At 31.2% G+C, this 72089-nt stretch overlaps 6 protein-coding genes and 1 pseudogene across 12 annotated transcripts; 1 reads left to right on the plus strand and 6 right to left on the minus strand.

The window, feature by feature from the left end:
* Positions 1-3708: 3708 nt before the first annotated feature.
* On the minus strand, positions 3709-7708 carry LOC108339779 (glucan endo-1,3-beta-glucosidase 14). 3 transcript variants are annotated; one of them, XM_017576985.2, is made up of 4 exons: positions 7409-7707; positions 6011-7038; positions 5738-5880; positions 3709-4015 (listed from the first exon to the last, which is right to left on the minus strand). In XM_017576985.2, the coding sequence occupies exons 1-3, from the start codon at positions 7482-7484 to the stop codon at positions 5809-5811; spliced, it is 1176 nt and encodes a 391-aa protein (XP_017432474.1). In that variant the 5' UTR covers positions 7485-7707; the 3' UTR covers positions 3709-4015; positions 5738-5808. The 3 variants fall into 3 exon arrangements, with proteins under 3 accessions (XP_017432474.1, XP_052733495.1, XP_017432475.1); XM_052877535.1 differs by having other exon boundaries at positions 3712-4003; positions 7457-7708; XM_017576986.2 differs by having other exon boundaries at positions 3713-4003.
* Positions 7709-14143: 6435 nt separating this feature from the next.
* LOC108339594 (uncharacterized) lies at positions 14144-16370 on the minus strand. Its single transcript, XM_017576746.2, has 2 exons — positions 16276-16370; positions 14144-14806 (listed from the first exon to the last, which is right to left on the minus strand). Exon 2 carries the CDS (start codon positions 14797-14799, stop codon positions 14335-14337), a length of 465 nt encoding a protein of 154 aa, XP_017432235.1. The 5' UTR covers positions 14800-14806; positions 16276-16370; the 3' UTR covers positions 14144-14334.
* Positions 16371-19426: 3056 nt separating this feature from the next.
* LOC108339411 (uncharacterized) lies at positions 19427-34851 on the minus strand. 4 transcript variants are annotated; one of them, XM_052877874.1, is made up of 14 exons: positions 34644-34851; positions 34061-34187; positions 28006-28065; positions 23915-24064; positions 23682-23836; positions 22390-22546; positions 22115-22278; positions 21731-21937; positions 21571-21663; positions 21389-21490; positions 20079-20294; positions 19940-19981; positions 19739-19849; positions 19427-19663 (listed from the first exon to the last, which is right to left on the minus strand). In XM_052877874.1, exons 4-14 carry the CDS (start codon positions 24051-24053, stop codon positions 19610-19612), a joined length of 1440 nt encoding a protein of 479 aa, XP_052733834.1. In that variant the 5' UTR covers positions 24054-24064; positions 28006-28065; positions 34061-34187; positions 34644-34851; the 3' UTR covers positions 19427-19609. The 4 variants fall into 4 exon arrangements, with proteins under 4 accessions (XP_052733834.1, XP_052733831.1, XP_052733832.1 ...); XM_052877871.1 differs by having other exon boundaries at positions 22037-22278; XM_052877872.1 differs by lacking the exon at positions 28006-28065 and having other exon boundaries at positions 22037-22278.
* Positions 24155-27453, minus strand: LOC128196729 (uncharacterized). The gene is made up of 3 exons (XM_052878242.1): positions 25055-27453; positions 24868-24973; positions 24155-24778 (listed from the first exon to the last, which is right to left on the minus strand). The coding sequence occupies exons 1-3, from the start codon at positions 27451-27453 to the stop codon at positions 24155-24157; spliced, it is 3129 nt and encodes a 1042-aa protein (XP_052734202.1).
* An 809-nt stretch (positions 34852-35660) lies between the features above and the next one.
* On the minus strand, positions 35661-38147 carry LOC108339674 (myb-related protein 2). 2 transcript variants are annotated; one of them, XM_017576860.2, is made up of 7 exons: positions 37949-38147; positions 37649-37865; positions 37460-37536; positions 37078-37135; positions 36902-36995; positions 36728-36797; positions 35661-36576 (listed from the first exon to the last, which is right to left on the minus strand). In XM_017576860.2, the coding sequence occupies exons 2-7, from the start codon at positions 37806-37808 to the stop codon at positions 35905-35907; spliced, it is 1131 nt and encodes a 376-aa protein (XP_017432349.1). In that variant the 5' UTR covers positions 37809-37865; positions 37949-38147; the 3' UTR covers positions 35661-35904. The 2 variants fall into 2 exon arrangements, with proteins under 2 accessions (XP_017432349.1, XP_017432350.1); XM_017576861.2 differs by lacking the exon at positions 37949-38147 and having other exon boundaries at positions 37460-37570; positions 37649-37782.
* A 23131-nt stretch (positions 38148-61278) lies between these two features.
* Positions 61279-62331, minus strand: LOC108339412 (uncharacterized). Its single transcript, XM_017576546.1, has 3 exons — positions 62280-62331; positions 61893-62119; positions 61279-61620 (listed from the first exon to the last, which is right to left on the minus strand). Exons 1-3 carry the CDS (start codon positions 62329-62331, stop codon positions 61279-61281), a joined length of 621 nt encoding a protein of 206 aa, XP_017432035.1.
* Positions 62332-69335: 7004 nt separating this feature from the next.
* The window catches only part of LOC108340045 (uncharacterized), a 2935-nt pseudogene continuing 181 nt past the window's right edge, over positions 69336-72089 (plus strand).

Below are 72089 nucleotides of genomic sequence, written 5' to 3' on the forward strand. Positions count from 1 at the left end.
AAAAGAACATAAATTTTTTATAAGTTATTTGAATCAAACATGTCGGTAAGTTAAAACATAAATAATGTTAAAAATTATAGATATTAAATGTAAAAAAAATACATATATATAAACATTTTTCTAGAAATTTAGAACAAAATTTTACCGTTTATTAAGTAATTTGAAGAAAAAAATATATTGAACAGTGAAAATAAGATTGAACCAAACTTATTTAAGGGAAAATGTAAATAAAATTTTGCAATATATCACAAGTTTAAATCTGAGCCATGTGAATGCTCCATTAATGTGGAGAGAGAAAGAGAAAGATTATTGAATATAGTGTGGAAGTGTAGGATATTTTTGGAATAAAAAAAATAATGGGGAGGTGTAGAGTATTTTTGGAATAAAAGAAAATAGTGGAGAGGTGCAGGAGCACTTGGGGTGGTGGAGGGAGCAACACCCTTTGTAAAATGACTAGCCCAAAAACGGTACTTATTAGAAAAATTAGGTGGGTTGGTGAGCTAACTTGGCTCACCATGAGTTCAATTCGGGTGAATCAGGTTCTTAGTGAGCCAGACTCAAAATTGACCCGTATCGAAAGTTTAAATTTTTTTCAACCCAACCCAACCCGAATTCATGATGGACCGGGTTGGCTCGTGAGTTCCAACTCATTTTGATAGCACTAGTTTTCATGAAGGAAAAATGATTCAATGGATTCTGTTGGTGTGGCATTGTGAACGAATATGATCTGTGGTGGTTGTCATTGTGAATGGGTGACGGTAGTGGCATAACCAACAGTGGTGTCACGGTGACTAACAGCGTGGAGGAGGTCATGGTGGTTGCCTAGGGTTTTTGGGAATGTTAGGAAGAAAATGAGATGACGAGTTAACCACGTCAGAAAAAATGGATTCAAACACTGCTCATATTAACGATTTAGACTGTACTATAAAAAAGGATCAAATTGAACATAAATTACAAAAATTGAGATCACATTGAGTACTAAAAAAATGAGTTGCACATAGAATACTAAAAAATGAGGAGGGTTACTCCCTACACCACTCCACATTGCTCTTTGCACCACCACATTTTTTAAAAACTCCAAAACTATCCTTTATATTTTAAAAAACCCTACACCCCCACTTTTTTTCTTATGTCACATCCGTTCAAGATTTATGTTTTTTTTTTAGTTTATCAATTTCCTATATTTTAAATTAATATATAGATATTATTTAATTTATTTTTAAATTTGTTACGTAATTCTATATTAATTTATTTTATTTTATTTAATAAAATAATAATTATTAATTTAATTAAATTGTATTATTTTTAATTAATTATATTAAATGAATATGCCACATTCGATGTGGCCACATCCATTCAAGTTTTTTTTAGTTTATTAAAATTTTATATTTTAAATTAATTTATAGAGTATTTAAATTTATTTTTGTTTTTTATAATATATTAAGTAATTATATGTAAATTAATTTTATTTTATTTAATGAAATAATTATTATCAATTTAATTTAATTAATTTTTATTTTACTTTAATTATGTTTATTTAATTGATTATTTAAATATTTTTTATTTGATTAGTTAAACGGATATACCACATCCGTTCGAAGTTTTTTTTATATTCTTTTTTAGTTTATTAATTTGTTATATTTTAATTTAATTTATAGAGTATTTAAATTTTTTTGTTTTTTTATATATACAAATAAAAGAACATTATTAAAATAAAATCTAAAATAAATTAATAAACTAAAATAACAAAAAAAAGTAAAAGATACGGATATCAACTTCCGTTAAAGGTGAAACGGATGTTGACATCCGTTTACTAGAAGGACAAATTAGGGATGGAGTGGTGCATGAAGCATTTGATGGTGGTGGGGAGAGCAACTTTCGAATTACAAATACAACAAAAATAGAGGCCAAAAAGTATTTAAACCTTATATTTATTTTCCAGTACTATTCTTTAAATATTTTTATAAAAATTAAAATAATTATTTTACTAATTTTAAATTTAATCGTCATTTTTTATTTTACTATTTTTTAAAATTTAATTATTTGCAATATAATTATAAAAATTATTTATATTTAATTTTATAATTATAATAATAACAATAATATTTATTCTTTTTTATTATCATAAAAAAATAAACACAAATAAATATAAATAGTATATATGTTTTCATTAGTAAATAATTATGAATTTTATTAATAACAGAATATATATATATATATATATATATATATATATATATATATATATATATATTACTTTAAATGTCTTAAAAGCATAAACTTTTAACATATTCAATATTTAACTAAATAAATAAAAATAAATATTGCGTGAGAAAACAAAAAAAAAAGTTAAGAGATAGTGTATCAGGACAAAATATTTATAAATATTTTTATTATTATTGTAAGGTTTTAAGGAAAATGATATGTTGATTATTAAGTTTTTGTAACTTTTTTACTCTCTAAACTATCATTCTAAGTGCCCATTATAATATAACTTTTGAATTAATTTTTTTTTTGTCCAGTAGAAAGGAGAAAGGTGTTTTGGGTTTCAAATGTAATTTAGGTTTCTCTTTTCACTCTTCCCTTCTCTCATTTGTTCTTCAAAGTTTTTTAAGAGTGTTTGTCTTCTCTCCTTCGCTCCTCCCTTCTCCCATTTTCGATTCGCCGTTGTTGTTACTGGAATCACTGGTGAAAGGAGAAAGTATTATATTAAAATAACATATTTCAAATATAAGTGCACATGTTTTTAGTATTAGTGTGGGCACATCTTTCTTTCTGAATGACTATAAATTGAATTCTGAAAGATTAAATTGAAGACTTTTTTATTACTGAAATTAATAGCATTAAATAATGTAATATTTAAAATAAAATACATTAATTAAAATAATAATAACTTTATTATTAAAAATTCTTATTTTCAAATAAATTATTAAGGATATCAAAAGTTTTAATAAAAATAAAATAAAGACAATAATGTTTAAAAGTGGTTGCAATGATAAAAAATAAAAATACAATTAAAAAATTGTTAGTATAATAAAATTAGTTAAAAATATTATTAAAATTGTAAAAGCATAAAAGATGTTTATAACTTTTTATTAAATTTTATCATATTATAGTGATATGATAGAAATATTCATAACTTCTGGTCAAAATAAAGTAGAATTAAATACATATATTTTTATTTATCCAAAGCGTCTTTTAAGAAAAAAAAAATCACACTAATATTTTGAATATGATAATTGACTCTATTGGTGATGTATGCGGAAACGAAAATAAAGTTTCAAATATTAATAATTGTTTCATTGCTTCTCACTTGACAAATGGAAAAGTGACTCCAAAGAAAAATCATATTTTTTTCTTAGATTTTGATTCAAGACAGTACACTCAATAATATCACATTATTAGGTTGAGATTAAAAACAATTTAAATATACTCTCGTCTTCTATAAATATATGCAAAGTGATTGGTAAAATTAAATTATCACTTCTAATAAAAAAATAATTAATTATAAGAATGTACAAGATACTAAGTCTCAATAACTTTAACATCAATTTTAGAAAATTAATACAAATAACTAAAATTGAATGCTACTAATTAAATGAAAAAAACTTTTACTGAGTTAATTGGTTAAAAGATTTTTTTTTCTAACAGGCTGTGTCCAGATTAGTTGAAACAAAAGAAGGAGCTGTTTTTGGTGATCATTGATAACAAAAAAATTAGTTTTTCTTTGTGTGTGTTGGGGGTTAACTTGTTGGTTTAAATGGCTACCAAAATCCAATATTTTATTCAATGGATCCAATATACATTATAGTCTCTTATTTTCTGAAAATTAACAAATAAACTAATAGTTGTTACAAAAATCACTATACTCTTTTTTACACCTCCAATTTCTGAGATTTATTTTGGTTTTTGATAAAAGTGTATGAATGATTTTAACAATGATGTATCTTCCCTTTCCTTGGACAAATGAAAAGAAAGTTGAGATGATTTAGTTTCCTTCTCCCTGCAGTAAAAACTAATAACATGTAACCAAATAATTTGACTTAGAGATTAATATTCAACGCAGTAAAGAATCTGAAGAGGAAAAAGAAAAAGCATAATGCTTTAACAATATTCAAGCACAGTTTTGAAAATCTCTCAGACTTATAATGCTTGAAAGGTACACAGATTTTTTATTTTCACTTTTTGTTTGAAACATGGTGCAACATTTTTTTTTGTTATCAATAATACTATATCAGAAAACATAGGTCTTGTTAATGCACCAGAAAGTTCTGGTACACATGGAATCAGTGTTTGAGCTGGAAATTTTCCAGTGGATGCTTTTTTTTTACCTGTCAATTATCTTATCAGGTTTGGAGCAATAAGGCTATAACAAATGCATGCAACAATTCACTTTAGGGACAGAAACATGTCATGTTCATGTCCAAAAGCTATTAGCAGCTAGTGTTGTGAAATATTCCTCATGGTTTTTGTCCAGAAAAGTAACAAGAATAATTCTTGATCAGGTTCCTTGATGGAAAATTTTAGCACTAAAATGCTTTTAGTTGTTTAGTCATATCTGATACTGAAGCACATAATTGTCCAACACTGTCTTTTGACATTGAAACAATTGACACAACACATGAGCATGAACATGACTTCACCAGTAGATATAGGCAAAATTAACCCTTTTAATGTTTATTCCCACTTCAAGTCGGTTAGGTATTTTTCATTAGTCTAAACTCTTTTTCAAGAATATATATTTTAATCTTTGGTCAGTTAACATATCACTACATCCTGCATCTGAAATATTGAAAATATAGACTTTTTCTCACTCTGAAACCACACTCTTCCACATTCACTGTTTGTTTCATACTAAGTGAACTAAATGGTTTAGATCTGATTCATCAATCATTGAAAAGAGGTGCATGGCATGGGAAAAAATGGTAGGTATGATTAAGAAAAAAACTATGGAAATTATTAGAACAAAAGGGAGATATATGAGAGATAAGACTAACAAATCAGAGCCATGGGTAAAACTTGTGGGGTTTGAAATTCTAACAACAGGTTCTGAGGGCTTTTCTTTTTAATCTGATGCATCTGATTTGGACTTTTGTTCAGCTGAAGACAAGAAGAATTTCATTCACAGAAAAATTCATATGCATGATTGCAAGTGGGAGATAAGGAAGATGGAGACTCATTATCTTATTTTAATATTCAAAGAGTGATGAAGGTTTTCTTGGGGTGGTTAAGGTCGGCACAAGAGTCCACTTGTGACATGTATGAATTTGATAGCATTTGACAAGTTCTACTTTAATTGATATTTTGACAGAACCTTTCTATAATAATGTTCCAAAACTTTTCCATTAAATTATTTTGTTCTAATTTGTACGTAACTAGAAAGTGAAGACATCAACATAAATTTTCCTTTGAAGCCTTGGACTAAATTTTCTCACAACCATATTTTTTTCCTTCTTCTGGCATTTTTAATTTGTTGACATGTTAGAATAAATGAATGAATCCATGAAATGTTCAGTAGCAATCTTCATATCTAGCATATGACGTATAAGGTTTGAGAAAAAAAAAATCAAAAGCCCTATACTTGCATTGTATGTTTATATCATTTTAACTCACTTTTAGTTTCAGTATTCATGTATCCCACAAATACTGAAACAGTACCAATTACCTTGAAAATAAAATACAAGGAAAATTATTCAAATGGAAAAGAAAAATACATGAAAAATTAAATTTTTCTCACCTTAATAGCTTTGTATGACAAGATATGACGTATGGAAATTCCTCTGTTTTCTTATGAGACTTCTCTTCTGATCACCATCTTGAAAGCTCCAAAGCTAAGATGAAGCTTACAACTATGCATACAAAAAAATTGACTGACAAAATCTGCAGATTAAAAAGATGGAGATACATTAGAACTATTCAATCAAAATATATAATCTACCAGCCAGATATTAAAAAAAAATAGATGAAAATTTTCGGTAGTGAGTTAAAGTTCCATCATGTGTATACTTACATTGGATTTAGCTGCCATAGGCATTTGTGGAAGATAACCCTTCAATCCAATGTTGTAAACTGGAGTACCATTAGGATAGTAAAGGCCATAGTTTCTCTCTGAAGCTGGACCGGGTTTCAAATCCTCATTAAAAAGTGCAAAGACATAAATATCAATAGGAACAGATGGTTTTGCAGGAGTGCCTTGTTTCTGCTCTATTCTCTTGAGCAAGTTACTATTGTACAGTTCTGCATTCTGTGGAGTAGCTCCAACCTCTTCAGGGTCACCATTAGAAGGCCAACCAGTCTCAGAAATCCTCACTTGAATGTTATCATGCCCCATTTGTTTGATGGCAGCATAGACAGCATCAATTTGAGCATATAACATGTTGTCATAGTGCAAATTGGTATTTGGATCAACCGTGCCTTGATTTGGCTGAAAAAGAACATAGTTTAAGGGAACCACATCTGGGTTGTCTTTGTATGTAAAGAAAGGGTATGCATTAATTAGGAAAGGTGAGTTGATTTGAGCATGAAAATCAAGAAGGGGTTGTATATATTGTGCAAGATCTTCCCTAAAAGCCCCAGATGAAGGAGGGTAGGAATTGGATAATATGTTGAAGGAATGAGCAGTTGTGACAGTAACTTGCTGATCTAGTCCAAGATTAACAAGGGCATCGTGCACAGTTTGCATTGCTGGAAGGAGGTTCAACATTAGCTGAGTATCATTGCTATTGAACACCTCATTTCCCACAGTGATGCAAGTGATTTTGGTCTGTGAGAAGTAAGGTTGGACATGCTGTTGAATCCAAGTTTGAGCTTTAGAAGGGTCTGTCATGTTCTCTAGGTACTCATTTCCAAGTCCTATAACGAATTCCACATTGGATTCTGAGAAGGCAACCAAAACATTTGGATCAGCATCATACAGTTTGATCCTACTCACATTCAAAGATTTTATAAGAACAGCTACTTGAGATGGAAGAGGTAAATTGTTGGCTATCTGTCCGTAGTTGATTCCAAAACCAAGGCCATGGATTTTCACTAACAAATCTGTAAACACATTTGGAAGAGAGAGAAAATAAATCAGCTTAAAATTCTTAATGCAGTTTCACTTGCACAAATGATCAAACATTGAATCGACAAAGCTCTCTAAGTCAGATTAAATATTGAACAATGTGGAGAATAGACACTACTCCAAGTTAAGAGCATGAATTGGCTAAAACAATGGTTGATTCCTCATATAAAGCTATTATGATCACAACAACTCAAGAAGAGTACATAGAATGTTCCATTTCCAATGTATGAATAGAATAAGACTATCTATATCAAAACTTTATTTTCTTTCCTTCTCTTTTCTTTTTCATCCACTTTTCTGGAATCAAATGGGATCAAGCACAAGTAGACAAAGCAGATAACAAACCCGAAATGGAGAGAAGAAACAAAATCGTTGATACAAAGAAGGAACAACTTTTTATTACTGATCTGATCATCATCATGGCCAAGGACCCCAGCTCAGAGCACCACAATTTTAGGCACAGAAACTGAGATAATGCAACACTTGGCCACCAATACAGCTTTTCATTACATGTGAGAATCAGAGCTTTTCATACAGTATATACACACACATATATACATATATAAATATATGTATACACATACTAATCATTGTTAAATGAGAATCAGGGTTCTGTTTCCAAAAGCAATGCTATTATAGCTGGCCATTTTCTTACATCATTCTCAGAATACTGTTACTAAGATAGATAATAGAACAAAAAACAACATGCATTTTAATACAGTACTTGTTCTTTTTCTGTAAACAAGTAAGAATAGTGTAAAAAGGTAACAAAAAAAATTGATGTTAACAGATATGACGTGAAGAAAGATAAGAAATGCAAAACAACAAAAAGTAAATAAAATAAAACAAAAATACAGACTCTGTAGATGAAGCCTGCTTCTCATTGTGAGTGTGGGTCCCGCTCTTTGAAAGTGTGGACCAGTCATATATTAATTAACTGGAAAAAGAAATTTTGACATATATTTTTTTATATAATATTGTCAAAAAAATTATGATAAATCCAAATAATTTAATCAATCATTATTATTTTTATTCAAATAAAGCTTAATTCAATTTTACCCTTCTTTCATATAAAGTAACTAGTATCCTAAAGAATGACATCTTTTACCAATTACAAAAAGCTTGTATATTAAATTAACTTAGAAGGCTTTTATTTTTCTTCTTTATTTATAATATATCTTCTTCTTTTTTTTATATAGCGACTTGCATCATACAAAATAAATGCTTTCTCACATGGCTACAGCTATGATCAGAAAGTAACATGCATCACTCTATATAATCTATTCTCTCACAAACTGATAGCAATACAACCTTAATAATCATTTATTTTTTCTTTTATGTATGGGATATGATGTTGTAACATTTTATGTAGAATTTATTCAATAATGAATTAGATTTTAAGATGAGTATATTATCTCACTTATATAACATATTATTTTTATAGTTAATCAATATGAATGTTTAACACACTTTTCAGGCGTGAAAAATGCACATTTCGTACATGGAATAAATATTTGTGAATGATATAATATTATTACACAATAGATTCAAATAAATATAATAATATTATTTTAGTAATTTAATTTATATATAACTCAACTTTTAAAAAAAATGTGAGATTTTCTTCACTTATATAATATAAATTAATTTTATTTATAGGAAATCTATATAAATCAAGCATAGGGTCAACTTTTTAATTATTGAGGTTAATGATAACTTTGAAGACATTTCCCTCTATCAAAGTGTCACAGTGAAAACAAAAACTGGGAAGAGAAGCAAAGCCACAAGACTTTGAACGTTAAATCTGCCACTAAAATGGCCAGATGTTAATTAATTAATTTATTAATTAAGTAATATATATGAAATAATGTTAATGGTTTTTATTAAAATGAAAATGTTTACATGGATCTTAGTGAAGCGCACGTGTTGAGCAAAAGGTGCTGCATGAAAGCCGCTGATATATACCTTCGAAGTGGGACGTGTTTGGTGTTCTCTGAAAACCGATCTTTCGATCTACGTAATTGGATCTAATTCATTCATTATACAAAACCTACAATTATAAACAATAAATTATTTTTTTTACAAATTACTAACAATATAATTAATAATTCTTGGTTCTATTATATTTTCGGTAAAATATAAAATAATTAATTTTAATTAATTAAAGTTATATAAATTTATATAAAAGGTATTTTTAAAGATAAAAAGACCTTTTCTATTTGTTTGTTTCAAAGCAAAAATACATCTATAAATATATATTTTTTTATTTCAAATATTAAAATATTGTTTGTTTATTTAATATAAGAGATTTTGTTAAGTTAACAATGTTACAAAAGGTTATTGAAAAGTTAGAGAAAAGAAACTTAATGAAGTCTCAATTTTATATCTTAATTGCTTTTTATTTGTAAAATTTTTAGATGTTTAATACTTTATTATTATTTGATAGTTGATATACTAATGTAGGAATACGCAAAATAAAGTGTACTAATAGTTAAAAACTGTTATGAATAAAAAAATACTTAGTTTATATCAGTTAAACTCAATTATTTTTTGTCTTATAAAATTATACTACACTAAATTCTACTTTGTTTAACAAATTATGCTGAATTTTTATAAAAACCTTGAAAAAAAAAGAAAAAATAACATTTATGGTTAAATTTGTTTGACTCGGCCGAATTTTCATTGGGGCCGATTTGGTATAATTTAGACAAATTTTAGTCAAGCTAACAAAATCTAATTAAGAATAATTTAGCCAAATCGACTTGGTCAAATTTGATCGAACTTTGATCGTTGTCTACTCAATCAAATTTGGTAAAATTTTGACTAGGATTGACTTGGTTTAATCTTCTGGGCAAACTTTGCTGAATTCGACAAAATTTTGGCGATAACTGACTTGATCAAATTTGGCCAAATTTCAGTAGAGTTCAACTCAACCAAATTTAAGTCAAGTTCAACTTGACCAAATTTGACCAAATTCTGGTCATGACTGAATTAATCAAATTCTGGTCATGACCAAATTAATCAAATTCAGCCAAAATTTGGCTAAGACTGACTCAGTCGAACTTCAATGAAGTTGAATGGGTTAAATTTAGGCAAAATTTCGCGAGGCCAACTCGATTAAATTCGGCCAAATTTTGGTCACAGTCAAATTCAGCCAAATTTTGATTGTGGCCCGACTTAATCTATCTCAACCTTTGGCCTGATTCGATCTGTCTCAATCTTTGACTCAGCCTGACCTGTCACTATCTTCGGTTTGGATTGACCCCTTGACCTTTTACCTAGACCAATTCATCTCGATCTTCGATTCAGGTCGATTTGTCTCGATCTTTGGTTTAGATCAGTATGTCTCGACCTTTTGCTCGTGCACCTATGTATTACTATACATTTCATCAACAAGGTAGTTTTAAGTTAAAAATTAGTTAACTGAAGTACAACTTTAAAAAGTTTAGGTTTTTAAAATTAAAATATAAAGTGGTTTGATTCAATTTTTATATTAAATAGTTTAATATTAATATAATATAATATAGTTAGTTAATTTTGCTTATTTTTATATTTATGAATATATTTTTTTGCCTAAATAAAATAAAATTAATATTAATGATTATTAAAGTTAGAGTTAATATTAACTTTTGTAGAATTCTATGTTTATTAAAATATATCCACTTTTAATTCTAAAGTACTACTTGTGCTAACGGTGGTGTAATTGAATTTGAATTTATTAGCCATTATAATGGATTATAGTTGTCAAAGACTTTTTATCAATAACACGATATTATTTAAATGTCATGATAATAACTGTGGACGAATCTTAAATTTAAAACTTGGGTATTATGTAACTTATTGAGTTTTAAGAAAAACAAATATTTAATTACAATAACTAAAATATTTTTTAAAATTATGCAAATTTAGAATGAGAAAAAAATTATTAAAGTGTGGGTCTAATAAGGTCTTACCATTAAGAAAACTTGTGTAAAAAATCTTAAAAATAATAGGGCATGATGTGACTCAGTTAAAATAATATAAGATGTAATAAGTTATAAAATCTTTGAATCAGAAATGTTTTAAAGAAAGAGTGGGTGTGAACAATTACTTTTACTTTAATTAACTAGCTAAAAAATAAGTTTTTTTTATACCTAAAAATATTTTGATAATTTTTAATTTAATCATTTAAGCTAGCTAATAAATTTTTATTATTACCCTCATGCTTATTTACTTTATAAATCTCTTCTTTTTTTAACATTTTGTGTCTTACTAATGAGAAATAAGAAATAAATTAGAGAACAAAGTTCGTTAGTAAGAATTGATTTGAAGTGAAAGAAAAGTGAAGTAGTATGATTTAACGAAAAGATAATGTACTTAAGTAGAAAGTTTATTTGTATAAGCAATTGATTTGATTGAATTAATGAAGATTAATATTTTTTTAGTGTAATGTTAAAATTATTCTTAGGTGAATTATATAAAATAAACCTTTTCAAATGGGTCATTAATCAATTAAAGACTAATCTAAATACTATTTCTTTTAATAATCAAAACTTTAATATTTCATGATAAAATTTAGTTTAAAATTTAATTTATAAAATAATTATAATTTTTTATTTATAATTAAAACTATTTTAAATACCAATAATTTTTAATTAATAAATTAAAATAAAATAATAATAATTATAGTGGGTAATTATTTTTATCTTCATAAATAGTTGTTATTTAAAACTTGTCTGAATAAAAAAAATGTCCATTATAACATCGTGGTAAAAATAAATCAATTATTAATATACATGATAAAATTACTTGTTTTACTTCTCTTTACTCTAAAAGATTTGAAACCAGTCTTCCAAATATGCTATTATATAAGCCAAGAAAACAATATAAAGTAAATGTTGGAATCAACTTTAACAATGACAAATGAATTGAATCTGTATGAAAGAAAATAGGTTTTTTTCATCACATTTTTAATTATTAAACCGACTTTACAGATTAAAAATGCATATACAGCATGCATACATATTCAAAACATGTCTGTTTATGTGATTAGGGGGAAGAAAAAGAGAAAAAGGTGATTTGGACTGCTTTCAACGTCCTCATGTTTTGTTTCCTTTTGAAAAGTTGGAAGATAACAAATTGTTTCACTTATGCTTTTATAAGAGATTCTTCCACGATCTACAATATATTTTTTTTAATATAGGTATATTAAAAGTTTTATATATGAGTAAAAGTAAAAACTTATCTCATATATACTCATAAATACTTAACCTTAATGTTTTTAATTAAAAAATAATGTTATAATTTTTTAAGCTAAACATGATTTTAAATTTTAAATTTTGACATGAAATTAGAATTTATTTTTTTTAAAATATAATTTGTTTTTTAAACTTTAAAGATAAATAGATATAATCATTTTAATATAAATGTATTACATTTTGTTGATATACTAATGATATTTTAGACTGATATTTGAGTGGTTTACTTCATATTCTAATTCAAATGACATATTGAAACGTCATTTAATAAAGTAAAAAAAATTAAAGAAAATCTAACACGTTAGATTAAGAGAATTATATGTTTGAAAATTAAAGTGTATCAAAGAATAAGACATAATAAATTCTTACATCTAGAATAAGAATTATAGTATTTAACATTATCTTTTATTACGGTTCATTATTAAAATATGAAAAAAAATATAATTTGTTATATTATTGTTGAAGATTTCACTTTCACTATAAATAAGATAAATATAGGCAATATTATAAATAAGTATAAAATTTTTATGATGATATTATGTAATCTCACTTAAAATTGATAAAAGCTGAAAATGAATTAAATTTAAAATTTACGGTGTATCATGGGCATTACAAACCTTGTATTTAAATCCCTCATTTTCATTTTGATTAGGAAGGGTTGGTGGAGGTAGAAACAACCACCATCAATCGCCGGAAAAACATCCACCAAACAGTTCCTACTTCTGATATTCATTGTACCAAACAGCTTTTGAAATTTTGAACTTGCCCTCACCTAATAGGACCATAGTAATAATACAAGGTAGAAACCAACTGAAAGCAATGGTTAAAGACTTAACAAGATAACCATGATTTCAATGTATGTCATCCAATTTATACTACTTATAATTCCTTTTATTTTTCTATATTATTTATACTTCTTCCCTTACAAACTATAGATGTTTTAGCTTACTGCATCTATTGAAAAACATTAACCATTATATTTTACACTTATTTAATGTTTTTGTTCTGTAAAATTTAATGCTTTAATCAATAAGGATGTAACTAGAAAAACATTACAAATGTTTGAACGAAACTAAATTACTAAAAAACTATCTTGTTTATAATCTATTTTTGGGGGAGATGGTCAAATCGTTGTACTCGGGCCTTTCCATGTTAGAACACAGTGAATTTCTTCACGCACCCTCTCTATTTTTCAAAATGACCATTTTATCCTTAGAAAAGGTGATTTCTGGATACTCTGGAACAAGATTTCTAGATCGAGATTAAAAGTGTACGAGTCTTTTGCGTTATAGTGAGGGGTGCAGTTAGTAATCACAGGGTGTATGATGGAATTTTATCTTTGTGAACACGTCATCATGCATGGGAACTGCTCCTTCGGGAAGACAGATATCCATTACTTATTATGTGCAATGTACCAAAGGCAGCTATGATATTGCGTCACTGCATTAGCTAACCAACATTTCACATAAAACTGACATGGAATATTTTTAGCTTGAAGTTTAATTCTTTTATATACTTAGATTTAGATTTTTATAAATGAATATATCCTGCCATATACATTAACTATTTCAAGAAAGGGAATAAATAGCTTTTAAGTTCTTGATTCGAAAAATCAAAGCCTTTTTTTTTTCAAATTATATTTGCTAAACACAGCCTATCGATCTAACAAAAACTGGAGAGCTTAATTTCTAGAACCATAATATATTAGACTTCTCGACCAATTTTCTTTGTTTTATTTGTTCTAAATTTTAGAACGCCCATACAGTCTTTAAATTTTAAAAACATTATCCGGGCACCTCTTAAGGATTAAGGATTACACATGCATACCCTTACTACATTACACTTATACATAAAACAATCTCATTAAAATGCCAAACAAAGTTATTTATAACGTTGCTTGCTTGCACAAACAAAAATTCATTATCCCAAATCACTAATGATCCCAGAAGAAATGTTGATTCTAAATCAGAACAAGAAAACTAGTTGCAAAGTCTACCTTGAATTCCCAGTTCCCAAATCTAAGGCCAGATTTATTCAGTAGAGCTCTCCTTCCTTGTGAGTTTCAATTACACAGTCTGCAGTTGGATAGGAGACACAGGTAAGTAGAAAGCCTTCCTTCATTTGGTTGTCATCAAGGAATGAGCCATCAGACTGATCCACTGAACCAGAAACAATCTTCCCAGCACAAGTAGAGCAAGCTCCCGCACGGCACGAGTAAGGAAGTTCAACTCCAGCATCCTCTGCTGCATCTAGGATGTAAGTATCATCTGAGGCTTCAAATTCGTTCTCTTTTCCATCTGGGCCGATCAGCTTAATCTTGTAAGAAGCCATGGCAGTCACTCTAAATGAAGAGGATGACTTCAAGCCAAAAGTTCTCGAAACACTCTTTATAGACCCAAGAGAAGGACACTTCACTGTGGTGCCAAAAGTGAATTGATTTTTGCTTGGAATTTGAAACATGCAGTGGGAGGAAACCTTCACACTTGACAAGGTTGCCATGATTAGCCTGAAAAAAAGTGATTATCTATATTACAAAGGGCAGTGGCAGTAAAGAATTAGAGATAGGTAGAACATACTGATGAATACAAATTTAACACTTGAGATCCAATCCAATTGGATTAAGTTAAAGATCTACTTGCTTGGGAAATCCATTCATCATATATCAATCAATACCCTTCAGAAAAAACTAGAAGAAGAAAATTACTTTGATTATAACTGTACGTAGGCCAAAATTTTTACACGGGAATGATGTTTCACCTAACATGTAAATGGCATACACAATATCCTGCTCTACGTTGCACCGGTAGGGGAAATTGTATACGACATGGGTATGTCCAAAGTTTAACACTGCTCTTTGGGCATCTAGTGTAGTGCAGGTATGATTTGGGTATGTTATCGACAATGTTGATTGAAATGAAGTAAAATGTACTGAATACATCTTATATTCAAAGTAAACTTTTGATTTTTTTTTTTATATTCTCATGATTACATAGTTGTCTCAATATGTATTAGAGAAATAAAACCAATCTTATGTCTTCACTTCACTTATCAGCTAAAGTTTTTAGGAGACACCCCTCCTCGTCTCTTTCAGATTCCACTCAATACTCACCAACAAACATTGGAAACAACGTTTCCTATAAAATATCAGACAATTTATTGAGAAAAAGTGTTTTAATCCTACAGAAAATTGTAGAAGTAATTCCACACCTTGAATTTTGATCGAATTTATGCCATAATAGTTAGCAAATAATGGAATCAATGCCATTCATGCTCTATAAAAAAGGCTCTTGATTTATGGAGCAGTATGAGAAGAAGCAGGATGGTAACTCTGCTCTTCACTCGATGCTCCAATTTCCAAAAAAAGCAAGCCATTAAATGGCCTCATTCTCTCTCAAACCCAATATTCTTAAAAACCCATCGCACAAAAAGCATAAAAACTCATAAAATGCCAAAAGACAAGTCCAGAAACTCCAGAAACAAAACTCGAATGCATTACTGAACGTCAAAGAAACAAAGTTTACCCACAATAGAAAAGTTTGTGTCTTTGCATTAAAAACCTCCTTATTAGATTACCATCCCAATCCCCAACTAATCAACAATGCAAAACACAAAGAAAAAAAGAGCAAAGCAACACATGCACAATTATTCAACCAAATATCTAGTTACACTAAACCCATACTCTATCGAAGGTCTTTCAAGAAAAAAGGATGATTTTTTTCTTGTCCTCCTCAAAAAACAAGCAAGAGCCATGTTCCTAAGAATCCGACAAATAATGGAATATGCTTTAAATACAAAATCTATACAACTGGTAAGAGAGAAAAAAAAACAAAACCCTTGCTAAAGATTGATAAAAGAGAATATCTGATTCAAACAAATTGCAGCTTTTAAAAGAAAAACAACCAGTATTGCGGAAAACTAACGAATAAGAATCAAAAAATACAGAAACGAAGATTGAGATGAAAAAAAAGGGCTTACAGAGTGGAGAAGATGGTGAATGATGAACGCGGAGAAATCAAAGTGGTTGGCGAGAGAAAAGGTGAAGGGGTCTTTGGGGTTTATGAAGAATGTTTCAAGTGAGTCAATTACTCTTTTGCCCCTTCTAGGTGCTACTCGCCCACGGTTTTACACACAGTAATTCCTCTTTTTAATTTATTTTTTATATTACGATAGGGCTAATTAAAATTATTAAAACAAAAGCTGAGAAATTTATAATATGTTTTTAATCTGCATTTATATATGATATGCATTAAATATTTTAGCATATTCAAAGTGTTATTCACTTAAATATTTTCTCAAGTGATAAATTAGTCCAGGTCTATAGTTTAAATTAATATTTTATATAAAAAATTAATATTAAAATACAAGCACAAATGCAATTAAAAAAAGTCCATAAAATAAATTAAACTAGACTATAAAATTATGATCTAAATTAAATTAGTTTTTTTAGTCAATCCATTCAATTTATAGTTTAAATAGATGTGCATAAGAATTAAAAATAGATTTATAGGATAACTCAGATATATTATGCAACAATCCAATTTATAAACTAATAATTATATTTTTAAAAATTAAATAATATTGTATATATATATATATTGTATTATAATTTATATATCAACTTATTAAATTTAAAATTAAAATTCATTAATATTCCTTAAATTTTAAAAATATTTTTATATTTACTTTTATTTGTACTTACTTTTTAAAATAGAATAAATTGACTTATAACGCAACATAAATTTAAGTTTAGTAAAAAAAATTACAACCCACTTAAAGAAAAAGAACAAGATTAAGTTGGTAGGAATTTTTCAAGTTAAGTGAAAGTGTATGTGTTTAACCTAGCCTATTTATACTATTATGGTAAGGTGGAGTTTAAGGTGTCATATAATTTCAATTTCATTTTATGGGATTCTTCGGATAATTATGGATTATGATAAAAAAAATAGTAAATAATTAGTTTATAATAATAAAATTTAATATATTTTATTTTATTTCTAGTATAATAGGAAAGTTACTATCTTAAGTATAATAACTCTAATATTGTTAATTAATATAATTAAATTAGTGTTTAGTTTTCTATAAGTGTTACACGTATTTATTAAAAAAAATATTAATATTAAACAAATTTATATCACTAAGTATTTTAAATTTGAAAGGAAAAAATAGAAGATAACAAATTTTAATTGTATATCAAAGTAACAATTATTAATTATCAAATACTTATTAAATTACCTTAAACAGTTAAAAAAGTTCCATTAACAAAACTAAAATTCGTATATTAACTATTATACGAATTATTTAAAAATAATTATTATTATGAATATAATAAACCATTATAAATATATTTTATTTTTAAATGATCAGATTTAGTTAAGGATGACAATGACTAGTAGAGAGAGATTTTACTATCTCATCTTCATCATTGAAGTAAGAAATTATATTCATCATAGAACATGGGTATATAACTTCTCTCCGGTACTCATCCCCACTCATATTTTCTTACTGTTTCATTTTAATATCAACTTAACTCTTATAAAAAAACAAAAAAAAGTAATATTATCAAATATTTAATATAAAAATATATATTTAATGTCAAATATATAAAAAGAAATTATAATTATAAAGTTTTTAATTCAGAATATTAAATAACAATTAGATAAAATGAAGTAATAATATAAAATATTACATAATTTATACCTTATATATATATATATATATATATATATATATATATATATATATATATAAAGAGAATACATCTTTTTGTGTACATAATTTATACCTATATATATAAAGAGAATAATCTTTTATGTATATAATTTCTATTCCCACTTTACCCTTTATAATATAATTATTAACTGGATTTTTAAAAGAGATCTAATTTTTAGTTGATCTTTTTAGAAGTAACTACTATTTTGAAATATTTTGCATAAAATTGTTCCAGTTTTTTTTTAATCACTTCTGTTCGTTATTATATTTGTAGTTTCTATCACTAACATTTAATTACTTTTTATTACTCATTGTTTTTCTCATGTTAACTTAATTCATTTACATATAATTTTAACTTATAATACAATAAAAAATATTTAAAAATGTGAACATACCACTATGACGACACATGTGTTTATACTACTTATACATAAATAAAATTTTATAACAATTGAAATAATTATTAATTTTTAAAAGAGTTAAATATGTTTTTAGTTTCTTAACTTTCAGTAAAAATTAAAATTAGTCTATTTTTGAAACTTTGACCTAATTTAGTCTTCAAACTTTAGAAATACGTATATTTAATCTTTTTAACTAAATTTTGTTAAATTTATTAAGTTTTTTGGAAGCATTTAAGTTATTTGTAACATTTGACACATATTTACTTTTATGTTAATTCAGAAATGTTTTTGAAAGGTTAAATAAACTTAACATACTTTGTTTACCATAACTAAATTCATATATATTTTTTTAAAGATAAAGAACTAAATTTAACGTGTCGTCCATTAAAACTAACGACAATTAACTCAATTTTAGAAACATAGATCTAATTGAGATAAAAAATACAAAGACTTATTTAAGACGATTATGCCAGGAAATTCTGAAAAAATTATACTTTTTTTTAATTATTCTCATCATTTCTTTTTTATTGATTTTATTCATATGCAAATCGTTTAATCATTTAACATTTCTTATCACTACAAAAATCTGTATTTTTACCGGGGGTTTTTTAAAATATTACCGGCGGTTTTAACCCCCGCAAATCATATTTCCCGCGGTTGGAAAAACCGGTGGGAAAACGTCCGTCGCAAAGCAAGTACCGGCGGTTCTGAAAAAACCGCCGGTATTAGCGGGGGTTCCCAGAAACCGCCGGAATTTCCAGGGGTTCTGAAAAAACCGCCGGTATTAGCGGGGGTTCCCAGGAACCGCCGGAATTTCCAGGGGTTTTGTAGAAACCGCCGGGAATAGCGGGGCTACTCAAAACCGCCGGAACTAGCTGGGGTTATCTCAGAACCGCCCCTACTTTTGATGGTTTAGTTTACCGGGGTTAAAACCGCCGGGAATTTGTATAGTTCATTTTTTTTATTGTAATAAAATTAGATTATAATAAAAATGGTTTTATTGACAAAACAAACAATAAATTAATATGAACTAAAATTTAATAATATTGTATAAAATAAACTACATTGTTCAACCTAATATCATTCATACAACTAATTGTTCATACATAAAAATTAAAAAGAAAGAAGTTCATTACATATGTTCAATATAGATGTTCAATACTAAAAGTATGACTCATAAAAGTATTCAATAACAATATCTAATTTTTTTCTTCATTACATCCATTGTTTGGCCCACTCCCTTGATCAGATACCTACAATATAACATAATAGTTAGTTGATAATATATTTAATAAAAAAATCATACAAATAAATTTAACAATTATTACCGATGATCTTTGAAATACTGCAAATTGTGAAGGCAATGGACCTTGATGATTTTGCAACAAAAGTGTCATGATTGCCTTCATTTCATTGACTTGTGATGTCAATGAAGATACCTATAACAGAAAAATTTATTTAAAAAGTTAGAAATATGATACCTAACATGTTAATCTTAAAAGGAACAAACCAAGTAAGTATTCATTAACCTGAGATTCTAATTTAACATTAGAAGAAGTCAATGAAGATACCTATAACAGAAAAATTTATTTAAAAAGTGAGAAATATGATACTAACATGTTAATTTTAAAAGGAACAAACCAAATAAATATTTAAATATTCATTAACCTGAGATTGTAATTCAACATTAGAAGGAGTAGATGAAGATGATCCAACATGAGAACGAGCATGGACTCCAAAGACTTTAGATGGACAAGGACCCAAACCTAGACCGCGAACACGTCCACAATGCTCTTGGCTTCCTAAAACATGAGCCAATGAATCTAAACTTGATATTTCTTTTGATTGAGACGATGTTGTAGATTCATATGTTTGAATTTTTTCCTACATACAACGTAATCAATGATGCCAACATTAAAAACATTGCATTTGTATAAAAAGACAAACTATTGAGTTGGCAGCAATACAATGTTTGTATAAAAAGAAAAACTATTGAGACAAACACTGTTCATTAATCCTATAATATTTCTGTTTATCTCTTACCTTTTCCTTTAATCCTATTTTTTGTCATCACCCTGCAACAACTTGTTTACTTGGAGTTACGTGGAGTTGTAAGTATCCAAACAATTTAAGTTGTAGGGAAATATATATAGGCTGGACATAATCATATATAATTTTTTAAATCAAATTTTATATTATTATGTAAGATATTTTACTTTTGCCTCTTCATTATATTAAAAAGGTTAAAAGAAAAAAACTTTAGAGAACTACTGCTTCAACATATGGATTGGTCCGAGAGTAAATGGACAATTGAATATGAAAGGCCTGTGCATTTATAATTTTTCTATAGACTTAATTGGGCCGATTGTTAATATGTGATATTGTTAGCATAAGTATGTATGATAAGGTTTACCGAGATGATTTGTGGGTATGATAATGAAAAGAGGTGATGATATTTATGGTTGGAAAGGAAGCCCTTCTTCCACACAATCTCCCTTCTAAATTCTCCCTCTACTTTTCCCACCTACTCTCCAAAACTTTTCTACCATCCATGTCTCTTCCACTTTGCTTATCCACTCTCCTTATAATCTTTTTCTGCACCTACCTATTCGCTCCATCTTAAATAAATCTGTAATATATGGATATTAATATTTTAAATATTGTTTACATTATTATTTTTATCATCACTGTTTTTTTAATATTGTTATATTTAAGCTTTCTTTTACCAGTAACCCATTACTGATTTTACAATATAGGAGAGTGATGTAAAAGGAACGAAATCCAGCCATCAAAGTACACCACACAGCAAGCATAAAAAGCAAACAAATTAGAAGTACTAAAATCGTAAGCACTAAAATAAACAACGACTGAAATAACACCAATTTTTGCAAGAGGTGTGTTCATCACAAAGTCACCTTATGAAACAATATTGTCGAAATACAACAATTATAGGAAATACTAAAAAGCTTGGAACTTACACCAATTTCCCTTGCCTCATCACTGACAAAAGCTCCATTGGTCGTCTTATGAGTAGCTATCCAAACTTCTCCTCTGCTAACTTTGTGTCCACACTCTTTTTCCTATGAAAAATAACAAATGCTTATTAGGTATGTTATAAATATTATGAGAAATAGAAAATTGAAGATAAATAACACTTTACCATTTCTTCTCTCTTCCTTGCAATGCTCTTGGATCCCCCTGTGTGAGCAAGAGTTTGTTTTGTCCTATTGTGTTTATTTTTTAGGGCAATCTCCTAACATTGTGATAAGAAAAGTTATTAAATCATAACAAAATTTTATGAAAAGAGATATAGGTTTTACCTTTGTTCTTTCATCAAGTCGATAATCAACAAAAGAAGCCCAATGATCTCTATCTATGCCTTCTGGAGCCATGGCAATCAATTCATCTCTAGTACGGGTGCCATCATCTCTTTGTTGCCACAATTCTAGGCGACAATCTCTCCATTTATGATTAAGCGCTTTCAAGATGTAATTGATTTGAATATCGGAATTCACTACAAACTTTGCCTTCAAAACAGATTTTAATAAAAAAATTAACAACAATTACCCAATAAATAAATTTTGGATGCCTTCTTTGTAATGGTATTTTGAATTTACATTACTTACTTGAATTGTATTTTGAATTATGTCTTCTTTGTAATTTTTAGGAATCTTCTTCCAAGTAGAATAACAAATAGGGAATACCTTGAAGTTTCTAGCGATACTTCCCAAGAATCGATTCAATAATGCGCCACCATCTCCAATTGGTTGATATTCCTCATTCCAATGTACAATAATCCTTTCATTTTGAGGCAAATTCCAAACATCATTTGTTTTTAAGTGTTTGGTAGTCATCTTACATTGGTCATCTGTGAAGAAAGAAAATTTGTGTCAAATATTCTTGTGTCAAACAACTTCAGCAGTAACTATTCATATATGTAACACAATGAAAGCATTATTATGTTGAACTTGTGTCTTACCAATAACATCAACCAACCATGCTCCCTTGTGTGTTAGTGGCCTTTTTTGTTCAACTTCTAACAAAGTATCCTGATTTTCATCTTGTTCATGTTCATCTTGTACATGAGAATTTCCTCCTACTTGAAGTGGTGAATGAAGAACATCTTCATTTGAGGGCTACACAAAGGAAGATATATTAATTATAGTGGCATACTTCTTTAAATTTGCATCACTATAGTATAAATGTTAAGGACAAACACTGTAGTATAAATATAAAATTTTTTGGCACTATATGAAATCAACTTTACTTGACTTGTGTGAAGATATTTTCTTTTAGCTTCACCAAAAATTGAAGTGTGTAAGCTGATTTTAGCTTTATGCTGAAGTTAAATGCATTTTACTCTCTTATTATTTCTCTCTTATAAGTGCTCATAGAAAAGTTTATCCAAATAAGTCTAAATTGGGAAGGTTTGATTTAAAAAATTCACTTACTCCTGTATCATGCAAGGTATATGCTGAGTTATTGTGCATCAAGATTTTAAGCTGCAGTCGAGATGTTTGTTATTATGGAAGATTGTGGACAAATATGACTTCTGTTGTGGTTGCGGATAGTTGTTTAAAACCATGTCTGTAGTCTTACTGCTTAGTTTTTATGATCACAGTAGTAAGAGGGAATATTAGTAATGGGTTGTCCTAGCTAATTGAAGTACATCTTGAAAGAGAATGTTGAGCTGGGAGAAATTGATACTGTATTCACTGATTTCATGATACAATTTTGGTCTTTTTATACTGGTAAATCTGCCAAAACTCTTGTTAAGAAACTTAACTAAAAATAAATGACTTTTAACTATCACTGACGACCGTAACTAATAGTATTTCAACTGGGTCAAAGGCTACAATGTAATCTCCTCTTAGATACGTTCATTAGTATGCTGTCTATATGCTTATGGTCCTGTGTTGTGACTAATTTCCCATATGTGAACTTAATCTCCTTACTCTCACAACACATTACATATATGAAACCTCGATGGAAATTTCCAATTGCAAGCTAAAAGATAATCCGAATCAGGATCTTAACATAATATACAGTTAGGGATACACTAAACATAATATAAACAGTTTAACAATTTATACAGACGCAGTTTAGATCATTAACACCCCAAATATAAAAATGACCACAAAATGAAATATACACAATCACAGCAACATCAAAGTTCCATGTTATTATAGCAACCACTAACAAATATAATATTCTTCAGTGCTTGGATCGCTAGTGATATAAGTTAATTATTGAAGGAAACAAAACACTTACATCAACTTGAACTGATGAATGAAAAACAAATGCATCTGGGGACTGAATAGGTGCAGGAGTCCATGCTGATTGAAAAACAAATGCATTTGGGGACTGATTATGAGCAGGAGTGCATGTGCTTTGGCTTGTCGAAGGTAGCTTTAGTTTGTATGTTCCTACAAATAAATGAATGTCAAAAAATGATAACAACATGAATAAAACAAGTATTAGACATTTAACAAAAGGGAACTTACTTCTTTGAGGGGCAGAAAGAGAGGGAGAGGATTGGACTTGAGGAGCTGGTGGATGATTAGTTGTGTGACCCCATGTATGAGAGGCACTTTGCTGTGTATGATGTTTTGTCTCCTTCTTCTTATATGTCATTTTCTTCATCTTCAAATGGTCTACAAACAATTACATAAATAAAAATTAAACCACCTATATAAGATATAATAAAGAAGAAAACAAACAGAATAACTAAATTAAAATTAAAATTAAAACCTTGTTAATGGTATATTTCTTTCATCATCGGGAAATAATGTTTCTAAGTTTTGTTGTTGAAACGGTTCACATTCATGAAATTTGTCAACATCATCTTCACCCATGTTGTACAAGTCTCTAGGCTTTATATGTACAGGGATGCACCAATTTTTATCAAACTCATCATCTACATAATATACCATTTGTGCTTCTGATGCCTGAATGTATGGTTCATCATCATCATTATCACCAGTATGAATCAAGCGTCCAAAACATACACTTGTAAATCCCAACTCATCAGTCACAATCCCCCTAGAAGTAGTTGTATTAGCCCACATACATTTGAACAAAACAACTGAGAAACGACCATGGTAGTTTATTTCAATTATGTCCACTAATCGACCATAATAAGGCACACCTCCAAATTGCATTTGATTATCATTAGTACTTGCATAACTCCTTGTCCCAAATGTACCAAACACTCCACTATTTTGTGTTTTAAGCCATAAATCACGCTCCAAGATCCTAAACTTGAATCCGTTAACATTGTAGGCACTATATCGTTTTGCAATATCAATTGGACCCATGGCTAAGAATTTGAAATCAGTTGAGTGAAGGCTAGTTGAGTCATTCCTTATCTAAAAGGAAAAAAGAAATAACATGTCCAAGTCAATTATTAATTATAACATAGAATGAAACCAATCAGTAATGGACCCAATATACGTACACGACGTGAAAACCAATCTACAAATTCCCTATGAACTCTCTTGTCTATCAAAGATGATTGTCGACTTCGATTTCTCAATTGTCTCCGTATAGTGTCTCTAAATTCCCTACACGAAGTGTCCAAATTATACATAGTTACTTTCTAATAAAAGACTAATTAATACAATTGATCAAGTGAAAATACTTACTGAAGAAATGGATCAACTATGGCACTGTTTGTTAAGATATGACGATGTGCCTGTAACTTTTCCTTTTCAGATAAAGTGAAATAAGTGAAACCTCCAACTGCTTTTCCGATCGATGGGAATAAAGTGCTTACAGTACAAGAGCCAATACTCGGTTCATCATCAACACGACGCAATCTATTGAACACAGTCTCAATTCCATCTAAGTATCTAGAACAAAAAGTTAAGCACTCTTCAGCCAAGTACCCTTCAGCTATTGAGCCTTCAGCTTGTGCCTTATTACGCACATAAGATTTCAATTTTCCCAAGTACCTCTCAATAGGATACATCCATCGATATTGGACAGGTCCTCCACGCTTGGCATCTTCTACTAAATGCACAATCAAATGAACCATCACTGTGAAAAAAGAAGGAGGGAATAACATCTCCATGTGACATAATGTGAGGACAACTCTATCTTGTAATTGGACAAGTTGATCTATCTTCAAAACTTTATTACATAATTGTTTAAAAAAAGAGCATAGATCAATCAAAATAGAGGACACTTCTTTAGGGAGTGTCTTTCTTATTGCCAAAGGAAGAATTTGCTCCATCAACACATGTGAGTCATGACTTTTTAGTCCTCCAATCTTACGTTGTTTGACATCAACACATCTACTGATGTTACTTGAGTAACCATCAGGTACAGTTATATTCTTCAAAGTTTTTAGAAATATATCCTTATTTACATTTGACAACGTATATATACCAGGAAGATATCTACCATTCTCATCAGGCCACAGATCTGGTCTAATACCCCAAAGTTGTAAGTCCTTTCTTGCCTTTAGATTGTCTTTGCATTTATTATTTGTACTATCATTCAACAATGTAAACAATATATTGTCACAAACATTTTTTTCAATGTGCATAACATCCAGATTGTGGTGCAATAAGTTATCTACCCAATAAGGAAGGTCAAAAAATATACTCTTCTTTCGCCATTGTAGAGTATCTACCTTAGGATGATCAACTCTGCGTTGTCTTTTTGACCTTTCTTCAACTATAGGTTCTTTCCCAAATTCAACGTGAACATTCCCAAGTTGTTGTAGGATATCATGTCCTGAGATTGCCATTGGTTGGCTTCTATTTTCAATAGTTCCATCAAACCTGCTATGAGCCAATCTGAACTTATGTCTTCCATCTAACCACCGACGATGACTTATAAAACAAAATTTCCCACCTTTGACAAGCTTCTTAGGAGTAGTGTCAAAATTACATCTCGGACATGCCAATCCTGTATGTGTGTTCCATCCAGATAAGGTTCCAAGTCCTGGAAAGTCACTAATAGTCCACAATATGGCTGCACGCATATCAAATACTTCATTTCCATATGAATCAAAAGTTTTAATTCCAGTGTTCCACAACTCCTTCAACTCTTCTATTAATGGTTGTAAGTAAACATCAATATCATTGCCCGGTGCTCGCTTTCCAGGAATGATCATGGACAAAATGAATGAACTTTGTTTCATACACATCCAAGGAGGAAGGTTGTATGGTATGAGAACAACTGGCCAAATACTGTGATTGGTGCTCAAGTTCCCATATGGATTGAACCCATCAGTAGCTAAACCGAGTCTCACGTTTCGAGGGTCTAAGGCAAATTGAGGGTGCATCAAGTCAAATTTCTTCCATGCTTCAGAATCTCTTGGATGTCTTAACATGCCTTCATCCGTACTTTCTGATGCATGCCATCTCATATGCTCAGCTATTTTAGATGACAAAAACATCCTCTGTAATCGAGGCTTCAAAGGAAAATACCTTAACACCTTTGCAGGAATCTTCTTTCGCTTATTAACAACAACATCGTCACCAATTGTATTTCTCTTTTTTGGCTTCCATCTTGATGTCTTACATTTCTTACAAGAATCTTTATCTTTGTCTTCTCCAACATACAACATACAATCATTCGGGCAAGCATCAATTTTGGTGTAATGAAGACCAAGCTTGCTAATCACTTTTTTGGCTTCATAGAATGAATTTGGAATTTTAGAATGTTCAAATGCATCTGCTAGCAATTCCAGTATCATGGACATAGCTTTGTCACTTATTCTGCATAGACATTTGATGTGATACAACTTCACCAAGAAAGAAAGTTTTGAATATTTATCACATCCTTCATATAAGCTTTGTTGTCCATCTTGCATTAATTCAAAAAAAATTGTCCCATCATGACTTCTAGTATGGCTTGACTCTGCACCCATATCGTCATCATCCACCATGTCGTTGGTAGAGCAATGATGTGCAAATACATCATTAATCATTTCACACATATTATCATTAATTTCAACTCTTCCACCATCTTCTTCGACCATTACTTGAGGAGCTTCGTCATTTACTCTTCTCTCCCCGTGTAGAAGCCACATTGTATAACCTTTTGGAAAAGGTTTAATAATTAAGTGCTCATATACTTCTTCACGACTTTGCCATTTCTTAAAATTGCATTTCTGACATGGACATACTATCTTTCCCCTAACACCACTATTAGTGAATGCGAAGTCCAAGAAAGTATTCAATCCTCTCATATATTGATTTGTATTTCGAGGCATGTCTATCCATGATCTATCCATTACAACGACCTCTGTTCATGCCAAGATGATTGGAAGGTTAGAATAAGTGACGATATTCAACGAAATACACTACATGAGATGAATTTACTAAACTTTGAGAACTAATCCAAGGAAAATCATTTACAATCGACTTTCCTTTTATGGGGAAAGTCAACTCACAATCCCTTAGATCAAGGGATTTATTTCAGGAGCTAATTTCATAATTAGCTACTTTATTAGGATTGATTCTATTTTACTCTTTATCTACATAAATCATATTATAAACTCTTGACAAACTACCAACTTGTCATTCCAATTTCTTAACAACATTTGAAGAAGTAACTTCAGATTTTAAGGAAAGAATATTACCACTTGAGAAATTTTTAGCACAATAGTCTCCAAATCTTCTAACACAGCTAATAGGAATCCCTGGTATACAAGAAGTGAATAAAAAAATGTTATATGACAGGGACAGTCCTTTTGACATTATATGTAAACAACCTAAATGTAATTTACAATTTATGGATTTGGTTTTAGATAACAGTGAGGAGACCCTAAAGTTGTGTATTGAATCAAATGCATAATTGCCTGCATAATAAAATTGGTGTGTCTATGATTAAGTACCAATGAAGTACAAACTGATGCCGTTTTAATAATTTTTTTCTTTACTCCTTTCTTGTATATGATGAAGTCATGAATTTGCTTCTGCATCATATACATTATTGCAAAATAAAATAGTTACTAATTAATTGCACAAGCAAAGAAAAATTTATTTAACACATTTACTGTAAGGAGTTTAGGGTTAAAAAAATAGACAATATTTCTCTTACTAGTTAGGGAAATTCTAATATCATTCTTACCAACTTCACCGTTTATTTTGATCATATATAGAACACTCTAAACTTTTACAACTATATGTCAACACTCAATTTCGTCCGGGTTGATTAATAAAATTTATTTGCAAAAAATATAATAAAAAAAAAATAATAAAAAAAGGGGGGAAGAGGAAAGAGCGTTCGTTCATAATTTGAGCGTTCGTTCATAATTTGAGCGTTCGTTCGTTTTTGTTTTGAGCGAGCGTTCGGCACATGGGGTATTGCAACGCTCGTCCAAATAGTAAAGCGTTCGTTCGATCTTCTTCTGGACGTTCGTTCTTGGTTCGCGACGCTCGTCCAAATAGTAAAGCATTCTTTAAGCGTTCGGTCATAGTGAGGACGTTCGTCCTCGGTTTGGAGCGCTCGTCCTATCACTGTTGTACCGCTCGTCCAAATAGTAAAGCATTCTTTAAGCGTTCGGTCACAGTGAGGACGTTCGTCCTCGGTTTGGAGCGCTCGTCCTATCACTGTTGTACCGCTCGTCCAAATAGTAAACGTTCGTCCTTGGTTTGGAGCGCTCGTCCTATCACTGTTGTACCGCTCGTCCAAATAGTAAACGTTCGTCCTTGGTTTGGAGCGCTCGTCCTATCACTGTTGTACCGCTCGTCCAAATAGTTTTGAAGGTCGTTCGTTTTTCACCAATGAGAACGGGCGCTCATTTTCCCTATTTGCCGAACGTCCGAATAGTGGTTTAGCTTGCGAGCGTTCGATATCCTCAGTCTTTCCTTGTGAACGTTCGGTCTCATTTTGGGAACTGAGTTTTGAGCGTTCGGTCTGTATGGTTTTCTCTGTGAGCGTTCGGTTTGAACGTTCGGTTTCGAGTTTGGGCGTTCGGTCATTTCGTGAGTGGTCGTTTCGTTTATCCTTCAAGAGCGTTAGTCTGGAGGCGCTCGTTAGCGGATCTCATTTTGACGAGCGCCCAAGAGTAGTGCTGACGAGCGTCCAAAAGTAGTGACGGCTGGTTTCTCTGACGTTTTTACTTTTTGGGTTGTCTGCCACGGGTGGTCATCTGGAGCTGCAAAGTGGTCTTTTGCGCCATTCAAGAGAGGGAACATTCTTGGGAACATGGGGAAGCCCATTATCTTGGGCCTTTCTTCATGGGGAAGAGAACTGGGACCACTCACACAGATAACCATTTGAGCAACAGATTATCTAGCAGAGAGAGGTCACGTATAGGGGAGGGAACGAGACTGAATCTCCAGCAAGGTCACCTCTGCATATTCAAACCGAACTCCACCACCACCAAAAAAACGATCCGACACACTACGACCATCATCAAACACACCAGTGATCACCTCCAGCAAAAACATCAATCTTCATCCCTTCAAAAGGACCTCACAGCCAACGTCCATCATCTTAGCACCTGAGATCTCAAAAAGTAAAGGAAAGGGGAGGGAGATCAATACAAAGGAGGAGGAGAAACAGAGACTGGCTACTGGAAAAAGAATGTCAGCCACGAGGAGGAAGACATCGTACTCACAGGACTAGCAACGAGTGAAACGAGCTTCAAGAGGCAAGTAATGCCTTCCACTACATGTTTCACTGATTTTGGTTATATGCCCTTCAATATATCTCTGTCATGTTACTGCTATGTGTGCATCTGATTGGTGTCGTATACATTCCTCCGCGTTGTGGACATTGTTTTACATTCCTCTGTGTTGTGGATATTGGTTTACATTCACTGTTATCGACCATCATCATCATCATCCTCCCTGAACTCATTTCACCGAGAACTCCTTCAGTGCGTCGTTTCCTCTCATCTGTAGTCAACCAAACTTAGAAACTCAGTAACCAAAACACAGCCAGCATGCCCCGACCTTTTCAATCCTCTCTCCAGTAACCGCCTCATCTTCATCCATTTCCAGTAACCAACACCCACGGCCAACATCACCCCCAGCGTCCTCACTCTCATTTACCCAACATCGCCAACATCACTTCCACTTTCACCATTTTCATCTCTCAACCCGAACACAAAACAAAAATGAAAAAATAGAGAATAGAGAATAGGAGGGTCCATCAGCGGCGGCTTCCAGGGCTGACGGCGTCGTGGCTGGGAACGGACCCGTTGGTATTTGGGGCTTGCAGGCGACGCAGGAAGTGGTGGCACGAGTGGCTGGGTCGACGGTGGGAGGAGAAAGAGAGGGACCAGAAGCAATTAGCGTTGGTCTGCTTGGAGGAGGCGGCGACCAGAACTGCTCCGACAGGCGTGAACGGCATCGCTGGCTGCGGTCCTGGTGGTGCTTAGCGACGCCGGCGAAGCTTCGGACGAGGTAGGGGTCTTCTCGCGGCGGCTGGGACGTGGGCACCGTTCAGGGGAAAAGATTAGCTGTTGCAAATGGTTTGAACTTGGAAGAACCCTAATGGTTTTTTTCTGAAGTTGGGAATAAAGGCTTCGGGCCATATTCCTCTTCCTGGCACACACCAATTTCACGTGTACACCCCCCCTTTGTTTGGGTTGAAGCCCATTCCGTTTCTATAAACCAAAGGAGCCCCAATTTTGATCTGCAGCCCCACTTTCTCATTTGGGCACCCCACTATGTGTTTTGTTTTTATCATTTCTATTGTTGTTATTTGTTTTATTGTTTTTTATTTTATTTTATTTTATTTATTTATTCTAAGTATCTATTTGTTTTAAAAATAAAATATTTATATATATATAATTACAAAAATACGTTTTAAAGGTTAAGCACACGTGTGATCGTTCGCATCGTCCTTGTGCTAAAACCTTTTCTCTTTCGTAAATAAAAATTACAAAAATATTTTGAAAAGGTTTAAGCACACGTGCGACCACTCGCGTAGGCCTTGTGCTGAAAATCTTTTCCTTTCCTATTACAAAAATAAAAACACAAAAAATACGTTTTAAGAAGGTTAAGCACACGTGTGATCGTTCGCATCGTCCTTGTACTAAAACCTTTTTTTCCTTTCTATAAATAAAAAATTACAAAAAAATATGTTTTAAAGGTTAAGCACACGTGTGATCGTTCGCATCGTCCTTGTGCTAGAACCTTTTTCTTTTCTATAAATAAAAATTACAAAAAATGCGTTTTAAAGGTTAAGCACACGTGTGATCGTTCGCATCGTCCTTGTGCTGAAACATTTTTTCTCTTTCTTATATAAAATTACCAAAAATACGTTTTAAAGGTTAAGCACACGTGTGATCGTTCGCATCGTCCTTGTGCTAAAACCTTTTTCTTTTCTATAAATAAAAATTACAAAAAATATGTTTTAAAGGTTAAGCACACGTGTGATCGTTCGCATCGTCCTTGTGCTAAAGCCTTTTTCTTTTCTATAAATAAAAATTGCAAAAAATGCGTTTTAAAGGTTAAGCACACGTGTGATCGTTCGCATTGTCCTTGTGCTGAAACCTTTTTTCTCTTTCTTATATAAAATTACAAAAAATATGTTTTGAAGGTTAAGCACACGTGTGATCGCTCGCATCGTCCTTGTGCCGAAACCTTTTCCTCTTTCTTAAATAAAACTACAAAAAAATACGTTTTAAAGGTTAAACACACGTGTGATCGCTCGCATCGTCCTTGTGCTAAAAACCTTTTTTCTCTCTTAAATATAAAAATTACAAAAATACGTTTTAAAGGTTAAGCACACGTGTGATCGCTCGCATCGTCCTTGTGCTAAGAACCTTTTATCTTTCTTAAATAAAAATACCAAAAACATATAAAAATCTTCAAAAACCAAAAACATCAACAATTTCAATCAACAATCAATATTGCCTTGCCAGAACTACGTGATCCTTGATTCTCCATCAAAAATGGAGATACGTAGGAACAAGGCCAGTCCTTGTCAGGTTCACTTCTCAAAAATCCAAAATCATTTCAAAACAAATTTTCAAACAATTTCCAAACAAATTTCTCAAACAGTTTCAAAAAGAACTACGTAACCCTGATTTCTCATTTTGAATGAGAATACGTAGGAGCAAGGTCAATCCTTGTCGGGCCCAAAAAACTAAAAAATATATTTTGTTTATTTAGAATTTTATTTTAGAGGATAGTCAAACGTTTTGAAAACCACATCACATTCGCGCATTTAGTTAAAGGTACTGCCTTCGGGCAGGCGCTGTAGGGTGCTAATACCTTCCCTACGCGTAACCGACTCCCGAACCCAGAATCTGGTTTTCGTGGACCGTGTCTTATTGTTTTATGGTTTTTCCGTAGTTTTCCAGAATAAACTATGGTGGCGACTCCAAATCTCTTTTCGAAACCCGTTTCTTTTTGGATCGTCGTCCCGTCGCGATTCCGGTTGCGACACTATATTACCCATATAGTATTTTCTTAACACAGTTTTACATTATTAATTTTTTCAACTTAATTTTAATATAAAAATGAATAATCTTAGATATATTCCAATTTAAAATAATTATTAAATCTAGTATCTAAGTATATATATATATATATATATATATATATATATATATATATATATCAGTTCATATATAACTCAATAATAATGTGGATGACTTTTATACTGGGATATCATTCTGATTGAATTCTCTTTCTCTATATGCTCGCTTCATTAGTTGTAACATCATGCATGGACTTATTTCATTTTTCTCATGATTAATCTTGGTTGTACAGAAATATTTATTTTTTATGTCAGCGGTTATTAACAATGGATTTTCTGTTTCTCAGCATGAACTCACTCTAGAAAGTTCAGATTTCACTAGATCAGCTGCTGAGTCTGCACAAAAAAGAATAACAAAGATGTTTGATGCTTTGATATTTAGTTTGGGCGAGCTTGGTGTTTGGTTGGCTTTGAAGGTTCATGCCTATTTCCTGCAGAAACTTTCCTGTCTCTCATGTCTCTTTAAGGTTTCATAAATGCTAACTGTCGTTTAAGGTTTCATAAATATTGTTTTGCTCCTTTAATCTTGCTTTCACAAAATTAGTAGTTTAGTTGTGGTTAGTTTTCTACACTTTTACTGGTTTGAGTATGAATATTCCAAAAATTGTTCTATCCTTTTAGTTCTATCACATCAGTGAGCCTAACAAAGTTTAATTTTCCTACTTAAGGCCCTGTTATGGTCAGAATTGGCTAATTGTTTATCAAATTAGAAGTCACTTTCAAAACCACAAATCTATGTGCATTTTCTTTCTCCTTGAACCATTTAGTTGTTGATTACTGAATCTGTTTTGCGTCTTGACCTATTTTGATCTGTAGTAAAAGCTAAAAGTCATTATATTTGATTCAATTAAGTTTTTCATGATTATATGACAAAGAAAAAAGCATTACAGACGTAGCATAGTTTAAGGCTAATTTAACATGAATATTATCGAAATCAATTCAACATGTTTAAGGCTAATTTAAAGCACATCCAGCATTTCAAAATTAACTGCTGAAATATACTATTACACACGTAGCATTAGTTCTAGGAAGCAAGATACAACAACATTCAAAAGTGAGATTGGGAAGAGGAACAAGAACAAAAGTGAGAGAATAGTTACAAAAATATTATTGTACTTGTGAGAAAGTAAGCAGTGGGGTAGGTGAAAGTTCCACCTAGGCAGAAAAGAAAGTGGAAAGGAACATAGAGATACCTTGACAACATCGTCAAACTCATAAGAAGGAGAGATTGGTGGACTGTCCGTTCCAGTTAAAGAAGCACCACACCGCTCAAAGGTTCACTGCTGTGAGACAGTCTCCCTGACGTTAATGGAGACACTCCTATGTCACACATTACGGTCATGTTCAAACCAAAACAGGGTGTTATAAAGAAAAACAAAAAACAAAACAAAACAAAGCAAAATGAGAAAATCCCTTAGAACCAAAACAAATTAATTGGATTTTCTTAAAATTTCTGAAGTGTAACAAGATCCGTGAAGAAAATCTTCCTCTGCTTCCAACAGTGCAGACATGGTTCCAAAAGGCTTCCTCGTTGTCTGTGTTGGAACAGAGCTCAAGAGATTCATCATTCTCACCCCTTGCCTTGCCTCTCCTCTCACCTCCTCATACTTCACACCCTTCTCATACATTAATATAGAAAACACAAGACTAATCATAAACCTAAAACGTGCTTTTCTACCGTTTCAATTCCGAAAGTAATCATAAGTTCAAACGCAGAGTGAAAATGAACAGAAAGAAAAACGAATCAATGAATGAACTGAAAATAAAGTAACCTACGCAGCTGCGAGGAATTCCGAGAGCGAACACAACTTCTCGACGCCTCGACACGAACACAACGCAAGGGAAGACCAACAAGAAGATGGTGCGGGGCTTGGAGGAAAATGATTATGGTGAACTTTTTGGAGGAAAATGTACGAAGACAGAAATGAATTGAGAGAGAAAATTAGGGTCTAGAGAAAATTAGGAGCAGAAATGTGTCACGAAGTATTTTAGGAAAAGGGAGTCAGGTAGATATTTTTGGAAAATTATTTAAAAAATAAAAAAACAATTTAGGGGCGGTTGTTATTATAAACCGCCGAAAATTTCCTGGGTTTTCAAAACCGCCGGAAAATAACTCCTTCTAAAATTCAATATTTTTGTAGTGTATAAACACTTAGGCAAATATTGAGAGAGTTAAAAATATGTTTTAAATCATGAGAATATATTAAATCTCTAAAAAAAAATTAATGAACTAACAAAAATGTAATAAGTTTAATTCAACGTCATAATAGTAGAAATTAGTTTAATTAGATAACGTTCTCCTTATTTTGGAAGTGCCTTTTAGGTTAGTTCACCTTTTAAGAAAATAAAAAAGAGTATAAAGATGACAATTTTTCTAAGTTAATAGAAAATTTTGGTACGAAACTTCATCTTGAAAAATTTTCATTCACAATTTTATCTAAAATTTACTATCCTAATTTCACTTCTTAAATTCTAGTTTACAAATAATACTTATTTAACATTTTTCCTATTAAATCAAACATGAGTAAATTTGGTAATAATTATTATTTGGCTATAATTTTATACTTGCTATCTTCACGCACCATGAATATAATTATTTTTTTTCTCTTTTTTACTCTCTTTATCTTTTTTTCTTTGTATTATTTATCATATTCACCATCTTTTTTCACTCCAAAAATCACATGGGACAATAAACTAACATTTTCCAAAATATTAATGTCCTAGGAAAGAAAAAGGTGAAATATTACTACTATTCAATATCACTTGCATCAAATAAACATAGGGCTTGACGTCTAAAACTTTGAATAAGCTTATATAGAATAAAACCATACTTTATATGTCAATTACGATTACTGCTTACAAATTTATGCTAGATTTTTGTCAGATGCAAGTTTGCATTCTGCTAAAATTAATTCATATCCGGCCAATGACCCTTTAAACTGAAAGAAACATCAGCTGACAGATTAAATTGTTTACAGGATCTGTTACATTGTTCCTGCCAGAAATTGGAGTTTCCTTGCTTCCATTTTCCATTCTCTTAGTTCCAACTGAATCCATTCAAGTCCAGTTCTTTACAACTCCTATTGTTCTTGTCTTCAGTGGTTAGGTCCAGGTTTGGTGCAGCAAAGTACGAAGGCAGTCCATAATCTTGAGAAACTTTCTCAGCCACTGATTTAACTGATTCTTTCCTAATGGTGCTTCCATTCTCAGTTTCTCCTTCAAGTCCAATGCTCATAGACAAGTTGCTTGGACTTCTTCTGCTCAATGGGGTGAGGAAGGTGTTCTTCACTGGATCACACCATTTGAGGTCAGTGCTTGGTAGGTTGTTGAGATTAGGACCCTCTATGAGCTCCTTTCGTTCCATGAATGTGTGGACATTGAAGGGTCTTAGGCTCATCCCTCCGTTTTGTATCTCTTGCTCTTTCTGTGACACCTCACAGGATGTGAGGCAACTGTCCATAGAACAGTCGTTTGGCTGGTTGGTTTGTGTTTGGTGAGGGCTAAATCCTTGTAACTCCTTCAGCTCTAAAAATGCTGAGTTCAGACACTGAGAGGACACTTTTGACACTAGATCTGAAAGTTGAAGTTTTGCAGCTTCAAGTCCTACTACTCCCAGATTTTGTCTACCAAGTGTTTCCTGAGCCTTCTCCAGCACAGCTTGAAGGTATTTTCCTTGAGCCTCTATCCGGAGCTGCAGAAGTCTTTGCACCTAGATGAGTTCAGATGGGTTTTTGTTAATTAGAATTTATCAAGAAATAGTTAATCACACTTTATGTGAAAATTAATTGAAACCTTTTGATAATTATCAACTCTACAGCTTGAAAATACATGTATGGTAATGGTAAGTTGGTTTAACACACCTCAAGTTGCTCGTTTAGTCTTCTTTGAACCTCTATTTGCATCTGCAGTGCCTCACTGATGTGTAAATCTCTGCCACAAGGTCACTGAGTGTTAGTTTAAAACCTTTAGTGATAGAAGTTAGAATGTTCATACTACAAATCATGTGTGGAAACTGGAAAGTGGAAGTTTCTTACTTGTTATTCGACTGAGGGGCAAGGTTTAAGTTGTTCACATGAGTTCCATTGTTTTCTCTGAGTCTTTCATCTGTTGCTGCACCCGGGTTTATGGCTGAGAAACCAGTTTATTCTTCAGAAACAAAGTTTTGCGATTCATTATAGATTTAGAGATAATAAAGAAGATGTTGTCTTACAGATTTTGTGTGTCACGTTATTACTTTGTCCATGCAGACTCTTGCTCAATCTGTACTTCTGGTGGGGAAAAGAAACGGATCAGTAATTACACCATTGAAATCATGGTCAGAAAGTTATGCTTGGTTCTTAGTTGTGTATACATCAGCATATCTTTACTTAAAAATTTAGCAGATCTATACGATGAATAAGAAACCAGAATTTATCAGTTATATATGGAATATAATTTAGCAGAAGTATATTATGTACGAAGCATGCAGACTAATATATGCTGGGTCCAACTCCTTTTCATTTTAGTAAACATATTTTGAGCAACAAAAACAAGATTTTCTATAGTTGAGAGCAACCCTCAAAAACATTATGCAGAAAACTAATGATTTTTACCTGAAGATGGCTCTTCAGATGATACAAAGTAAGCCCTGAAATCCCCATGAGTTTCATTACTGTTTTGGGTGTTGCCTCTGCAGAAAAAAGTTTGCTCTTGGAATCATTGAACTAATAAAAAAGAAGTAAAAAAGTTATCTATCCTCTTCAAGATTTGATGATCAACAAATATATGTTTTAAATACTCACTGTCTGCTCCCCCTAACTGCTGCACAGCTTCTATAAACCTGGCATGAAGATCAGGTGTCCATTTCAATCTAGGCTTAGCATCAGTTGAGAGAACAAGACTAGAATCACCAGATCCATTTCCAGTGTGAAGGAACATGTGTCTCTCAGAAGGGATTGGCATTCTGGAAGAAGAATGAATGTTCTTTCCTTGATGTTGCAGATGAGGAGAGTATTCAACCTGCAAAAGGCACTTTATAAGCACCATGAGTTCACAACATATAGAAACAAACAATGTATATAATCACCTGATTGTGCCTTTACCTATCAGACTTCTGTTTCTGAATCACTTTGCTACCTCTGAAAGGTGAAAGTCGATAATGCTCTACTTGCAAGTAGTATAAGACTTGATACTAATATATATATGTATATATATAAGTGAACCTCCTCTTTCTATCTCTCAGTCAACTTGTGGAGCTTTTGTAGCTTGTTTCTTCACTGCACATATCTCTTCAGTGCAAAGCCTCCTTAGAGAGGTAGTTATATATGAGAGCTGAGGTGAACAACACATGGAATCTTTGGTAGAACCAATGGAAAACAGAACTCAATCCTTTATGCATGGTTACCTGACAAATAGACTCCTTCCTTTTCCTACTTTTTCTCTTCACTTGTGTTATATATGCTTGTGGACCCCTTTAGTTTCACTTTCTATTCTAAGGCAGTGCAAAACATTCCATTTGAGTTCCTTGTTTTATTTTTGTTGTTGCACCCATTTGAGTCCCTCTTAATTAGTGCACACACACACTTTATACTTATATATATAATCTTGTAAGTGAATTTTACCTGTATAACTAGAATGGATAAGTGAAATTAGAACTGATGAAAATACTATTAAAGGTCTGATTTTATGGCTTTTCTACCTCAGTTTTATAGATATGTTTCCAGCATACACACACAAACACTTAAAAATTTGACAAATATCTGTATTGAAACTATAATGTTGAAAAATTAATATGTAAATATCTAGTTCCTAACTGCATTAGATTCTGGAATTGATCCTTCAAATTTTAACCAAATGTGCATTCATATTCGCTGGTCTGGCAAAAGTGGGAATCATATTCCCAAATTTGAAAATAGGATTTTATTTTTGTTTTATTTTTCATGACTTGGTTCTGGGGAATCTTATATTCCTCTCTACTTGGAACTGCCAAAGCTCATCCATTATATACATTTTCCTGTAGTGGAAGATTCTTGCAAGCTAAAGGCCTAAATAATGCTCTTCTTGTGATCATTATAGCAGTCCTCAACGTGCAACAATATTTTTAACATGATGGATATGATTTTGTTGAATGCTATGCATGTTAAAGTACATACATATATATAAAAGACAAGGGGCTTCTCAATGAGTTGTACATGCATGAAGAAGTTATGAATAAGAAGGATTAACTCATTGACTAGAGCACCTTGAAATAGAAGAAAAGGTATATAAAAAAAACAGTTCAGATGCTTGCATGGGACTGTTTGGAGGTAAGGAATGGAATAAGAATACGTTCTGTTTTGTCTGCATCCATAAGTTTGGAACTTATTCAGCCCCCACAAGTCAGAAAAATTGAAATAGGAGGAAGGTGGACCCAAATTTTTTCATTCTTTCTTTGGCACTAAAATTCAATCGACTCCCATCCTCTAGAATCATAAAAGCGGGACCTAATTAAAAGTGAAAGCAAGAAGTGTACTTGCTTCTATACTTACACTTGGTTAAATGCAGCATATTATATATATATATATATATATATATATATATATATATATATATATATATATATATATATATATATATATAGAGAGAGAGAGAGAGAGAGAGAGAGAGAGAGAGAGAGAGAGAGAGAGAGGACCACTTAACTTACCCTTGACTTGTATCTTGGTTAATGAAGCAGATTCTTGTGCCAGCTTTGTAATTTTCTGAATGGTTATAATTCTTATCCGTGTCGAACTTTCACTTATTCATTATGATCATGCTTGTGAAGAATCATGTATCTAGACCTAAATGATGTACTATGAAAATGTTGTGGTAGAAAATGATTGATTGTTAGCTGCTAGTGAAGGGATTATAGGAAATAATCACATGCAGTTCACGTTCATGTTAAATGTATATATGTTTTCAATGTTGATATTTAGTATAGATATATCTAAACTTTCAACTTGAGATTATAGGTTAACTTAATCACACAACTTTTTATCATGTTTTTTGTTCTCGACAACGTTTTTGTTAAAACCATATATAATGACATGTTTTTTGTCCCTTTCATGTAACTAGGTTAACTTCTTCCTGGCCTTCATTCTTCATGTGTAGTTGTAAAGTTTGAGTTACAAAACCAATGTAATTCCTCTTATGGTCGTGGTAGAGATCAAAATTTTTGTTACTGCACTGCAAACATTTTGTCTCCAAATTTGACAAACATTCAATCAACAAAATACTCTATTTGTCCAAATGTCGTTTCTATCTTCAATTTTCACAACATAATTTATTCAATCTTCACAACATAATCTATTGTTCAGTAACTACATAGCTACAAAAGTGACATAATATTATTCACCTACACATAAAATGCTACATATATAATGCGCCACTTCTCGTATAGGGATGATATAAGAGTTGGTCGAATACATGTAGTGTATATCTACTACCTTTTCGATGGAGTATTCTTGAAAAAATATCATTGGTTTTTTTTTTATATCCGTGAATTTCATGAATACCAACAAAAGTTATTATATTTTATTTTTTAAAATTTTAAATTAAATTATTTTAAAAATTCTTCAAAATATAAATTTAGATAAAAAAACGAACTCAAATTATATTATTCAATAAAATATTAATGCAATTAAATTTGATTTTTCTAAGAAACAAATTTAAATGAGTTGCACCAAAATATACATTTTAAAAAATTAACCTTTTATAAAATAACTTTAATTTCATATATCTAAATAAAAAAAATAAAATTATATAATTCTTCACTAATAATTATTATTCGACAATTGGTATTCATATGTCCAATACTATTGTATCTATTTCATCAGTAAACGGATAATTAAATCGACAAATATATATTTATTTAATTTTTGCCTCGAATTTTACTTGCAAATATTTGTGGGTCGATTTTTTTTTCTCATTCATAACCCGTGGTTAGTAATTGTAACAAATTTAAGAAAGAAAAAATTGACTCTTTTTAACATGAAGAGCAATACGAATAAAAAAAATTAAAAACTAATTTTAACTTGGAACTAAAAAGCCTAATTAATAAACTTAAATTTAATTTTCATAGAAAGTGTGGCTCAATATTGGTTTTAACTTTCCAAACTTGAATATTCTTGATGATTTAAAGTGAAATAATTAAATTTATACTTTTGTTTCATAGAGGTTTAAAGTGAAATAATTAAATTTATATGTTGTTTCATTTTTAATTATGAGATTTCTTCTATTAACTATTTTTTCAATTAAAAATACTCTCAATTCATTGATTATTTAATGACAATTTTTTTTAATATAAATGTTATAGTATTCAAAAAATAATAATTTTTAAATAAAGTTTATAGTATAATATAAAATTCTCCTGAGAACACAACATACTTTGTTTTTCTTTCAGTTGTAGTCTGATGTATAATTAAGAGCAAAAACAATTTACTCTGAAACACCAGACATCACATCTTCTTTTCTGGTTCAGTTGCCTCAAACTTCCCATTAAGACCTTGCATGCCTGTCAAACATAACCTAAATAAAGTATTCTGGAAATATACAGTACTTACTTTCTTAGACTTGTAAATTGCTTCATCCATGCATATGCATGATATATATATATATATATATATATATATATATATATATATATATATATATATATATATATATATATATATATATATATATATATATATATATATATATATATATATATAATGATTTGTGTCATTTTCCACTGAAGGTATTCTATTATATCTGTGTCATTGTTATAGAATGCATGGTAGATTTGGCCATATAGGAACTCTAACTGCATGGCAATGGCATATACCAGGCTAATCCACTAGGAAAAAAATTAAAGAATGTGATAGAATCTGATGCAGTTTTATTTAAAACCGGCCATTTTCACAGGCAATGCATGTGTCAACTGCATGGAAATCTGCATTAATAATATTAATTTGAAAAGAGGAAATATATGTAAGTGTTAGTGATGAAATTAGAAAAATAAAGATATCATAGATTAAAGCTAATATGGAATATGTTTTATGCGTGATGGAAGAGCGAATAGTCCCTAAAACCAGTTGTGATGAGACAGAAATAGCAGAGATTATTTATAAACCGTATCACTGATGATGCAAAATTAGACAAACATATTTGCGAGACAAGTTACAGAAACCATAAAAATAAATAGAACAAAGATTCCTTGAACAGTATCTTCACATCACTTCCCCTTGTTCTTGTTCTTGATTCTGATTTATGAGAATATTTAATAAGGGCAGGAGAATCTATGAGCGACTTTGTGGAAAGTTAAAGCTGAGTTCCTAAGTGGTTTGAAGCATGTGATGGATTGGAATAATTTTGGCATCAGGACTCATACTGATTCTGCTCCCTTAGATGGACTTAATATTACCACTTGGCAAATTCTTCAAATCATCATCTCTGTCTCAAACTTATCATTACATTAACATCTCAAACATTTCATTTTCTCACACTTCCTCCTTTTAAAACCACACAAAATTTAATTACACATACTTCTAACAAATATATACCATCAATCATCAAATTCAAGATTATATGGATTTTCTTTCTCATTTTATCTTAAACTTCCATATTATAATCATAAGTTACAATCTATCCTAACAATTTTTTTTATTAATATGTTATTTCACTTACTATTATACCGTTATTTATCAAATAATTTATTAATGTCCAATCTTATATTTAAAATATATAAATATAATCAATTTATAAAATATAAAAAGATTCAAATATATATATTTTTTAAATCTTAATAATCATATAAAAGTTTCTTTCAAATTTTTCTATTAAAAGAAATTTGTAGTGAGTTTTGACAATGGAAAAATTTGAATAAGATGATGTCATGCTGACGGCCGAACATAGCCAAGTTAGAATCTTTGAATGGTAGTGATAGGTTGAAGGGTAAAATGTTTTTTAATTATTGTAAATAGTATAACTAAATTTAGAAGTTTTTTTAATTTCATTATAAATTATTGATTTTTTATCTTTAAATGAATGAAAATTACAGTTTTCATTATGATAGCTTGATATAATTAAGGACAATAAATAATTTTTATGTATACAAGAGAGAGATAAAAATAGTAAAAAGTTAAAATTGTTGTGTAAGTTTATCTGTTTGAATATGATTTATATAGTGACAATAATTTTGTCGAAGGACATGGAAAACTTTAAAGCATGGGCACTGATTGATTTGTGAAAAATGAGATAAAAACGAATAAGGAACAAATGAAATGAAAATATTTGAGTGAGATATGCGTATCAAAATTGTGTGTGTAAAAATATCAGCATTCATTAGTCATTATTACCCACTATATTTGTTCATCTTAAGGCTAATATACTTAACATATGCATGGTTTTAAGTTAAGATTCATAGTATATAACACTTTTTTATATGGTTGTCACAATCCAACGAAAATCAGACGCATCTTTTGATGAAGTATTTAAATTATACATTATTATTTTTATTTTATTATACTTTTATTTAAAGTATTTTTAAATATGTTAAAAACGATAACTAGCATAATATTTTTGGGATTGGGACATTGTAATATTGCTATACTTTCCTTTTACATAAAATCCATAGAATAACTTCTCGTTATTTTTTAGGTTTTCATCATAAAACATTTATTTTAACCAGAAGTGTCAAAATAAGAATTGGTCTATCTTAAAATAAGTTAATTCAACTTAATTTTTTTTTGGACGAGTCATAATCTGATTTGATTTGGAATGATAAGATAGTAGATTAGTCATAAAATAATATTTTATTTTTTTAATTTATTTTATATATTGATTGATGGTAACTAAAGTGATTTTGACTTGTTTGTTAATAATACAATCAAAGAATTTACATATTTCATAAAACATTATTAAAAAAATAATAATTAAAAATATTATTGTTAATTCACATTATTTGATAAATAAATAAATTAAATATTTAAGTTATTTAAATATTATTAATTTTTAATAAAAATCTATATATTTAATTAGAAGTAATAAATAATTATAATAAAAAAATTATAAAAATATAAAATAAAACTATTATTAGTTGATTATACCTCAACTCACCTTCAAACTTAAATATATTTAACCTGTACAGTTTAATCAAATTTTTAAAAAATATTTTTTTCCAAACCAACATAGATCTGTAATAAGTCGGTCTGACTCACATATTTAAACATGACGTCATTACTCTTAATTTTTTTAACTTTTACATGTAAAAACAAAAAGGTCAACTTTGTCGTCAAATCTATGAAATTTCCATTGTTTTCAATGTTTTTTTCCTTTGCTATATATAAATTTCCCTTAACAGCTGAGTGACTTTCGATAAATTTTATGATTTCTTATTTATTCATTAATAAAATTTGGTTTCAGTAATCATCACGTTAAAAATCTATTATATTCAATACTTTCTCGTGATTAATCTTGGGACGATTTTCTTAATTGTATATTGTATTGGATAAAAACTTGATATTTGAATGTGCCTTGGGATTTTAAATCCCATAATTGTTTAGGAGTATGATTTAACACCCATTTTATAATTGATTTAAAATATAGATGTTGACAATGGTTTAAAAAAGTTAAAACAACAGGAAGCTATATGTTTTTTGTTTCTGATTGGTGTATTGATTAATTCTTTTGCATGTATTATTTAAGTTCAAGCTTTGGTGCTTTAACTTTCTAAAAGGGTTAGGACTTAGAGTACCTCGATCTTGTACTCTATTTCAATATATTTCTTAATATATATATATATATATATATATATATATTTCTTTACTTGCAATAGGTAATTAACCTTCGATCTCGAAAATTAATATTTATTTCTTGATATTTTAATTATATGGTTCCATCAAAACTGAGTTATTTCAACGATGTAGAATTACATTTTTTCTTAATAAAATCGATTCATCGTACGAAGTTTAAATATTGAAGTAATCCGAAGCTGATTTAGAAATCCAATGTTTTCATTTATTTAATAGTTTTTTTAAGTTATATATGTATAGATAATAAAATGAGACAAATGTTAAGGATTGAGGATTTTGTACGTAGAACAAGTTGCATAGAGGCCAAATTCATATTCGAATTGCGACGTGGGACATACATTTTTATTCCTCATTGTACTTACATTTCCTTTTACTAATTTCCTTTTACAAATGTTATGTTAAGATACATAGAATTATGGATCCACTTTATAGTGTGTAGTAAGAAGCTTTTAAACGAGAAGCAACACATGTTCGAATAAACCACAATAGACTAGTGGTCAATCTTGTTATAAGCAAAACATATTTTGTTATAAAAAAAGCGTTTGTTTAATTAAGATGGTAATTGGTTATAGTTATTATGATTTGGTCGAGGAAGAAAGATGATGGTGTTGAGTGAAATGCAAAGTGAGAAATGACCACGGAATGATATTCCTCACGGGGAAAAGAAAAAGGGAAAAGAAAAGTTTGATGAAAGATTCTTTGCAATGGGAACGTGGGAATATTATCTCGTACTAATGCCCATAAATCATATTCTCAAGCAAAGAATTTGGTCGGAAAGCCACCAAAAATGGATTCTCATTCCCCACCAACACACCCTTTTAGATAATCTAATAAGATGCCTTTTACCATTCATCATCACTATTATCTCCTCCTTAATGCCATTACTATCATTTTCATGGAATTCCCAACTTTGCTTATTCTTCTTCATGTTCGTCATGGTTTTTAGTACATATATAGCCCCTTCATCTTTTTCTCCTATAATTCTTCTTTCAATGTTTTTAACAATTATGATGGTCAAAACCACTGCAATGATCAACCGTGGTAGTGGTTGATCATGGAATCTGGTTAAGTTTTCTATTTAAATTTCCATAAAATAGTCTCTCAAAAATTTAAAAATCTAGTTTCTTTGGGTTATAGAAGACGTTTTACAAGTAAAATATTTTTTTTTATTTTATTACATCATTTAATATAAGAAAATAATTAAACTTTAAAGGAAAGTTCAATAAAAAACTATATAGCAAAGTCATGATTCTCCTATATAAAAAAATTGTTTTTGTTACATTCCTAGAAAGAAAATTATAAATGATTTAATGTAACAAACAAATCTAAGTTTATAAATAATGAGAACATTACAATAAGATGTGTTTATGGTAATAAATTAAAATGTGAGACTAAAATAAATTAAAATCTATATACTAACAAAACTAAAATGACGTGTTTACCATAAAATAAATAAAAATGACGTTGTTGCAATTTGAAGGACGGGTGATAATATAAACAAAAAAAAACTTGCTCCCAAACAAGATGTGGTTGATAGCCGAGAGCATCAATACGATACAAAATTAAAACTCTAAACATAATTAATTTTATGATTAAACATGGAAAATATGATGTTCTTCAAAAGTTTTAGAAATTGTTCACGACTTTCACGGATTAAAAGACAAAGGTCGTTATAAATAAATAAAATGGAAACAAATAAATAAACAAGAGTGTGACAAATATAAAAGTTTCTATAAATGTTATAAGATACTTAAACCACCAATCATAAAATAACATAACTAAAAAATAAATACAAATAAAAAATAATTTATAAGGCTAAACTGGAAATATTAGGCTAAACTGAAAAGAGAAGATGTTCTAATCAAAATAAAAAGTTATATTTTTGGTCTTTATTTGTTTTTGTTAGTTAATAGGAATTGTGAAATTCACTTTTAAGAACGTAATGAATCATAGTTTACCACTTCTAAATGGATATGAGATAACCATGATATGTACCTTATAATACTAAATAATTTTCAAATTTTCTTAATTAGATTATTTTTTAGTGGATTAAACTATATTATTACAAAATTGTGAGCTTAGGCTTCCTCTCATCTTATCTACTATTGATCATGCATCTTACTTTTGTCCAAAACCACGGTGGCAATCCTCCCAATGCATCCTTCAAGGAAAAAACAACAAACCTAAAACAATGTTCTAAATAAACATGGTTGGACCATTTCCTATGTGTATTAATTAAATATGATTAATCGTTGATGAGATACAAAAGCTAAAATGAACTAAATCCTTTCAAAAATCAACATTATTTGTTTTTTTTGGTTAAGATCACTAAAATCCTTTGAGATTAGATCAACTTCTTATCATGAAAAGTAATTAGTAACCTACCATCGGTTATAGTAAGCATAAGCTCATTCAGTGTGGGTATTTGTCACAAATAAAAATTAATAAAACATTATCATACCATATAATCTATGCACATCTGACCAAATCATACAGTTCCGAATCCCCATACACCTGATATGCAACATCTCGGAAGACAATTTCCATCCTCCATATTTTTCTTTTACTTCATAACCTTTTGCTCTTCTAATATCAATTTCAAACGCTCCCTTTCTTGGATTACAAGTCAATACAAGTTTAATTTATTAATACATATCAAGTAAGGACGGTCACAAAACAAAACTGTTATATCAAGGTGGATCTCAGATTTCACATTGAGAGACTTAACAAAACAGATAGTATAAGAATACATCAAAACATGTAAAATTATTGTCTTGATTTTATATTTAAAGTTATTTTAATTTTTGAACATTTGACTTTTAAAAAGATATGTAAAGTTTGAATTGTTATGATGTATGGATGAATAAAAAATTAATGTACGATAAAAAATAAATACAACTAGTAACTTACAATAAAAAGTAACTTATAAGTTTGCTAATAAAGACAAATATTATGCTAAACTAATGCGGAAAGAAAAGATATCCCAATCAAATAAAAAGTTATATTTTTTGTTTTTATTAGCAAACTTATAAGTTACTTTTATTTTTACTTTACTTTTTTTGTTGTACGTTACCTTTTGTATCTCGTGTTAGAATACCATTATCACTTTAAGAAATTGTTTGTTTTTGTTAGTAATAAGAATTGTGAAATCAACTTTTAAGAACTTAATGAAGCATAGTTTAACCGTTCTCGCAGGATATGAGATAACCATGATATATACTTTTATATTACTAAATATATTTCATATTTTTTTAATTAGATTATTTTTTAGTGGATTAAATTATGTTATTACATTTGAAAAAAAATGTTATATTTATAGATTCATTTAGTTAGATTATGTTGCAATTGGTGGTTTGACGACATTTGTAGAAATTATTGTACCCCTCACTTTCATTATGTGATCTATTGAATCCTTAATTTGAAAGAGCATCAACCATAATTGTAAAACATTCCATAAAAAATTGTGAGCTTAGGCTTCTTCTCATTTTATCTACTATTGATCATGTAACCATGGTCCATCTTACTTTTTCCCAAAACCATAGTGGCAATCCTCCCAATGCATTCTTCACCAAAAAAACAACAAACCTAAAATAATGTTCTAATTAAACATGGGTGGACCATTTCCTAAATGTATTAATTAAATATGATTAATCCTTGATGAGATACAAAAGTTAAAATGAACTAAATCCTTTCAAAATAACATTGTTTGTTTTTTTGGTTTAGATCACTAAAACCCATTGAAATTAGATCAACTTCTTATCATAAAAAGTAATTAGTAACATACCATCGGTTATAGTGAATAGAAAATCATTCTGTGGGTTTTTGAAACAAATAAAAATTAATACAACATTATCATACCATATAATCTATGCACATCTGTCTGGCCAAATCATATAGTTCGGAATCCCTATACGCCTAATCTCCAAAAGCTCGGAAGAGACAATTTCCATCCTCCATCATTTTTTCTTTTACTTCATTTCCTTTTGCTTTTCTAATATCAATTTCAAACTGTCGCTCCCTTTCTTGGAATACATGTCGATACAACTTCAATTTATCAATATATATGACCACATAGAGGATCAAGATAAGGGTTGTCACAAAACAAAACTGTCATATCAAGGTGGATGTCCGACTTCACATTGAGAAACTTAACAAAAATGATAGTATAAGAATACATCAAAACATGTAAAGTTAATGTTGGGATTTTATATTAAAGTTATTTTATTTTTCTAACATTTGACTTTTAAAAAGATATGTAAAGTTTGAATTGTTATAATGTATGGATGTTTGAAACAAACTTTTGTTTCGCGAGTTACGTTAAAAAATAAATACAAAATTAATGTACAATAAAAAAAATACAACAAGTAATGTGCAACAAAAAGTAACTTATAAGTTTGATAATAAAAACAAATATGCTAAACTAACCCGGAAAGAGAAGGATGTTCCAATCAAATAAAATTTATATTGTTGGTCTTTATTAGCAAGCTTATAAGTTACTTTTTTTTTACATTACTTTGTATTTCATGTTAGAATACGGTTATCACTTTGGGTAATTGTTTGTTTTTGTTAGTAATAAGAATTGTGAAATCCACTTTTAAGAATTTAATGAAGCATTGTTTAACCATGATATTAAAATACAATGATATGTACATTTTATATTACTAAATATTTTTCAGATTTTCTTAATTAGATTATTTTTTAGTGGATTAAACTATGTTATTATGTTTGCAAAAAAATGTTATATATATATATATATATATATTTAGTTAGATTATGTTGTAATTGGTGGTTTAACAATATCATAACATTTGTATAAACTATTTTACCCCTTACTTTCATTATGTGACGAAACCTTAATTGAAAGAGCACCTACCACAATTGTAAAACATTCCATAAAAAATTGTGAGCTTAGGCTTCCCCTCATTTTATTTACTATTGATCATGTAACATGGTTCATCTTACTTTTTCCCAAAACCATAGTGACAATCCTTACAATGCATTCTTCATTAAAAAACAACAAACCTAAAACAATGTTATAAATAAATATGGTTGGATCATTTCCTAGATGTATTAATTAAATGTGATTAATCACTGATGAGATACAAAAGCTAAAATGAACAAAAGCTAAAATGAACTAAATCCATTCAAAAATCAACATTTGTTTGTTTTTTAGTTAAGATCGCTAAACCTCATTGAAATTAGGTCAACTTCTTATAATAAAGGGTAATTAGGAACATACCATCAGTTATAGTGAGCAGAAGCTCATTCAGAATGGGTATTTGTCACAAATAAAAATTAATACAACATTATCATGCCATATATTATGTGCACATCTGTTTCACCAAATCATATAGTTCGAAATCCATATACACCTGATATGCAACCGCTCGAAAAAGAAAATTTTCATCCTCAATCATTTTTTCTTTTACTTCATAACCTTTTACTCTTTGAATATCAATTTCAAACTACCCCTCCCGTTTGTAATAGATGTCAAAACAAGTTTAAGTTATTAATACATATGACCACATAGAATATGAGGATAAGGCGGTCACAAAACAAAACGGTCATATCAAGGTATTTTTTGAACATTTGAATATGTAAAGTTTGAATTGTTATGATGTATGAATGTTTCACACAATTAAAAAATGAATAAAAAATTAATGTACAATAAAAAATAAATACAACAAGTAATATATAATAAATGTAACTTATAAGTTTGCTAATAAAGACAAATATTATGCTTAATTAATGCGTAAAGAGAAGGATGTCCCAATGAAATAAAAAGTTATATTTTTAGTTTTTATTGGCAAACTTATAATTTACTTTTTTTGTACGTTACTTTTTATTGTACGTAATTTTTTGTATTTCGTGTTAGAATAACATTTTTACTTTGGGTAACTGTTTGTTTTTGTTAGCAATAAGAATTGTGAAATCCAATTTTAAGAACTTAATGAAGCATAGTTTAAAACTTCTAACAGGATATGAGATAACCATGATATGTACCTTTTATATTACTAAATATTTTTCAAATTTTTTTATTAGATTATTTTTTTAATGGATTAAACTATGTTATTGCATTTAATAAAAAAATGTTTTATTTATGGATTCATTTAGTTAGATTATGCTGTAATTGGTGGTTTAACGATGTCATAACATTTGTAGAAACTATTGTACCCCTCACTTCATTATGTGACCTACTGAATCCCTAATTTGAAAGAACACCAACCACAATGGTAAAACATTTCATAAAAAATTGTGAGCTTAGCTTTCCTCTCATTTTATCTACTATTGATCATATGATCCATCTTATTTTTTCTCAAAACCATAGTGGTAATCCTCCCAATGCATTCTTCATTTAAAAACAACAAACCTAAAATAGTGTTCTAAATAAACATGGTTGGACAATTTTCTAAATGTATTAATTAAATATGATTAATCATTGATTAGATACAAAAGCTAAAATGAACTAAATCCTTTCAAAAATCAACATTGTTTGATTTTTAGTTAAGATCACTAAAACCCATTGAAATTAAATCAACTTCTTACCATGAAGGGTAAGTAGGAACATACCATCGCTTATAGTGAGCAGAAGCTCGTATTTGTCACAAATAAAAATTAAAACAACATTATCATGTCATATAATTTGTGCACATCTACCTGACCAAATCATACATTTTGGAATCCCCATACACCCAATCTGCAACCGGAAAAGGCATTTTCCATGCTCCATCATTTTTTCTTTTACTTCATAACGTTTTGGTCTTCCAATATCAATTTCAAACCAGGGCTCCCTTTTGTAATAGATGTGAATACAAGTTTAATTTATTAATACATATGACCACACAGAATATCAGGGTAAGGGCTGTCACAAAACAAAACGGTCATATCAAGGTGGATCTCTATCGGGATTTTATATTTAAAGTTATTTTATTTTTTGAACATTTGACTTTTAAAAAGATATGTAAAGTTTGAATTGTTATGATGTATGAATGTTTGAAACCATTCAGGTTTTGTTTCGCGAGTTATATTAAAAAATGAATAAAAAATTAATGTACAATACAAAATAAATACAAGTAACGTACAATAAAAAAAAGTAACGCATAAGTTTGCTAATAAAGACAAATATTATGCGAAACTAATGCGTAAAGAGAAGGATGTCCCAATGCAATAAAAAGTTATATTTTTGGTCTTTATTAACAAACTTATAATTTACTTTTTGTTGTACGTTACTTTTTATTGTACTTTTTGTATTTTGTGTTAGAACATCGTTTTCACTTTGGATAATTGTTTGTTTTTGTTAGTAATAACAATTGTGAAATCCAATTTTAAGAACTTAATGAAGCATAGTTTAAAACTTCTAGCAGGATAAGAGATAACCATGAACTTAAGTTTTCATTTTTTCCCATTTCAGCTTCCATATCTTTCTTGATGGGTAATTTGCTAACCTATTACCAGTTTGTAAGAGATCGATTTAATCCCGTAGTTGAAGCCGATGAAGAAGAGAGAAGTCTACTACTTCATGGAGCAGAAGCGCAAGCAACATCAGCGCAAGCAGAAGCACAAAGCAGCAGAAGCACAAGCATTTGAAATACACAGTGCAACACCTTCAGAAACCCCACCGCATTGATGTTCCACCCAAAAATGATGTTTCAACCCGACCACAACGTTTAGCAGCACAACGTTCAGCAGCTCTTTGCATCTATCTATGGCAAGAATTCTTTAGAAATTTTGTTGCTGGATATACATGGATAGTTTTCAATTTTATGACTGATGTTAATGTTCAAAGTTTGATTAAACCAGCTTTCAGTAATATATGTATTGGGACAATACTTGTCACAATAAAAGGATTCATTCTTTATAGGCTTAGATTGACGAAAAGGGAAAGAATTACATTACTAATCACAGTATCAACAGCGGGATACTTCTACGGTGGTGGATTGGCTTTTGCGTATGTTTATGCAATAAAAAACCCTATAGTTAGAATCCTATCAATGAGTATTGGTAATGTTCTTATTATGTTACTAGGTGCACACTTTGATGTTAATTTTGAAGATTTAAAGAGCATCCCCGAGTTATGAAACTAAACTTATAACCTAATACAGGTACCTCGAGGGTAGTTTCAATATTTGCTATCAATATCATAACAAAAGTGGTAACAGTAGCCATTCCGAAGATTCTAGTGGTATCTTTAGTCATCAAACCACAAAGGAAAATGGCGAGTGCACCAGCCACAACATACGACGCCATTGATACTATGGTTACTCTCCCGAATCTCATTAGTCGTCCTCCCATCTTGTGAAATTTGTAAAGGAGATATTCGTTTACCGGAATCATGATAGTTCCGATCAATAAATTACCTATAGATGGCATGATTACTTTTTTAACGTCAGCATTCGTCATAAAGGTGAATACGAAGAGGGTATACGCTGCAAGAAAGTTTCTGCAAGACTCCTGTCCTAAGTAAATATGAAGAGGAAGCTGTGGTTCTGGTTCAAGTGCTCCTCTTGCTCTACTTGAATCTTCAGTTTCTGTTTGCACTCCTTCTCTTGAAACATCAACTTCCAGTGCTCTTCCATAAACTTGAGCTCTTCCTGTTTGCACTCCTCCTCTTGAAACATCAACTTCCAGTGCTCTTTCAGAAACTTGAGCTCCTCCTGTTTGCACTCCTCTTGCTTCTCTTGTAACTTCAGATTCAGGTGAGGGAATTTGAATTTGAATTTGGATATTTTCTTCAGATCTTGGTTCATCTACAGATCCTCCTTGAGCTCTATCTTGAGCTCATTCAAATACGGTATTTGTGGGATTGTCTTTGATGTTTGAGGGAATTGCTTTTTGCATTAATAAATATATTTTAAATATAGATTAGGTATATTTCAAAGGAGTGTACTACTGAAAGATGGTGTAATGAAAATTGATAAACATTTTGGCAAGTGTACCAATTTTTATTGTAGTAATAAAATAATTAATATTTTAAGGAATTGAAATTTACATTTCTTCTTAAGCTCCCGTCTTCTCCCATTTCTTCCTAAGTTTTCATCTTCTCCCATTTCAACTTCCATTCCTTTCTTGATGGGTAATTTGCTAACCTATTACCAGTTTGTAAGAGATCGAGGTGAATGTCCGACTTCATATTGAGAAACTTAACAAAAAGAATAGTATAAGAATAGGTTTAATAGCTTCCTTTGTCCCCAGTTTGGTTGAATTGTGTCAAATTCATCCTCATTTTTAAAAAAGTTTCATTTTCGTCCTCACGTGATGTAAAAGTGTCAATTGAATCCAAACATAGAAAAAATTTGTGTCAATGTAGTCATCTCCGTTAAATACACACTAACGGTGTTAAGTGGCTGATTATTTGGCACTAGAGAATTAAAACGTGGCAAATGAGTCAGTAATGACGTGTCAATGAAATTAAAATTACGCTTGGAAATAGGTTATTGAATTGGGGAAATTCATATCAGAATTCATTTAGGGTATCTCAGATCAACAAAAAATGAATTGGGGAAATCCAAACCCTAGTCTGCATACCCTCCGCAAACGGAGTCGTTGAACTGGGGTCTACCGAATTAATTTACCAGAACCCGGATCTGATGAACAAGGTGAAGGTCCTCTTCAATTTTAGCAACAACAACTTCGACATGGGTTCTTCTTGGCCTGCAACCAGCGCCGATCAAGGAGAAAACGACCCCTCCACGCTCTGGCTCAACGATCCTGAAGTTAGGGATTCCATTAACACTGTCGCAGCTACTCCTTCTGTATCCGTTTCTGTTCCCCCTCATAACAGTACTCACGGGATTTCAAAGACGATGCAGTTGGAGAGTTCTATTCAAACCCCCGGTTCCAGTACCTTAACCCCAACCCCAAGCTCTATTAACGGAGGCAAAGGCACCAATGCAGGACGCACCTTGGACCACCAGTGAGAGAAACGTTTTGTCGCGACAGAGAATGTTGCGCCAGGGAAGAAGAGCTGCAGAGGTTGCGCTTTCGAAACTTGCGAGGAAGAGGAACCCTTTCGAAAACTGCGAGGAAGAAGAATTCATTTTTGTTGATCTGAGATACCCTAAATGAATTCTGATATGAATTTCCCCAATTCAATAACCTATTTCCAAGCGTAATTTTAATTTCATTGACACGTCATTACTGACTCATTTGCCACATTTTAATTCTCTAGTGCCAAATAATCAGCCACTTAACACCGTTAGTGTGTATTTAACGGAGATGACTACATTGACACAAATTTTTTCTATGTTTGGATTCAATTGACACTTTTACATCACGTGAGGACGAAAATGAAACTTTTTTAAAAATGAGGATGAATTTGACACAATTCAACCAAACTGGGGACAAAGGAAGCAATTAAACCATAAGAATACATCAAAACATGTAAAGTTATTCTCGGGATTTTATATTAAAGTTATTTTATTTTTCTAACATTTGACTTTTAAAAAGATATGTAAAGTTTGAATTGTTATGATGTATGGATGTTTGAAACAATTAAAAAATGAATAAAAAATTAATGTACAATAAAAAAATAAATACAGCAAGTAATGTATAAGAAATGTAACTTGTAAGTTTGCTAATAAAGAAAAATATTATACTTAATTAATGCGTAAAGAGAAGGATGTCCCAATGAAATAAAAAGTTATATTTTTAGTCTTTATTAGCAAACTTATAATTTAGTTTTTTTGTACGTTACTTTTTATTGTACGTAATTTTTTGTATTTCGTGTTAGAATAACATTTTTACTTTGGATAATTGTTTGTTTTTGTTAGTAATAAGAATTGTGAAATCCAATTTTAAGAACTTAATGAAGCATACTTTAAAACTTCTAACAGGATATGAGATAACCATGATATGTACCTTATATATTACTAAATATTTTTCAGATTTTTTTATTAGATTATTTTTTTAATGAATTAAACTATGTTATTGCATTTGCAAAAAAAAATGTTATATTTATGGATTCATTTAGTTAGATTATGTTGTAATCGGTGGTTTAACGATGTCTTAATATTTGTAGAAACTATTGTACCCCTCACTTCATTATGTGAGCTACTGCATCCCTAATTTGAAAGAGCACCAACCACAACGGTAAAACATTTCATACAAAATTGTGAGCTTAGCTTCCTCTCATTTTATCTACTATTGATCATATGGTCCATCTTATTTTTTCCCAAAACCATAGTGGTAATCCTCCCCATGTATTCTTCATTTAAAAACAACAAACCTAAAATAGTGTTCAAAATAAACATGGTTGGACAATTTTCTAAATGTATTAATTAAATATGATTAATCATTGATTAGATACAAAAGCTAAAATGAACTAAATCCTTTCAAAAATCAACATTGTTTGATTTTTAGTTAAGATCACTAAAACCCCTTGAAATTAAATAAACTTCTTATCATGAAGGGTAAGTAGGAACAGACCATCGCTTATAGTGAGCAGAAGCTCGTATTTGTCACAAATAAAAATTAAAACAACATTATCATGCCATATAATTTGTGCACATCTGTCTGACCAAATCATACATTTTGGAATCCCCATACACCCAATCTGCAACCGCTCGGAAAAGGCAATTTCCATCCTCCATCATTTTTTCCTTTTCTTCATAACATTTTGCTCTTCCAATATCAATTTCAAATTGGGCTCCTTTTGTAATAGATGTGAATACAAGTTTAATTTATTAATACATATGACGACATAGAATATCAGGGTAAGGGCTGTCACAAAACAAAACCATATCAAGGTGGATCTCTATCGGGATTTTATATTTAAAGTTATTTTATTTTTTGAACATTTGACTTTTAAAAAGATATGTAAAGTTTAAATTGTTATGATGTGATAGGTTCTTTATCAAGAACCTATGAGAAACACGCCTCTAAACTCACACACACCCCACAGTGGAACTGAAACAATCTCCTTTATTCAGTATGTACGTAATGGTTACAAAAAGAAGAGAGCTTAACCTCCCCTACCAGGACTAACAAGTTCCTGATAAAAACAAATGAATTCACTCCCTCCCCTCCACTTACAACTAATCTCCCTTGTATACAAGGTATCCTCAACCAACTCCCTAACCGCTTAACTGCCTAGACAGTTAAGTTATGTAACTGTCTTTCTCCTACTATACACAAATAAAGGTCTAACAATACCACCCTCCTCCGAAACAACCTTGTCCCCAAGGTTGAAGTCAGGGTATTGTTCCTGAATAGTTGCTACATCTTCCCAAGTAGCTCCCTTTCGACCCCCTTCTTGCCCTCGATCTACACCTGTGGTATTGCCTCTTCCCCACTCTGCCTCTGCCTCCTATCCAACACCTTGTTTTTCTATTTCCTCCTTCAAGAGATATGGATATCTGTATGGCCTAACATTTATTGAGCTTTCTCCTTCTTTCAGCAGAATTTTGTGCTCCAAACTACGTCGGAAAGGCAGCCCTTTTCTCTCCAGGAACACACGTGAGTGGAACTGCAACACTGCTCTGAATTCCATTTTCTGCTGCGCGGTCAAATCATTTGTCACCTCACCGCTAGACCCTTGCTCCACTACCTCCAGCTCCCATATTAATATCCATGAGTCAGCATCCAGCATCTTCATCAAGGCCTTAGGTTCCACTAGCTGGCGGCATAAAGTTGGTTCCCCTTTTATCTCCACTTTATCACCCCCCACTAAATATCTCATGGACATCTCTCTCCAGTTCAACACGACCTCTCCCAATTTGGCCAACCAAGCAATACCCAAGATGACATCTACTTCTCCAAGCTCAAACACGTAAAAATCCTCCTCGACAGTGGTGTTCCCCAAACGTATCCTCACTCTCTCGCAACGCCCACTCGTCGTTCGGCGATGGCCATCACCTAGGCTCACGGTGTATGAAGAAGTCTCGGTCACCGGCAGCTTCAATTCCTCCACCACGTTCTGGCTAATGAAATTGTGGTTGGCCCCACTGTCGATCAAGACTACCACTCTTCTCTCCCCTATCAATCCGGTAAACTTCAAGGTCTTGGAAGGCGTCAGCCCCTCCGCCGAACATGCCGACAGCTCCAGGGTTTTTGCTTCCAGGTTAGCGTTTTCCTCCCATTCCTCCTCCTCGTCCTCCGCTAGTAACAGGACCCTTAAGTTCTTATCCGCACATCGATGACCCGGAGCGAATGGTCCACCGCATCGGAAACACCTTCCTTCTTCCCGCCTCTTCAGAAACACTGGATAAGGTAAGTTTCTGACCATTCTTTCCCTGTTATCGCCTCCCGATGTGGTAACATCCATCTTTCCCTCCTCATCCTTCATTCTAATGGTAAGGCCGTTCGACCAAGTACTGAGAGGTTGTTTGGACTGTAAGACCGTTCGGCCCTTGAATCTAATTGTAAGACCGTTCAGCCAATGACTAGGAGACCGTTTTGAGTGTAAAACTGAACGACCTTTTACTGTAGCTATAAGACCGTTCAGTTCCTCCCGTCCTCTTCCATTCTGTTCTGGCAGTCCCCTCACGTTCGGTTTCGGTCTTCTCACGTTCGGATCCAACAATCCTCTTCTACCGTTCGGCTCAATTCCCACTATCTTTATACCGTTCGGCTCTCTTCACACTATATTTATACTGTTCGGCTCTTTATCTATCGAACCATGCAGCTTCATCGCTTTTGGCTGAATAGGGCCACCAGCCGAGAGAGTGGACAACTCCGTCTGCTTCAGGTCTATTTCTATCTCGGACCGCTCGACAACCTCACCTGGGATATTGCGCTTAACCTCAAACCACTCGACAACCCTCGATCGGCTTGTGTTGTAGCGATCGGCCTCGCACTGTATCCACTGACCGCTCGTTCGTCCCCAAGACGACTGGTCTTCTATGTCCTCAGACTGCTTGGCAATTCTCGATCGGCTTGAGTTATAGCGATCGGCCTCAGACTGTGTCCACTGACCGCTCGTTCGTCCCCAAGTCGACTGGTCTTCTATTTCGTCTGACTGCTCGGCAGCTCTAGATCTGCCTGTGTTATAGCGATCGGCCTCGGACTGTTCGGCTAATCCCGCTCGGTCTGGTCTACAGTACTTGGCCTCGTACCGCTCGGTAACCCCTTCTCGCGTTCGTCCCCCAGATGACTCGTCTTCTATCCCGCTCCCTTTCCTTACCTTTTCGCCTTCCTACACATACTCTTCCCCTGTCGCCACCTGTTTCGATGCCGCCAAACGCTCAACAATGGTTCCAAACCTTATCACCAGGGCCTCCTTCAAGCCATCCCAGGAACGGTTCTTGGCTTTCTCCTTCCAGACTCTAAACCAGTAGCCCGCGCTGCCCTCCATGCTTATGTCCGCGAATTGCACTTTCTCCTCCTCCGCTACTCCTTGAAGCTCGAAAGCTCTCTCCGCCCTATTGATCTAGTTTAACGGGTCCAACCCTTCGAAAGCGGTTAATTCAACCCTTTTCCACCATTGATTTTGCACCTCCTGGTGATCGCCACAGTGATTGTGGGTTTGGGTCCCACCGTAATCGCCACCCACTCTCCCTACAATATCCTCCTCGCACCGTCGCTGGTTCCCTTTGACGTAAGCCTGACTTCCACCTGATTGTTCATCGTTGTTGTGAGCTCGCGCCCCCATCATCCCAATTATTTTTTGCAAATCTTGGCGTATTGCAGCATAATTTTGGCGTATTGCTGCCATGTTCATCTTCAGTTCGCTGGTCCTCCTCTCCACGGTATCGTTTCTTCCTTCCATGCCTCCACCCTTTCTTGATTACTTGTTGATCTATCAGTCCCCTCCCAAGCGAGATCCGGCAGGTCGGACCAATTGATAGGTTCTTTATCAACAACCTATGAGAAACACGCCTCTGAACTCACACACACCCCACAATGGAACTGAAACAATCTCCTTTATTCAGTATGCACGTAATGGTTACAGAAAGAAGAGAGCTTAACCTCCCCCTACCAGGACTAACAAGTTCCTGATCAAAACAAATGAATTCACTCCCTCCCCTCCACTTACAACTAATCTCCCTTATATACAAGGTATCCTCAACCAACTCCCTAACCCCTTAACTCCCTAGACAGTTAAGTTATGTAACTGTCTTTCTTCTACTATACACAAGTAAAGGTCTAACATGATTTATGAATGTTTGAAACCATTCAGGTTTTGTTTCGCGAGTTATGTTAAAAAATGAATAAAAAATTAATGTACAATACAAAATAAATACAAGTAACGTACAATAAAAAAAAGTAATGGTTAAGTTTGCTAATAAAGACAAATATTACGCGAAACTAATGCGTAAAAAGAAGGATGTCCCAATGCAATAAAAAGTTATATTTTTGGTATTTATTAGCAAATTTATAATTTACTTTTTGTTGTACGTTACTTTTTATTGTACTTTTTGTATTTTGTGTTAGAATATCGTTTTCACTTTGGATAATTGTTTGTTTTTGTTAGTAATAAGAATTGTGAAATCTGATTTTAAGAACTTAATGAAGCATAGTTTAAAACTTCTAGCAGGATAAGAGATAACCATGAACTTAAGTTTTCATTTTTTCCCATTTCAGCTTCCATATCTTTCTTGATGGGTAATTTGTTAACCTTTTACCAGTTTGTAAGAGATCGATTTAATCCCGTAATTGAAGCCGATGAAGAAGAGAGAAGTCTACTACTTCATGGAGCAGAAGCGCAAGCAACATAAGCGCAAGCAACATAAGCGCAAGCAGCAACGCAAGCAAGCAGAACCGCAAGCAGCAGCGCAAGCAAGTAGAACCGCAAGCAGCAGCAGCGCAAGCATTTGAAATACACAGTGCAACACCTTCAGAAACCTCACCGCATTGATGTTCCACCCAAAAATGATGTTTCAACCCGACCACAACGTTCAGCAGCACAACCTTCAGCAGCTCTTTGCATCTATCTATGGCAATAATTCTTTAGAAATTTTGTTGCTGGATATACATTGATAGTTTTCAATTTTATGACTGATGTTAATGTTCAAAGTTTGATTAAACCAGCTTTCAGTAATATATGTATTGGGACAATACTTGTCCCAATAAATGGATTCATTCTTTATAGGCTTAGATTGATGGAAAGGGAAAGAATTACATTACTAACAGAAAAAACAACGTATCAATTCGTACAGAAAAAACAGAGTTATTCTTTTCTCTCTACTCTTACCTCTGCCAGTGCAAGCTGTTCCTCTTTCTTTAACTGTTCCATCAAGACTGTGCGTGGCAGAACCATCTTGCCCTTGGTGGTTGCAAAACCATCATGCGAGTGTGCTTTATCTTCTGGTGGCAGAACCTGGAAATGTTCTTTGTCGCATTTGGGTGGTTGCAAAACATGCAGAAGCACGGAACAATTCTGGGTGGCAGAACCTGCAGCAGCAATGTTCTTTGTCGCATCTGGGTGGGTTCAAAACATGCAGCAGCAACAGCACGATACAATTCTGGGTGGCAGAACCTGCAGTAGCACCGTATATGTGAAACCGTAGCAGCAGAACCTCATCTATCTATATATATATATCACTTGCTTTTAGCAGCATAACCTCATCTATCTATATATACCAGCACTCGTTGCTTCTCTGTTCTCTAATTTCTTCTCTGTCTTTACTTCCATTTTATTTCTTAACTATGGGTAATATTCAAACATTTTATAAGGTTGTAAGAGATCAATTTAGAGGCCATGCCGAAGCCGAAGAAGAAGAAGAAGAACTACTCCATGGAACGGCAGCGCAAGCAGCGGAAGAGCAAGCAGCGGAAGCGGCAGCGGCGGCAGCGCCGGCAGCGCAAGCGGCGGCAACGGTGACAGCACAAGCGACGGCAGCGCCGGCAGGGGAAGCAGCGGCAGCGCAAGCAGCGGAAGCGGAGGCAGCGCAAGCACCGCAAGCAGCAGTACCGCAAGCATTTGAAATAGAAAGTGCAACACCTGTGGAAACCCCCCACCGTGTTGATGTTCCACCCGAAAATGATTCACAACCTACACCAGCACAACGTTCAGCAGCTCTTTGCATCTATCTATGACAAGAATTCTTTAGAAATTTTGTTGCTGGATATACATTGATAGTTTTCAATTTTATGACTGATGTTAAATTTGAAAGTTTGATTAAGCCAGCTTTCACTAATATATATATATATGTATTGGGACAATACTTGTCCCAATAAATGGATTCATTCTTTATAGGCTTAGATTTATGGAAAGGGAAAGAATTACATTACTAACAGAAAAAACAACGTATCAATTCGTACAGAAAAAACAGAGTTATTCTTTTCTCTCTACTCTTACCTCTGCCAGTGCAAGCTGTTCCTCTTTCTTTAACTGTTCCATCAGGACTGTGTGTGGCAGAACCATGTTGCCCCTTGTGGTTGCAAAACCATCATGCGAGTGTGCTTTATCTTCTAGTGGCAGAACCTGGAAATGTTCTTTGTCGCATTTGGGTGGTTGCAAAACATGCAGAAGCACGGTACAATGCTGGGTGGCAGAACCTGCAGCAGCGATGTTCTTTGTCGCATCTGGGTGGTTGCAAAACATGCAGCAACAACAGCACGATACAATTATGGGTGGCAGAACCTGCAGCAGCACCGTATATGTGGAACTGCAGCAGCAAAACCTCATCTATCTATATATATATCACTTGCTTTTAGCAGCATAACCTCATCTATCTATATATACCAGCACTCGTTGCTCCTCTGTTCTCTAATTTCTTCTCTGTCTTTACTTCCATTTTGTTTCTTAACTATGGGTAATATTCAAACCTTTTATAAGGTTGTAAGAGATCAATTTAGAGCCCATGCCGAAACCGAAGAAGAAGAAGAAGAAGAACTACTCCATGGAACGACAGCGCAATACATCAAAACATGTAAAGTTATTCTCGGGATTTTATATTAAAGTTATTTTATTTTTTCTAACATTTGACTTTTAAAAAGATATGTAAAGTTTGAATTGTTATGATGTATGGATGTTTGAAACAATTAAAAAATGAATAAAAAATTAATGTACAATAAAAAAATAAATACAGCAAGTAATGTATAAGAAATGTAACTTATAAGTTTGCTAATAAAGAAAAATATTATGCTTAATTAATGCGTAAAGGAAGGATGTCCCAATGAAATAAACAGTTATATTTTTAGTCTTTATTAGCAAACTTATAATTTAGTTTTTTTTTGTACGTTACTTTTTATTGTACGTAATTTTTTGTATTTCGTGTTACAATAACATTTTTACTTTATAAGAATTGTGAAATCCAATTTTAAGAACTTAATGAAGCATACTTTAAAACTTCTAACAGCATATGAGATGACCATGATATGTACCTTTTATATTACGAAATATTTTTCAAATTTTTTTATTAGATTATTTGTTTAATGGATTAAACTATGTTATTGCATTTGCAAAAAAAATGTTATATTTATGGATTCATTTAGTTAGATTATGTTGTAATCGGTGGTTTAACGATGTGTTAACATTTGTAGAAACTATTGTACCCCTCACTTCATTATGTAAGCTACTGAATCCCTAATTTGAAAGAGCATCAACCACAATGGTAAAACATTTCATACAAAATTGTGAGCTTAGGCTTCCTCTCATTTTATCTACTATTGATCATATGGTCCATCTTATTTTTTCCCAAAACCATAGTGGTAATCCTCCCCATGTATTCTTCATTTAAAAACAACAAACCTAAAATAATGTTCTAAATAAACATGGTTGGACAATTTTCTAAATGTATTAATTAAATATGATTAATCATTGATTAGATACATATAAAAATTTGTGCACATGTCATATAATTTGTGCACATCTGTCTGACCAAATCATACATTTTGGAATCCCCATACACCCAATCTGCAACTGCTCGGAAAAGGCAATTTCCATCCTCCATCATTTTTTCTTTTACTTCATAACATTTTGCTCTTCCAATATCAATTTCAAACTAGGGCTCCCTGAATACAAGTTTAATTTATTAATACATATGACCACATAGAATATAGGGTAAGGGCAGTCACAAATCAAAACGGTCATATCAAGGTAGATCTCTATCGGGATTTTATATTTAAAGTTATTTTATTTTTTGAACATTTGACTTTTAAAAAGATATGTAATGTTTGAATTGTTATGATGTATGAATGTTTGAAACCATTCAGGTTTTGTTTCGCGAGTTATGTTAAAAAATGAATAAAAAATTAATGTACAATACAAAATAAATACAAGCAACGTACAATACAAAAAAGTAACGGATAAGTTTGCTAATAAAGACAAATATTATGCGAAACTAATGCCTAAAGAGAAGGATGTCCCAATGCAATAAAAAGTTGTATTTTTGGTCTTTATTAGCAAACTTATAATTTACTTTTTGTTGTAAGTTACTTTTCATTGTACTTTTTGTATTTTGTATTAAAATATCGTTTTCACTTTGGGTAATTGTTTGTTTTTGTTAGTAATAAGAATTGTGAAATCCAATTTTAAGAACTTAATGAAGCATAGTTTAAAACTTCTAGCAGGATAAGAGATAACCATGATATGTACCTTTTATATTACTAAATATTTTTCAGATTTTCTTAATTAGATTATTTTTCTAGTGAATTAAACTATGTTATTGCATTTGAAAAAATGTTATATTTATAGATTCATTTAGTTAGATTATGTTGTAATTGGTGGTTTAACTAAACATTTGTAGAAACTATTGTACCCCTCACTTTCATTATGTGACCTAGTGAATCTCTAATCTGAAATAGCACCAACCACAATGGTAAAATATTTCATAAAAAATTGTGAGTTTAGGCTTCTTCTCATTTTATCTACTATTGATCATGTAACCATGGTCCATTTACTTTTTCCCAAAACCATAGTTGCAATCCTCCCAATGCATTCTTCATTAAAAAATAACAAAACTAAAACAATGTTCTAAATAAATATGGTTGGACCATTTCCTAAATGTATTAATTAAATATGATTAATGCTTGATGAGATATAAAAGCTAAAATGAACTAAATCCTTTTAAAAATCAAAACATTGTTTGTTTTTTAGTTAAGATCACTAAAACTCATTGAAATTAGATCAGCTTCTTATCATGAAGGGTAATTAGGAACATACCATTGGTTATAGTGAGCGGATGCTCATTCACTATGGGTATTGGTCACAAATAAAAATTAATACAACATTATCCTGCCATATAATATGTGCACATATGTCTGACCAAATTATACCGTTCGAAATCCCCATTCACCCGATCTGCAACAGCTTGGAAAAGAAAATTTCTATCCTCCATCATTTTTTTTTACTTCATAACCTTTTGTTGTTCTAATATCAATTTCAAACTACCGCTCCCTTTCTTGTAATAGATGTTAATACAAGTTTAATTTATTAATACATATGACCACATAGGTATCTATCCTGTGATCTTTCATCAACCCCGGCTCGGTATCGGTAGTCTCAGTCTTTCCCTGCCTGCCCTGGTATGAGTTGAGAGTTTAAGAGGGAGTCTTATTCTACTCTAGGCTCACTCCACCCCCTGTCTTGTCTTATTTCAGGAGGGACTCGATTGTTAAGAAATCCCTGACTCTGTCTTTGGGCTAAAGCCTATAGTTCTCTCCTCACTAACGGAAGTATCTTAGTCAGTAGCATCAGCTCTTCCGGGGGGAAAGCCTCAGTAAGGAGTTTTAGCGGGCTATCCACAAGCATTAGTTTTCCCCCTGACCCGCCTCCCAACCTCAAGATCATCAGCGACGACGCCTTCTTCCGAAAGTCCTCCCTCTTTGCTTTGCCCCAGCGAAAGAGACTGAAAAAGATCTTTGTCACAAAACAAAACGGTCATATCAAGGTGGATCTCCAACTTCACATTGAGAAACTTAACAAAAAGATAGTGTAAGAATACATCAAAACATGTAAAGTTATTTTTGAGATTTATATTTAAAGTTATTTTATTTTCGAACATTTGACTTTTAAAAAGATATGTAAAGTTTGAATTGTTATGATGTATGGATGTTTGAAACCATTTAGGTTTTGTTTCGCGAGTTACGTTACAAAATGAATAAAAAATTAAAGATTTTATATATTTTGTACATAATCTTTTTACATGTGGCATCTCAGGAGTAAGGTGTTACACGAGATTTATTTGTTAAGTTTAGTGTTTCGATAGGTCCCCTTCTTTTTCAGCTTCTCAATTGCGTCCTTATTTTTGTAAAATTGAATCATATAGAAGCTTGTCGTCAAATTGAGAAGACGCTGTTAAGGAGGGTGTTTCGTGGCATGCTGACAGTATACATGTGTAAGGGAGCTTGACTTGCTGACGTGGCATGCTGACACCCTGGTGGTCGGCCTGGTTGTCGACCACTCGGTCTGGTGGTCGTCCACTCAGTCTTGTGGTCGGCCTAGTGGTCAACCTGATGGTATTGAGACTGACCGAACACAAACCGAACGGTCCTTAACACAAGTCGAACAGTTATCAATGACATCAATGTCCTGTTATGGAACAAACCGAACGGTCTTTAACACCAGACCGTGTGGCTGACCACTAGGCTGAGTGGCCGACTACCAAACCGAGTGGCCGACCACCACACCGACCACCAGGGTGTCAACATGCCACATCAGCATGCTAAATTCCCTTACACATGTATACTGTCAGTATGTCACGTAACATCCTCCTTAAGCGTCTTTTCAATTTGACAACAATTTTTTATTTGATTCAATTTTACAAAAATAAAGACCCAATTGGAACGTAAAAAAAAAAGAAGACCTATCGAAGATTCTAGACAAAAATAGATATATACTGAAATATTAAACATATTTATTATTATCTTGTGTGTCTTTTTTTCTTAATTTTGAGTCAAAAATACCTTTATAGCTTGGGGTAGTAATTTGTTTATGTTAGTAGTGGGAAATGTGTATAGGACGTGGAATAACATGATATATACCTCTAATTTTACTGAACATTTTTTAGATTTGCTTAATTAGATTTATAGATTCCTTTAGTTAGGTTATTTTTTAATGGGTAGTTTAACTATGTTATAACTTTAGTGGAAACTGTTATATTTTTTGTCCTCTTCTTTTCCGTATCAATTTAGATAGTATTTATCTTTATTAACAAACTTATAAATTATTATTTATTGTAGGTTATTTTTGTACTTATATTTTAAACACATCAATACAAATAAGACAACTCAATACTTTTTCTATATCTGATCACTGTTAAGAACTTTTAAGAAAGTCAATAGTAGGATTTACATTATTAATTTCTATATTTGTATCAGACGCTCATATTGATATTATACTTAAAGGAACATTAGTTAATTTAACAAAGTACTCTTCTTATACCTAGTTTATCATTTCTATGTTTAAGGAGAGGAGAGAATTATTCAAAAAGATTAATAAACACCATTTTAGTATCAAGATTTGGATTTTTTATAGGTGGTTATTTGTTATTATAGTGTGTATGTTTGTTTTTATTAGTAATAAGAAATATGGAATCCAATTTTAAGAATTTAAGAGGTTTGAAGCATAACAACACACATTGTGCATGATATATACATTTATCTTATTGAACATTTTTCAATTTTTTTAATTAGATTATTATGTAGTAAGTTTAATTATATGGTAACATTTGTAGAAACGGTTATATTTTTAACCATTCTTTTATTTATTTGTTTCTATTTTATTTGCTTGCAATGTCATTTTCTTTTAATTATATATATATATATATATATATATATATATATATATATATATATATATATATATATATTCGTGAATAATTTTAGAACTTTTGAAGAATATTTTATTTTCTCGAATTTAATCATAAAATTAATTATGTTTAGAGTTTTGATTTTGTATGTATTGATGCTTGGTTTTAAACCACATCTACCACCTAAATTTGAGAGTGAGTTTTGTTTTTCGATTATATTTCACCAGTTTTTCATATTGCAACAACGTCATTTTTATCTTTTAAGGTAAACACATGATTTTAGTTTTATTAGTATATACATTTTAATTTATTTCAGCCTCACATTTTAATTTATTACGGTAATCACATCATGTTTGTAACCTATTGTCATCATTTATAATTTTATTTCTACAGATGTAATAGAAACAAATTTTTTATATGCGAGAATAATATATTAGCATAAACTATCGCCTATGTGTATGTATTTTCAAATATTAACAAATTATTTAAATTTTTAAATATAGTAATTAAAAGGATAAAAATGAAAACACAAAAAATATATGATTCTAGATAAAATAAATTTTAATTATTGAAATAAAAAATATTGTCTAAATGATTTTTTTATTATGAGTAGTTATTTAAATTGGAAAAAATGGTAATAAATAAATAAATATATTCTTATAATAAGTAATTATTTGAATTAAGAAAAAATAGTTATTAAAATGATAAAATTGAAAAATAATAATTTATTATGAATTATTAGTTAAATTTAAAAAGTAATCATTAAAAAGATAAAATTTAAAAAATAAAATAAGACACTAAATAAGTGATCTATATATACATAGTTATAGATAATTATTATTATTTATTATAAGTACTATTATTTTTGTTCTTATTATTTGAATCAATAAATATATTTTATTTTAAATTATTCTCTTAATTATTACTCAATAAATTTTGAATTGATATTTATCGAAAATTGGAAATATATATATTACACTTTATTACTTCCATTTACAAGGTCAGTTTCCATATTAATTTATTTTTATAATTAGAGTGAAGACAAATAGTTTTAATCATATTGGTTATATTAGACTTTGAATTGTTTACAGTCAATTGACATTCTCTTCCTCCACTATTAATATATTATCATTATTATTGTTGTTATAATTTTATTTAATAATTATATTTTCTTTAATTATTAATGATATTTTTATTATTAATAATAATAATATTATTATTAGCATATTCAGTATAGCTATCGCGCTGCTATGTATACGTATTTTTAAATATATATATATATATATATATATATATATATATATATATATATATATAAATTATTTAAATTTTAAAAGTAGTAATTAAAATAATAAATTTAGGAAAAAATGTGTATATAATTATAAATATAATTATATATAAAATAAATTTTAAACAAACATATATCTAAAACATCATTTTTTTTCTTAAATATTTGATTTTTTTCTTTTATATATATATAAAGAATAAAAAGAACATACACTCTTTTGGTGTCATTTATTGTTTTTTAAATTTTATCTTCTTAATAATTATATTTTAAATTTAAATAATTACTCATAATAAAAATTTATTTTTCAGTTTTATTATTTTAATAATTATTACTCTTTTTAATTCATTTCAAATATATAAAGATGATATAATGTTTTGTTGTACTCTTTTGTTTTTCAAATTTTACTCTCTGAATAATTACTTTTTAAATTTAAATAATTATTCATAATAAAAAATTATTTTCCAATTTTATTATTTTAGTAACTATTTTTTAAAAATTAAATAATTATTCATTATAAATAAATTATTTACTATTTTATCATTTTTCTAATTTTCAAATTTAAATATTTATTCATAATAAAAAAAATATTTACACAATATTACTTCTAATATTTTATCTATAATTATGTACCTATAATTATATATATCTTTTATTTTTTCAATTTTACATTTTGTAAGTAGGAGCGAATATATATATATATATATATATATATATATATATATATATATATATATATATATATATACATTAACCAATTTGATAAAGCCAATGTTTCAACCGTTTCTAGTTTCTACAGCACTAACCGAACCGAACCATTGAGGTGACAAGAGCAGAGGAACATGACAGGCAAAAACCTCAGTCACGGTTCCAATGAAAATATTCGATGCCCTCACTGCGCAGGACCTCTTTCTAAGAACATGGTTTTTCCCAATTCATAATTTCAATATTTCCTTTAAATCAATTTTTTTTTTTGAATTTAATGTTATTTTTTCTAATTTTGTGCAGGAAACCAGCAATTGGACAGTTTCCCCCCTTGTGCGGGACAGTTTTTCTATGGTCAGTTCTTCCCGCCCCACTTCCTTGTTCTCAAAATTCAAACTTTTTCGCGCACTTTAATATTTATTGTTGAGTTTTGGATCTAGTATTGTGATGGGCAGTGAACTTTGTTTGATTTCTTAAAAGGGTTTCTGAGCTCTTGATTGTTAATCGACGGATTTTGGTTTTATGCAGATTGGTTCTGCCGTTGGTGGCACCACCAGTGCATTTTATGGATTCAACCATGGTATGTACTTTCTTACTTTTGTTTATGTATTTATATTTGAATAAGATTATATGGTTTTTAGCTCAATGTTGGTAGTTGTTATTCTGTTCTAATGGGTAGTTCATGTTGGAAAAGATGTTCCTCTCGTACAGTAAAAATGAGGATCAAAGGATGTTAAACAGACTAACAGTAGAGGTTGCAGACGAACAATAACTTAATACGATTTGCATCTATGCGTCTCAATTAATATTCATCATCTTAATGGAAAAAAGGGCATGCATCGTGCACATAATTTTTTTGTGACCAGTTTTTTAATGTTCCACTCTCACGAGTCAACTAATCTTAGTTAGTAGGATTTGACGTAGCTCATTGTTTTTGTTTGCCAAAAAAACTTAAAACACTGTCATTGAAACAGAAATGGTTTAATTCATTCAAACTTGAGGTGGGAGATTTAGAGCATGTAGTAATGAGATGAATAAGATTGTACAGCTTTTTCTTTTTGTAAATTGTAAATTGCAAACATAGTTGGCCTTCCAAACCAAAAGATGAAGCTTTAATGTTTGATATTAACAATCTCTGTTATTCAAGAAGTTTTCTTTTTTCCATTTGTAATGCAGTTATGCCTGTTGTTAGGAGATGCGTAAAAGGGCCCATGTGGATACATTTCCTCATTGGTGTAAGTTTCTGGTGCCTTTTGAACCATTTCTTTTTCTTTTCCTTCAGTTTTATTTTGTGTGCAGTTTCCAGCTTGATTATTTTGTTTACTATTGACTTCTTGCTCATTAATACTTTTCTTCATGTTTGCTTTTATGGAGGACGCATTTTTTACTAGTTTTAAATTGTTACATCTTTTTGTTTGTAAATTAAATGTAAGTCTGAGTGTGTCCTGTGGTGAATTTGCTTTTGTCTGTGACGTCCTTTTTACTGTTAAAGGGACACCAAAACAATTCCTATGAATTCAAGAGAACAACCACCATGGCCTGACACCTTTGCTTCCATTTATATATAAAGTTATCTAGTTTCTTTAACCCATTAACCTGACTGATGTATCCTTCTGTAATCTGTTAAGAGAATGATGATGCTATAATAGAACATTAAGTAGAAAGTCTTCTTGTGCTTATCAATTTATTTGCACCTTGATTGCTACATAGTTTCATCATCTATGATGGCTATCATGTATAGTCCTAGATTTTTGGAATGTCACTTGACAAAAGGGAATTTGTCATATTCCTGAAGCTTTTAATCTATTAACTGCATTTTGTCAATGTCTCTTAGAAAAATTTTCCTTGAGATGCTGTCTCCACAACCTTCAACGACCATATTTGTTTCCTCTTGGATCAGTCCTGTTTTGATGCATAAATCATTGATTGACCTCCCTGTAAACTATTGATACTTGTACACAACCTGTGAAATTGTGAATTTAGGCTCTCTCTCTATATGTATTCTTCTGGCTCCACTCAACTTGGTTTACTTGTGTAATACGTACATGAAGTTGGTTATATATTTTGTACAACAGATTGGACTTTAATATGCAGTTTCCTCCATACATTTTCTAGATTATTTTATATGAACATGTTCATGTTGGAGTATCTAAAATTGGTTTCATAGTATTCAAGTATAATAGAGCTTTCTCTCATATTGTGCCAGCAGGAACACTCAGCTAAACTTCCTGCTTTCTTATGTAAGCGAAAACTTGTTATTTTTGTTAACAACATACTGAAACTGTTCTCTGATTTTCAGACACCGCCTGTGATAGTATTCTCTTCAGCCTGTGCAGGACTGGCAGGTGAATTTCTGATTGTGTTATTACATTGCCTGGCTTATATACTATTATATATGTGATTGTATGGTCTTTAATTTAAACTTGAGCAATGCTTAATTGGCTTACTTGGTGCATGTGCCCACAAACGTACAAGTGTACAAGATTGAGTTTTTCTAATATTTCTCTTTTACAAAAATTTTGTTATGTTCAAAAGTTAAAATTTTCATGGTAAAGAAGCGTTTTTATCCTAATGATGTTTTCTGTTTTGACAAGTGTCAACCTTTTCATTGGTTTTATCCTTGTGTTGTGATATATATTTGCTGTGTATAACAATATAAGTTGATAAGAATATGATTATAATAACTGTAGGTGGGGCTGTTCCTGCTCTTGCACAACTTGTTTCCTCGTCTTACCATGCAGCGCTATCATCACCTCCTCCTTCAGAATAAGATTCAGAAGTCAAGAACTTCATCTACCCTTTAAAATTTACA

Source organism: Vigna angularis, chromosome 5 (assembly GCF_016808095.1).
Source record: "Vigna angularis cultivar LongXiaoDou No.4 chromosome 5, ASM1680809v1, whole genome shotgun sequence".
Lineage (NCBI taxonomy): Eukaryota > Viridiplantae > Streptophyta > Magnoliopsida > Fabales > Fabaceae > Vigna > Vigna angularis.

Excerpts from the sequence above, each read along its gene's own strand:
- LOC128196729 (XM_052878242.1), bottom strand. The coding sequence starts at position 27,453 with ATGTGGCTTCTACACGGGGAGAGAAGAGTAAATGACGAAGCTCCTCAA. Across the intron at positions 24,974-25,054 it reads ATAGTTGATCCATTTCTTCA|GGAATTTAGAGACACTATAC; the intron begins GTAAGTATTTTC and ends CACTTCGTGTAG. Across the intron at positions 24,779-24,867 it reads TAGATTGGTTTTCACGTCGT|ATAAGGAATGACTCAACTAG; the intron begins GTACGTATATTG and ends TTTTCCTTTTAG.
- LOC108339779 (XM_017576985.2), bottom strand. The coding sequence starts at position 7,484 with ATGATGATGATCAGATCAGTAATAAAAAGTTGTTCCTTCTTTGTATCA. Across the intron at positions 7,039-7,408 it reads GTTTCTTCTCTCCATTTCGG|ATTTGTTAGTGAAAATCCAT; the intron begins GTTTGTTATCTG and ends ATGTGTTTACAG. Across the intron at positions 5,881-6,010 it reads CTATGGCAGCTAAATCCAAT|ATTTTGTCAGTCAATTTTTT; the intron begins GTAAGTATACAC and ends TTTAATCTGCAG.
- LOC108339594 (XM_017576746.2), bottom strand. The coding sequence starts at position 14,799 with ATGGCAACCTTGTCAAGTGTGAAGGTTTCCTCCCACTGCATGTTTCAA.
- LOC108339674 (XM_017576860.2), bottom strand. The coding sequence starts at position 37,808 with ATGCCAATCCCTTCTGAGAGACACATGTTCCTTCACACTGGAAATGGA. Across the intron at positions 36,996-37,077 it reads TAACGTGACACACAAAATCT|CCATAAACCCGGGTGCAGCA; the intron begins GTAAGACAACAT and ends CTGGTTTCTCAG. Across the intron at positions 36,798-36,901 it reads GCCCCTCAGTCGAATAACAA|AGATTTACACATCAGTGAGG; the intron begins GTAAGAAACTTC and ends ACCTTGTGGCAG.
- LOC108339412 (XM_017576546.1), bottom strand. The coding sequence starts at position 62,331 with ATGGAAGTAAAGACAGAGAAGAAATTAGAGAACAGAGGAGCAACGAGT. Across the intron at positions 62,120-62,279 it reads CAGAGGAGCAACGAGTGCTG|ATGCGACAAAGAACATCGCT; the intron begins GTATATATAGAT and ends GCAACCACCCAG. Across the intron at positions 61,621-61,892 it reads AACAGCTTGCACTGGCAGAG|ATGCAAAGAGCTGCTGAACG; the intron begins GTAAGAGTAGAG and ends TGTCATAGATAG.
- LOC108339411 (XM_052877872.1), bottom strand. The coding sequence starts at position 24,053 with ATGAAGAAAATGACATATAAGAAGAAGGAGACAAAACATCATACACAG. Across the intron at positions 22,279-22,389 it reads ATGGTTGGTTGATGTTATTG|ATGACCAATGTAAGATGACT; the intron begins GTAAGACACAAG and ends CTTTCTTCACAG. Across the intron at positions 20,295-21,388 it reads ATGAGGCAAGGGAAATTGGT|GAAAAAATTCAAACATATGA; the intron begins GTAAGTTCCAAG and ends CGTTGTATGTAG.